Raw genomic sequence first — 72,089 nt, forward strand, 5'->3', positions numbered from 1 at the left:
AGATCCAGATTGTCCAAAATGAAACTAGTTGAAACATAAGATATACCTTTATAATGACTAAACTTCCTCCATCATCAAGGGGGACTTAATAGCATTTTCCTCCTCATCATCATTGATGCACTGGAACCTCCTAGTTTTCTATTTTTTCCTCGCATGTTTCCCTTTCTCCTCACTTTCTCTAGACTTGGAGTTAGAGGGTGAAAGTACAAAGTTGTGTCACCTTTCAGGCTGACTTATCAGAATGACTAAATTTGAGTTATTTTAATAGTGTTTCTAAAAATCTATAACTTTTCTAACATTCTTTGAATTACAATCAACACATTATTCAATTTCTAATTATAAAATTAAATCTAACAAATTGAATTAATGATTGACATTCAATTATATCTGTATAAATTTTTGACACTTTTTCAATTAAGATTAGATGTAAACCCTAATATTAATAATAACAATATTTTTGAAAAAAAATAGGTCTATTTTATTTATTAGAGTTTGATCCTTAGTAAGGAGAATACCACACAAAAACTTAACTTTCATACAATACCACTATTAAATTGAACACCACCAAAACTTAACCATCATATATTATTATTATATACTACTATTGAATATGATAGATCTTAACAAGGGGTGCAAGCGCCAAAGTTCTTGCCTCTAGTTCGGTGGGTTTTCGGGTAAGTGTTGAGTCAAATTGTACATTAAAATTTTTGAACATTTAGTAATGGTGACATATTCATAAATTGTAAAGTTTCTTAAAGTAATGTATGTGTTTGAGTGTTCATCTAAAGAGTCATAGACAAAGAATATAGAACTATGTTGCATCTGTAGCTTGAAAATAAATATTGAACATAAACAAATGATGTGCACAAGAAATTTAGGAAATATTTCATATTGTTTCTCCTTTGAATGGTTTTCTAGTTCCTGCAAATGTTCTATTAAAATAGGTGTTAAGTAATTTTAAATTAATAACAGATTATATTCTAAAAATGAATGAGTGGCTCAAATTAGAAACTCGTTTGTTATGTACTTTATATAATGCATAAAATTGATATTATCTATATTATTGTTAATGTATCTTGAAAATGAGTGTACACCTTAGGCATTGTCAATGTTTATTATGCTATTGAATGAAGCAATTACAATTATTTATGTTGCTATTAAAAAAGTAGTTAGTCTCATGAATGTACTATTGCCCAAGTCATATTTTGAAGATGTATGGATAATTCTAATGATCCTATTTTATCAATGACATGATCGAGCTTTAAACTTGAAACTATATTTTCCTTGAATTTTTTAAAGGATTTTCTAAAAGTTCATGTTGTGCATGTCCTACAAAAATTTTAGTTCTTGATATAGTGTTTCTTGCAAGAATTACTTAAAAGTTCATATTTCCCTCTCAACAAAATCATTGGGCACATATCCGACAAGTTCTACAAGATTAAATCTAACATAATATGATCTCATCCATTTAAAAGATATATTAGATTAATTTACTTTTTAAATACTATTGGTTAACAATTTTCTCTCCAATTAGATTTTAAAATCCTAACTCTTTGATACCCAATGCTTGGAGAGACAAAAACATGTTTACCAACAAATGGGTTAGTAGATGTATTCTATCATTACCCTCTGAATGATTAGGTGTAATTCCCTATGATTTGAAATGATATGCAATGAACTTGTTTTTATGAGATCAAAGGTTTTGACATTATAAGCTCTTAACTTGAGAGTGGTAAAAGATAACCAAATTGTTTGTAGGCACAAACAATTTAGGCAAAATAGATTTGAATAACCTATCACTCTCAATTGAATGACTGTAGTAGATTATCTTAATATTTCTAACTCTTACTTCTATTCTAAATGTAGATTAACCATCGAAATCTAGAAGAGTAATGAAGAGATATGCATATGAGGGAAAATGGAATTGCTCTCACTACCAGCCTTGAATGAAATGGAATCCAAACAATAACTAATAGATTCATACACATTTATCTTTCATTTCCCAATGAACCTATCTAATATGAGATGAAATTAATAAGAGGAGAAACAAGACCATATATAAAGAAAGTAAATGGAATCACCTTCACTATAGTTATCAAAATGAAATAGAATCCATATGTTAACCACAGAGCCACATATGATTTTCTTTCAACTCTTAATGCAGAACTAATCTATGCATGGGCAATAAAACATGACAAGAAAATAGGGTAAATGAAATTATAGACCAATTCACCGTCAAGTTTGTCAACCTTTATATCGTCAAATGAGGTTACATTTATAGTTTTTCGTTATCCTTCAGTTTAGCAGAGCAACAGTCACAAAATAGAAAAGGAAATAAAATGTGAAATTATCTAGTCATATGAATATGTGGCATCTTCTCCATTAATGATTCTAAATCCATGGTGTTGATGAAAACAGGAAATGACTATTCGATTTCATGCAAACTCAGAAAAAATTGTAGAAAATTGTTAATTCTTCATAGTCTACTATTTTGCGCCAAACCTGTGTATTTCATATTCCAATGGTCATTGCATTTTTGAACACTAACCATCGATCTTAAATTAATGATCATGATTAAAACATTATAAATTTTCTTTAAAGCTTCTTCCTTGAGTCCCTCCATGGACACGTATCTTTCAATCATTATGTCACTATGATTATTTTCCTTGTAACTTTTTATAGCGACATAACAATGAGCGTTGATCTCTCTTTTGATCTGATGGCAAAAATAAAAGATATTAATTCTCTATTTTCTTTATGATGCGGGTCCACTATCCAACTAGGTACACCATGGTGAATAGTTGGAACTATTTTATAACTTGGAGGATCTAACATTGACCTAGTTTCGCTTCGTGAAATGTAATGGCCCATAGGACACATGTCTTTCTGTCGCCTTTTTGTAATGATTAAAGCATGTTCATCTTTTCATAATGATATAGTGACGAGTGTAGATGTTCTTTTGATCTGACAATGAATAAGATGCATCATTGAATACTGATATTTCCATCATTAAAACTTCATCCATTGATCTGGTCTTTATCGATGATCTGGATTTGATCTTCTAAACCATTTGACTTGTCAACTGGCCAATAGTGTGCATTCTTTCATTCATTTGAATTTTCTCCACCATGTAGCTTATTATGATTGCATATGAACCGTTCCTGTACTAAATCGAGGATGCATATTTTCTTATCTTCATATTTTGACTCTAGGAGGATTCTGAATCTTTTCTTCTGCATGAACTACTTCTTCTACTCACTGATCTTTCTTATTTGCAATGTCTTTCATGGAAACCATAACATAATGTTGAATCTTTGTGTTTATCATGGTTAGGAACAAATGAATAGAAGGTATAGACCTTCTTCTCATCGAGATGACACATAAAACCTCTCAAACCCTAATCACCTAGCTTTGAATTGATGCATTGTTCATATGATTCTCTGCATTTGGTTAGCTCATTTGAAGGAATGATGAGAAGATAGATAATCCTATGGGAAATATAGACCTAGACTTGAAACATTGATACTTGACTTGACTCCAGAACCCTAAAGCAAAAAGATATGAACTGAAACTTGGGCAACAACTGACTCTGGCTGGGTATTTAAGCATGATAATGGTTGAAAGAAATCCAGTAATCTTTGGTTTTGCACAAAAGGTGATAACTTAAAAACAAAAAAAAAAAAAAAAAAAAACTGAACTAGGAAAACAACAACAAACTACCTAAGAAAGCAAGCAACTAAGCTAAAGCAAACCGCATGTTACCTACCTATCTAACTACTATGCAAGGGTTATCTACTTTCAATTTTGCATTTGATACAACTTCAAATCCTTCTCATTATAGGAACATAGTAGGGTTTCTCCAGTGGGATATTCCAATTTGAAAGAATTATTCGGATTCACTTAAATGATCTAAAATGGCCCTTTCCACAAAGACTAAAACTTAGAGTGCATACCTCTTGGCTCATGTCTCTTATCCCATAGCAACACAAAATAACCTTCCATAAAATTTCTAGGCCTTGTTCTTCTTTCAAACAACCTTTTGATTCTTCCCTAGTGTTCAGTGATTTTATCAACCATCTCTTCTCTTTCCTCTTGCAATTTGGTAAGTTACAAGATCCTCTTCTCTAATCCATCTTTTAAATCATCCTCTTTAATCATAGTCTTTAGTTTACATGTAGAAAGCTCTAAGGGTAGTGGAAAATTAGCTTCCACTCCATAGACTAATTGAAAAGGTGAAATACTGGATAGCCCTTTTATGTTCCAAAAGCCCTTTTATGTACCAAAAGCCCTTTTAGGTGTGGTCCTATCAACCCATAAAGCATCATGAATCTTCTTATGCCCATTTTTTTAATTATTTGAGACCAATTTCTTTAAAATATTAATTAGATTCTTATTACGGGACTCACCATGACCATTGGCCTCAGAGGTAGAATAGCAAGCTGAGTTTTACCAGCAAACATCTTGCATTTCTCACAAGTAACCACCCACTTATATGCATCTTTAAACATGTAAGGCCAATAATAACCTCACCTCAAAATTTTAAATGCAATAACAGTAGAATAAAAGTGTCCTCCACATGCTTCATTATGAAAAGATGTCAACAATTTTACCTATTTCTCTTTATCCACACATCTCAAAAATGTTCCATCAATTGCTTTTTTGTACAAGACATCATCATGAATCATATACTTCAAGATTTTTGTTTTTAGAACCCTTCTTCTGTTAGTAATCAATCCATCAATGAATTCACCATATATCATAAAATAAGTAATTTTTGAGAACCAAGGATCCTAAAGGCTTACCATTAAAACTTTTAGAGTATCTTCTTCTTTGAATTGTTGATCCTCTACCAAGGCTTTACAAAGTGTATTACTTCCTACAAGTTTGGTTGGCTTAATTTCTATATCATATTCTTGGACTTTTTCTATCCATACTCCTCTATTATTACAACCAACCTCTTGTTCCATCAGAATACTTTTTTTTGTAGGATCTAGCACATATATTATTGAATGAGAATGTAGCACATAAAACCTAAAAAATTTAAGGGCTCTCACCATTGCATATACATGTTTTTCCATCTATGAGTATATCAATTCTTGATTCTTCAATGGTATGCTCATGAAAGCAATTTGAGCTTGTATTTTTTCTTTATTCTCTTTCATCAATATAGTTGACATAGTATGTTCTAAGGAATAACAGTAAATAATGGATTCTTTAGTGTAGTTAGGATGGACAAGAACACGGGCTTTGGCAATGGAACTCTTGATATCTTCAAAAGTCTTTTCCCAACATCAGTCCATTTTAAAGTTGTATTTTCTTTTATCATATCAACTATACATTTAATTATTTTAGAGAAGTCAGGCATAAATCTCCTCAGGAAATTTACTTGACCAAAGAAGGACTTTACTCTAGTTTTACTCAATGAAAGACTTAATTGTTGAATAACTTTAACTCTGCCTAGATAAATCATCACTCCTTCTTGGGATACAATATGAGCAAGAGGCTTGCCTTCTATCACACAAAATACTAATTCAACACCCACCCCCCCCACCAAAAGTTATATTGGTGGAATCTATTCAAACACTTTGGGTCCTCTAATTCTCGAACAAGTCGATTCTTCAATTTCTGATCCACTTTACCTTGTGTCGTGTTAAGACATTCAATGGTAGCTTCCAAAGTATGCTGAAAACTTTTAATCCTCGCATTCATAGTATTTTCTAGATTCTCAATTCTTTCTATCAATGCTAGAATAAGATTGTTCTTTTTAATGGGTTCCCTATAATTCTCTTTCTCTACGCAATCTTGCATTTACCTAAGATTTCATCCATCTTAGCATTTAGGGCCCTATAATTGATAGTCAAGAGTTTAATAGCATTTAATGACTAGTTCTCCATACAAAATGTGTTCAAGGAAATTGCCTTCACTATCTACAAAACACCCAAGGAAGGTTCAACACTAAGATCCTTCAGCTCATCTTCCAAAAGCTTCAAATTAACCTCATCCGTGTCCACCATATTAGTTATAGGAATGTTCTTTCTGTTGGAATTCTTTCTTTGACTTTCAACATCTTTATTGATCTCCTTTTTGGGTTGAGGCATTCAGTGAACTGTGCACATCATGATTCACATTATCCACAAATTTTTCAAGATGGAGAGTGTCTTTATGAAAATCCTCATCGTTCTCCTCTTGATTAATCACTTTTTCCTCCTTTGCCATGTCATTCTGAGGAAGGCCTTGGTTTTCATGAGAATGGGATGAAATAGGGGAAGGACAATTATTGAGAGGCTTGTATATTTTGTCCATCGAACCACCAAAATACTCACTATCCCTATCATCCTCCTCACTTCACCTTCTAACTCTATTTTTGTATCGTTTTAACCGATATTTTTCTTCTTCCTCTTACTCATTTCACTCATAATATCACCCAACTCTTCCATAATTCCTTTTCCCTTACCTTTATTGCTAGAAGGGAATATAGAGCTTTTATCCTTATTAAACACCAAGGACCTCGCAAGGTTTAATTTCACATTTTTCCACTATGTAATCATAAATTAAAACCATGAAACCTTGGCATAAAATGGCTTTATGTGGTTTCTCTCTATGAGCCTTGATACTATGAGTGAGAGAGAAGAGCTGACAGAAAGGAAAGAAAACTCATTTCTTAAACCTAAATTATTTAAAAGGGTGAAATAGTAGTTGTGGGTGTTGGCCCTTATTCTAGTAAAGTGCAAAATCTAATATTTGTATCATAAAATGCTCAAACTTTGTTGATAGGGTGGGATTTCTACTTGTTTCCATGTCCATTAAAGTTTCCTAAGTATAAAACCCTAGGTGAAAATGTTGAAAACCTTTACCACGTTATAATTTTGAGTTACTTTTTGAAATCAATTAATGAAGGGTCGATTGTCATGTTTAAGGCCCCTTTGTTTTCCCAGCACTCAAAATTTTTTAATGTTTCTAGTCTCACTGTGTTCATAAAAATCCCTAAGTCCTTTTTCATAGGTGCAATCATTTTTCATTCAAATATGAGTATAGTATGATGTCGAGTTTCAAGCTGAGGGATTTTTCAGTATTCATTGCTCTTGCTTCTTCCCCATTTTTTCTGCGCAAAAAATGCTTGAGTCAAGTTTGGGCGAGAAATATCGTTTGGGTTATGCATCAACTTTCTTAGAAAATTCATAGGATCCATCCCCAATTCAAAAGTAAATTCTGTAGACACCTAAATCTATTTATATCACTAGGTAATCTTACTTAGTAGTCTCCTAGGATTTTACTAATTAAATATTTACTATTTAATTAATTAGTCTTCATCCCCTAGTTAATTTATTTATTTAATTGACTATAGTCCAATTGATAAAATCAAATGATAACCCAAAATCAATCTATCAATTAAATCCATATTCCTCTGTTAAATTAAATAAATCCTCAAACCTATTTAATTTAATCCCACATCCCCCATTTTATTAAATAAATTATCCAAACCCCTAAAAAATCCCTAAACCCAACCTTTACCCATAATCCAACTCATCCACCCATACTAACCCATCCCACCAAAGCTAAGCCACTTGCCCCCTAATCCCCTTTCTAAACTAAGTTTAATCCCCCTCCTAAACATTTGCACAACTTTAAGCAAGGGTTGAGACTTGGTAACCCAAGCTAAAGTCAAAAAGTCTCCCTTATCCTCTTCCATCCCTATCCAAGAGCATTTATGGCTCTTACATACCATTAATACCTCTTGCATGCCATTAAATACCTCTTACATCCCTCTTACACACTCATCCTCCCTCGTTACTCCCTTTGACCAACCATTATCCCATCCCCTCACACTGATCCTCCTTGTGACAAGTGTCACTTTCCTATTGGCTCTAAACAAGCACAATCCATGTGCTTCCCTTTGAAATCATCATAGCCCTTCCTCACCATTCTTCCATCCTTGCATATTGACCCTCCATTTAACTACCCCTTAGCCTATAAATAAATCCCTTCCCTCTCACAATCTATCAATCCACTTTTATGAAAACTTATAATGCCCCACTGACTACTACATCATAGCCATTTTACACCATCATAATGCTGAAATAAATCCACACCTCCATTGTTGAAACTCTCACCCATCTACACACTTGGTAAAAACCCCCACCCATTGGAAGCTTGAGTACATCATCAGCATACATCCCCTATCCATCAGGGACATATCTACATCATAATAGGTTACACCCAAGGAGCTTACCATTCTTTGTTTGCTTTCCTTTTGGTGGTAACCTCATCTTATTATAAGTTTTTACTTATTTACTTTTATGAAGGCTTTTACTAGTTAGTTTTCAATATTACACTACTAAATTAGGTTATACATTCTAGCACACCCAATGGGAGTTCGCATTCGGGTCACCATAATCACACTTTTGATTATTCATGTTTGAACTAACCAAACTAACATTTTGTGTCTTTTACGCATGTAGGTGTCCTTCTAACATTTTTTGAAGGCACCAAATTCCCTTGCCAAGAATTATGCTCCCGGCCATAAAATCAAATTCTAGTTTCACCAATATTTTAGCACCCCTTGTTCGCAATCCCGTAACCACAAAATTGCAAACCCACAATTGTGAGGTCGTGATCCTCAACCCACGGGAACGCAACTTGGTGAAGGAGAAATCACCCTTTGCCCCAAACCCCACCACTACGTGCCATCAAAAACATACGAGTTTTCATTCCCACTGACCCTATTCCCATGGGAACACCAATTTTTACCAACAGGATCGCTGTAAAAACCTATAGGAATGTTTCACCTATTTATTCAATCATTATACCCCACTTTTTTTCCTCCACTATCGAACCCACAGATAAATTTGTCAGTGGGAAAGTGTCCCCATAAACCCATGCGATCATCGTTTTGCAAGATTGTCGTGTTACTTTCTTCTCACGATCCATTTTTTCGTAGTTTCACCAATTTTTTTCACTCCAATCCGCTACCTTTTAGCTTCGATCCTGCATTGTGGGATCGCAGGTTAAACCCATGAGTTTGCTGGATTGACCAACCAGTGGCAAACCTATAATCTTTTTTTGTTGCAAGTATTTGTGGGAGCAAAATACTAAAAGTTTTTTTTCAAGTTTCTTATAATGATTGCTTGAAAACCCATGTTTAAAAGCTTAAAAAATGAACCATTCTTGCTTTTTCATGGAATGCATGTCTAAATATTATAATGTTTTTCATTGGAATGTTTGGATAGTTTAATTAAGAAAATCCACTCTTGAATGGAAAGTATTAAAAACTAAACCAGTGCGATGGACACTTCATTTAAAATGCAAATGAACATTATGTCAAAATGCTTCCATTTTGGGTCTTAAAATAGATCCATCAAATCTTGAATGCTCTAAAGTAAAAATGTTCTGCTTCCCTTCTTTTCAATGCTTTCACGCACGATTTACCTTTTGTTGACTCCATTTACTAGTCTTTGCTAGTCATGTAGATAAATTTGACAATATGCTTAATCAGTTCTAGTTTTTTCTATCTACTGAAGTGATTTTGTATCTTCAGAAAAAGAGAAATAATTAACTCTTCCAAAATATCAAGAGGGAACTTACTAGGTTTATGCTTAAAATCGCCTTCTTCAATATCATGTCACAAGTATCTATGGTTGTAGGGTTCCTCAAGGACCACTTCATGATCTACATTAATGAGGGAATAATGATTGTATATAAGGATGGTATACAACTGGTCCATTTTTCTGACATTTATTCAAACATGCTAAATTAGGAAGAATGTGAAGCTTTAAGATAGCTCACTAAAGAGAGTCATTGATATCTAGAAAGCGAATGGGGCCATCCAACTGAAGTGGGACATGGTAGGCCCAAGTTGGGAGACTACCACTTACCCTCCTCAAGGTGTAGATCCTCTTATTGGCGCTTTTGAGAAAAATAAAGAAAAAACTAGCAACATTAATTTTGGTGCATTGGACTAGTCCTTCATGTGAAACAATATCATTTTGTTAATTCTTTGTTATCAGCAAGATGTTTTTTTGTATATGATAAGCATTGTAACTTGTCACTATTTATTTTTTTATTCACTCATGAGATTACATGGCTTGGTTTCAAATTTAATATTCTTACATGATTGATAATAATCATTATTTTGATGTTGTACTTCATGTTTTTTATGCTATGTATGTAGTTTATCCTTTATCTTATTATTAAAAAAATTAGATCAAAATTAAGAATGAGTATAACTTTATCAATTTTTGTGAAATTTTTGAAATGAAAACATGCACTTTTCATTCAGTTGACAACTATATAGCTCGACCAATTTGAGGTGGTCCCTAAAATTGGTAACAAAGTACTTCAAATAAGTATTTAGAGTAGACAATGTATGATTTAGATATCTAATTATTAAAAAAAAATAGGAATACTATATGATAGTTAAAAATACATATTAATCATTTTCATTATTTCTAGGATAAATATTAAAAATAAGTAAAAGGATAATATATATGTTCTACAATTTTTTGAAGTAGATAAAATTTAATTTAGTTTTAACACAACTTAGTGGTTAATTGGAGGAAGTTTATAAACACGTGTGAGGGAAAGGTAGTGGAATTAAACTCTAATAAGTAAGCCCAAATTTAAGGAAAATACCAAAAATAAAAACTAAGAAAACACATTACACAAAATTTAACTTATGCACAATGTCATTATAGAGAAAAAAAATAAGACATGTTACATTATTCTATACATGCGGTGGATAGTTTGCTCAATTATTTTAATTTTATTAAATATAGTAAACCTAAAAATAATTCTAACTATAATCCTAATGGTAAAATCTAAGTGTTGATCATAATTATAAACACTAACCTTGACACTAAAATTTACTATTATGTGTCCCTGATTAGAACCATAATGCATACTATTATTAAAATACAAAAACCTAAATTTTAACTCTGATCTCAAACACCCAAACAATAATTGTAGTGAGAATATTAAATAAATTAGGGTTATGATTTTTTATTACGCTTACAATCAAAGGTGAAATTTATGTAAGCATAAGGATTAATATTTTTCATTAAAGTTTATGGTGAGAATTTGTATTACAGTTCAATTGTAGTTAGTTTTATGATTAATATTTTTTTTTTAAAATTATATATTTAACCTTAACCTAAGTCTAAGTCTCTCCAACCCCAAATCCCATTTGCTAAACCCTAATCCTAATCCCACCCAAAATTATGATCTTAAATCATAAGTCCTAATCACTATTATCAAACACTAATCCTAGCCCTTATTATTGAATCATAATCCTAAATGTTGAACTTTAACCCAAATTATATCGTAATTCAAACACTACTCATAACAATAAGACTAACCATGATGTAATATCATATGCTATTTCCATAAATAACTAAATAAATCTTAAATTCTAAGCCTTAATTGTAATACTAGTTCTAAATGCTACACCCTAAATAATAAACTCCAATCCTAATCCCAATTACCACATCATAATCCGAACAACTAAAACCTAAATCTAAATCCAAGCTATAATCCTAAATGATAAACCTTAAATCATTATCCAATCCTTATGTTAAACCCTAATCCTAATTGCTAATCATCAAGTCTAAATATAAAACCCTAATTCTAAATCCGAGCTCTAACTATTAAACCTAACCTTAATATAAATCCCAATCTTAACTATGATGCATACCCATACAATAACGCTCAACGTAATAATAACCATAAATGTTAAACCCTCATACAAAATGTAAAAGACTAACCTTGAATCCTAAATCTTAAGATAAACCCTAAGCCTAAATGGTTAACCCTAATAACTTGTTATGAATGTTAAACCATGATCCTAATCCTAAATGCCAAACCCTAATGCTCAACCTAACCCTTAAATCCTTACTTTAACCCTTGTCCCAATAAAAAACTAACCCTAACAAAAGTCCTAATAATGTAATTCTAGGTATTAAAATTAAATTTTAATTTATAAAGCCTTCAATAGATTTTAATTAATTAATTAATATGAGATTTAGTATTATAAAAATGAGGTTTGAAGACTTAGAAAGTAATTTTGAGAAAAATATTATTTTACATGAAACGTTAATCAATTACAAATGTATTAAAATAAAAATAATATTTTACTCAAAGAGATTATTATAATTAAAAATAATAATTATGTCTTTGATTTTGTTATGAATTTCCTTGTGGAGGAACCTATTCAATTTCTTATAAGTTTCAAAAAAAACTATGACATTTTTCAACATTTCAAATCTTCTTCTTCTTTTTTTTCTTTTGAACCCATGAAATCGTTGGCATACACATTAACAATGACTTACTTCAACATTTGCAAATGTGTGGATGTAAATATTTATGTGCGCGCTTTATATAGCTATAAAATATGAATCCCTAGGTCCTTAGAAATCTTTCTATTCAAATCATTCATAATATTTTAAAAAATTGGTTTCAAAACTTGAATATTTACTATTTATTTAAGGTTTTCCATTGTCTTGTTTGTAGGTGGCAGTAGTTGCATTGCAAACCTTTTTTTTGTGCTAAAAAAGTGTGCCCAAGCACTCTACACACCAACTTTAAAGTAAAAGGAAAGGTTCTACGAGATTCCTTTACTCTAGTTTAAAGAAAAAATAATAACTAATAATAATTATAAAAATAATTAAATTTACTTTTAAATATAGTTAGATATAACCATAAATGAAATCTAGAAGTACATATCATGAAAAAAAAGATGATATAAAGCAGATATTTGAAGGAAGAATGATATTGATATATTTAGAGAAAAGCGTATGAAAGAAGAGAACGATATTTTATAATCTGAAATATTTTCAATAAATATTGTTCATTACTAAAAATATTTTTGGTCATGAATAAACATATATTTGATATTTGGAACATAAGAGGCAGAGGTCTCGAAGAGGTAATATCAAGAGTTATAGAGATGTAGATATAGATAGTGAAAACAAATAAAGAATAATCATGATATAAAAGTATGTGATGAGATTATAATTATATTAATAAATAAGAATAGAAGGTATTATAGATTGATATTAGTGAATTAGAAAGAAGTGAAAATTAAAAATGTTATTTGACATCTGCTCAAACAAGACTGGAAGTAGGTGTAACAACTAGTCTTTAAAAAGTTTTCAAAAATTTACCAATGTCATAATAGTGTATATCGTTTTTAAATTGATTATTTGGTATAATTATAATATTATTCGATTAGACATTCATAGTGAAGTTAAGATATGTGCTCCTCTTAGAAAGATTGGGATTAGGAGTAGCTCATGGTGTCAGCAAGATGATATGACAATTGTGAGAGAGACGCCATGGTACACAAAATCGATTCAATCAAATTTTAGATACAAGAGCTTAAATTTCAAGTAGAGGAGATCCAGCCAACCTGATTTATAATGTAATTTAATCTTGGTCTGAATAGTTACACAAGCGCTCAGAAACTCCAAAGAAGAACACCCTGGCTAAAATCTTGGAGCGCCTTATAAATGAGCTCAATTGTAGTAAGGAAGAAGATCTTATAAATTCTAAACCATTCATTTCTTCTTGCGGTTGCCTTACAAGATGGAAGAGAAAAAACTTGGCTTCTCGAATGAATCGACCTTTGCATTTCTTGTTTTACTAATGGCAGAGATAACACTTGTCACAGAGAGGGAGAGGGAGATGATTGAGTTACTTTATTTTCATTGTCAGGGAGATAATACTTGTGAATTCTGGGTGGGTGATTTTGGTGAATTGTATTCTTAGATTATTAATTATTAATAGAAAAGGCTATTATAAAAAAAAAAAATTAAAATTATTTTTATATGCAAATATAGTCTTATAAAATTTAAACGTCTTTCGTTGAAAGTTATTATTGGGAGATTCTATATTATCATTTTTTCTAAATAAGAATATACATTAATTTTAAATTTTAAATTCCACTCTATGGATTGTTCTTTTCGAAATTTGGATGAAATTGTATGATTTCTTTTTCTTTTTTCTTACTTTATGTATGATGGATAATAGACTTTATTCTACCATGTAAGCCAAGAATGACTTATAAAGTGGGATCAAGTAAGGGACTTTAGATTTAATAATTATCAAGTGATAGATTCTTGATTACAAGAATCTTTAAAGAGTAATATCTATTACTTTTAGATTTTATTGGATGATTTTTTTTTCTAGGTGTTCAATATCAAATTTCATGATCTGTCATTTGTCTTGTCATATTTCCCATTTCTAATATTGGATGAGATAGTTTGTGCAAAAACCTTACAAAATTAAATCTATAAGTAATATACGCAACCAATAGCTAGATCATAGATTTTGATTGTTTTTGTACTACTTCGAGATATAGTATTTGAATATTTTTTTTATTAATATTTTATAAAAATATAAAAATATAATTAAAATAAATTTTCAGTTTAAATCTTAAAAAAATTACTTTAATCTAAATAATAATTGAATATATTCTTAACAATCCAAGATAATATAGTCCAACTTCATGCGATTAATTTGAAGGCGTTATATGATTTATTATGCCTAAGAAGGCAATCATCCCCTTACCATCAAATATTATTATGTGGCTAAAGGAGTTTCATATTTGATGTCACATTTATTATGTATAACACTAGCTGTCCAAAATGGATGACTAGCCCAATAAGAACAACCATAGTGAATGAAACACTATCACCTGATGGATGGCTCACTGACCTAAATCATAAACAACAAATGTAGAAGAGGAATGAAGAGATATGCATATGAGGGAAAATGGAATTGCTCTCACTACCAGCCTTGAATGAAATGGAATCCAACCAATAACTAATAGATTCATACACATTTATCTTTCATTTCCCAATGAACCTATCTAATATGAGATGAAAGTAATAAGAGGAGAAACAAGACCATATATAAAGAAAGTAAATGGAATCACCTTCGCTATAGTTACCAAAATGAAATAGAATCCATATGTTAACCACAGAGCCAGATATGATTTTCTTTCAACTCTTAATGCAGAACTAATCTATGCATGGGCAATAAAACATGACAAGAAAATAGGGTAAATGAAATTATAGACCAATTCACCATCAAGTTTGTCAACCTTTATATCGTCAAATGAGGTTACATTTATAGTTTTTCGTTATCCTTTAGTTTAGTAGAGCAACAGTCACAAAATAGAAAAGGAAATAAAATGTGAAATTATCTAGTCATATGAATATGTGGCATCTTCTCCATCAATGATTCTAAATCCATGGTGTTTATGAAAACAGGAAATAACTATTCGATTTCATGCAATCTCAGAAAAACTTGTAGAAAATTGTTAATTCTTCATAGTCTACTATTTTGCGCCAAACTTGTGTATTTCATATTCCAATGGTCATTGCATTTTTGAACACTAACCATCGATCTTAAATTAACGATCATGATTAAAACATTATAAATTTTCTTTAAAACTTCTTCCTTGATTCCTTCCGTGCACACATATCTTTCAATCATTATATCACTATGATTATTTTCCTTGTAACTTTTTATAGCGACATAACAATGAGCGTTGATCTCTCTTTTGATCTGATGGCAAAAATAAAAGATATTAATTCTCTATTTTCTTTATGATGCGGGTCCACTTTCCAACTAGGTACACCATGGTGAATAGTTGGAACTATTTTATAACTTGGAGGATCTAACATTGACCTAGTTTTGCTTCGTGAAATGTAATGGCCCATAGGACACATGTCTTTCTGTCGCTTTTTTGTAATGATTAAAGCATGTTCATCTTTTCATAATGATATAGTGATGAGTGTAGATGTTCTTTTGATCTGACAATGAATAAGATGCATCATTGAATACTGATATTTCCATCATTAAAACTTCATCCATTGATCTGGTCTTTATCGATGATCTGGATTTGATCTTCTTAACCATTTGACTTTTCAACTGGCCAATAGTGTGCATTCTTTCATTCATTTGAATACTCTCCACCATGTAGCTTATTATGATTGCATATGAACCGTTCATCTACTAAATCGACGATGCGTATATTCTTATCTTCATATTTGGACTCTAGGAGGGTTCTGAATCTTTTCTTCTGCATGAACTACTTCTTCCGCTCACTGATCTTTCTTATCTACAATGTCTTTCATGGAAACCATAACATAATGTTGAATCTTTGTGTTTATCATGGTTAGGAACAAATCAATAGAAGGTATAGACCTTCTTCTCATCGAGATGACACATAAAACCTCTCAAACCCTAATCACCTAGCTTTGAATTGATGCATTGTTCATATGATTCTCTACATTCGGTTAGCTCATTTGAAGGAATGATGAGAAGATAGATAATCCTATGGGAAATATAGACCTAGACTTGAAACATTGATACTTGACTTGACTCCAAAACCCTGAAGCAAAAAGATATGAACTGAAACTTGGGCAACAGCTGACTCTGGCTGGGTATTTAAGCATTATAATGGTTGAAGGAAATCCAACAATCTTTGGTTTTGCACAAAAGGTGACAACTTAAAAAAAAACAAAAAAAAAAAAAAAAACTAAACTAGGAAAACAACAACAAACTACCTAAGATAGCAAGCAACTAAGCTAAAGCAAACCGCATGTTACCTACCTATCTAACTACTATGTAGGGGTTATCTACTTTCAATTTTGCATTTGATACAACTTCAAATCCTTCTCATTATAGGAACATAGTAGGGTGTCTCCAGTGGGATATTCCAATTTGAAAGAATTATTCTGATTCACTTAAATGATCTAAAATGGCCCTTTCCACAAAGACTAAAACTTAGAGTGCATACCTCTTGGCTCATGTCTCTTATCCCATAACAACACCAAATCACCTTCCATAAAATTTTTATGCCTTGTTCTTCTATCAAACAACCTTTTGATTTTTCCCTAGTGTTCAGTGATTTTATCAACCATCTCTTCTCTTTCCTCTTGCAATTTGGTAAGTTACAAGATCCTCTTCTCTAATCCATCTTTTAAATCATCCTCCTTAATCATAGTCTTTAGTTTACATGTAGAAAGCTCTAAGGGTAGTGGAAAATTACCTTCCACTCCATAGACTAATTCAAAAGGTGAAATATTGGATAGCCCTTTTAGGTACCAAAAGCAATTTTAGGTGTCGTCCTATCAACCCATAAAGCATCATGAATCTTCTTATGCCCATTTTTTTGATTACTTGGGACCAATTTCTTTAAAATATTAATCAGATTCTTATTACCAGACTCACCATGCCCATTTCCTTAAGGGAAATAGTCAGAGGAATGTCCACCTTGAATACCATTATCATAGCAAAATCCAATAATTTATAAAGAGGAAAAGTAAGATGTATTATCCATTATCAATTTTATAGGAACTCCAAACCTAATAAATATATGCTCTTTAAGGAATTCACATACTACTTCTGATGAATTCTTCTTCATTGGCTTTACTTCAACCCATTTACTAAAATAATTTGTGGAAATTAGTATGTAAGAGTGTCCTTGACTAGAAGGAGGATTAAGTGGACCTATAAAATATAAACCCCATTCATGGAAGGGAGCTTCAACTACCATTGGCCTAAGAGGTAGAATACCAAGCTGAGTTTTACCAGCAAACATCTTGCATTTCTCACAAGTAACCACCCACTTATATGCATCTTTATAAATGTAAGGCCAATAATAACTTCACCTCAAAATTTTAAATGCAGTAACAGTAGAATAAAAGTGTCCTCCACATGCTTCATTATGAAAAGATGTCAACAATTTTACCTATTGCTCTTTATCCACAGATCTCAAAAATGTTCCATCAATTTCTTTTTTGTACAAGACATCATCATGAATCACATACTTCAAGATTTTTGTTTTTAGAACCCTTCTTTTCTTAGTAATCAATCCATCAAGGAATTCACCATATATCATAAAATAAGTAATTTTTGAGAACCAAGGATCCTAAAGGCTTACCATTAGAACTTTTGGAGTATCTTCTTCTTTGAATTGTTGATCCTCTACCAAGGCTTTACAAAGTGTATTACTTCCTACAAGTTTAGTTGGCTTAATTTTTATATCATATTCTTGGACCTTTTCTATCCATACTCCTCTATTATTACAACCAACCTCTTGTTCCATCAGAATACTTTTTTTTGTAGGATTTGGCACATATATTATTGAATGAGAATTTAGCACATAAAACCTACAATTTTTAAGGGCTCTCACCATTGCATATACATGTTTTTCCATCTATGAGTATATCAATTCTTGATTCTTCAATGGTATGCTCATGAAAGCAATTTGAGCTTGTATTCTTTCTTTATTCTCTTTCATCAATATAGTTGACATAGTATGTTCTAAGGAATAATAGTAAATAATGGATTCTTTAGTGTAGTTAGGATGGACAAGAACAAGGGCTTTGGCAATGGAACTCTTGATATCTTCAAAAGTCTTTTCGCAACATCAGTCCATTTTAAAGTTGTATTTTATTTTATCATATCAACTATACATTTAATTATTTTAGAGAAGTCAGGCATAAATCTCCTTAAGAAATTTACTTGACCAAAGAAGGACTTTACTCTAGTTTTAATCAATGTAAGACTTAATTGTTGAATGACTTCAACTCTTCCTAGATAAATCATCACTCCTTCTTGGGATACAATATGAGCAAGAGGCTTGCCTTCTGTCACACAAAATACTAATTCAACACCCACCCCTTTTTCACAAGTACAATCATTTTTCATTCAAATATGAGTATAGTATGATGTCGGGTTTCAAGCTGAGGGATTTTTCAGTATTCATTTCTCTTGCTTCTTCCCCATTTTTTTTGCACAAAAAATGCTTGAGTCAAGTTTGGGCGAGAAATATCGTTTGGGTTATGCATCAACTTTCTTAAAAAATTCATAGGATCCATCCCCAATTCAAAAGTAAATTCTGTAGACACCTAAATCTATTTACATCATTAGGTAATCTTATTTAGTAGTCTCCTAGCATATTACTAATTAAATATTTATTATTTAATTAATTAGTCTTCATCCCCTAGTTAATTTATTTATTTAATTGACTATAGTCCAATTGATAAAATCAAATGATAACCCAAAATCAATCTATCAATTAAATCCATATTCCTCTATTAAATTAAATAAATCCTCAAACCTATTTAATTTAATCCCACATCGCCCATTTTATTAAATAAATTATCCAAACCCCTAAAAATATCCCTAAACCCAACCTTTACCCATAATCCAACTCATCCACCCATACTAACCTTACTTGGCCACCTAACTAACCCATCCCACCAAAGCTAAGCCACTTGCCCTCTAATCCCCTTTCTAAACTAAGTTTAATCCCCGTCCTAAACATGTGCACAACTTTAAGCAAGGGTTGAGACTTGCTAACCCAAGCTAAAGTCAAAAAGTCTCCCTTATCCTCTTCCATCCCTATCCAAGAGCATTTATGGCTCTTACATACCATTAATACCTCTTGCATGCCATTAAATACCTCTTACATCCCTCTTACACACTCATCCTCCCTCGTTACTCCCTTTGACCAACCATTATCCCATCCCCTCACACTAATCCTCCTTGTGACAAGCGTCACTTCCCTATTGGCTCTAAACAAGCACAATCCATGTGCTTCGCTTTGAAAGCATCATAGCCCTTCCTCACCATTCTTCCATCCTTGCATCTTGACCCTCCATTTCACTACCCCTTAGCCTATAAATAAAGCCCTTCCCTCTCACAATCTATCAATCCACTTTTATGAAAACTTATAATGCCCCACTAACTACTACATCATAGCCATTTTACACCATCATAATGCTGAAATACATCCACACCTCCATTGTTGAAACTCTCACCCATCTACACACTTGGTAAAAACCCCCACCCATTGGAAGCTTGAGTACATCATCAGCATACATCCCCTATCCATCAGGGACATATCTACGTCATAATAGGTTACACCCAAGGAGCTTACCATTCTTTGTTTGCCTTCCTTTTGGTGGTAACCTCGTCTTATTATAAGTTTTTACTTATTTACTTTTGTGAATGCTTTTACTAGTTAGTATTCAATATTACACTACTAGATTAGGTTATACATTTTGGCACACCCAATGGTAGTCTGCATTCGGGTCACTATAATCACGTTTTTTCTTATTCATGTTTGAACTAACCAAACTAACATTTTGTGTCTTTTACGTATGTAGGTGTTCCTCTAACATTTTTTGAAGGCACCAAATTCCCTTGCCAAGAATTATGCTCCCGGCCATAAAATCAAATTCTAGTTTCACCAATATTTTAGCACCCCTGGTTTGCAATCCCGCAACCACAAAATTGCAAACCCACAATTGTGAGATCGTGATCCTCAACCCACAGGAACACAACCTGGTGAAGGAGAAATCACCCTTTGCCCCAAACCCCACCACTACGTGCCATTAAAAACATCCGAGTTGTCATTCCCACTGACCCTATTCACATGGGAATGCCAATTTTTACCAACAGGATCGCTGTAAAAACCTATATGAATGTTTCACCTATTTATTCAATCATTATACCCCACTTTTTTTCCTCCACTATCGAACCCACAGATAAATTTTTCAGTGGGAAAGTGTCCCCATAGACCCATGCGATCATCATTTTGCAAGATTTCCCTGTTACTTTCTTCTCACGACCCATTTTTTCGTAGTTTCACCAATTTTTTTCACTCCAATCCCACTACCTTTTAGCTTCGATCCTGCATTGTGGGATCGCAGTTTAAACCCATGAGTTTGCTGGATTGACCAACCAGTGGCAAACCTATAATCTTTTTTTGTTGCAAGTATTTGTGGGAGCAAAATACTAACAGTTTTTTGGAAGTTTCTTATAATGATTGCTTAAAAATGCATGTTTAAAAGCTTAAAAATGAACCATTCTTGCTTTTTCATTGAATGCTTGTCTAAATATTATAATTTTTTTCATTGTAATGTTTGGATAGTTTAATTAAGAAAATCCACTCTTGAATGGCAACTATTAAAAACTAAACCAGTGCAATGGACACTTCATTTAAAATGCAAATGAACATTATGTGAAAACGCTTCCATTTTGGGGCTTAAAATAAATCCATCAAATCTTGAATGCTCTAAAGTAAAAATGTTCTGCTTCCCTTCTTTTTAATGCTTTCACGCACCATTTACCTTTTGTTGACTCCATTTACTAGTCTTCGCTAGTCGTGTAGATAAATTTGACAATGTGCTTAATCAGTTCTAGTTTTTTCTATCTACTGAAGTGATTTTGTATCTTCAGGAAAAGAGGAATGATGAAGTCTTCCAAAATATCAAGAGGGAACTTACTAGGTTTATGCTTAAACTCACCTTCTTCAATATCATGTCACAAGTATCTATGGTTGTAGAGTTCCTCAAGGACCACTTCATGATCTACATTAAGGAGGGAATAATGATTGTATATAAGGATGGTATACAACTAGTCCATTTTTTTGACATTTATTCAAACATGCTAAATTAGGAAGAATGTGAAGCTTTAAGATAGCTCACTAAAGAGAGTCATTGATATCTAGAAAGCAAATGGGGCCATCCAACTGAAGTGGGACAAGGTAGGCCCAAGTTGGGAGACTACCACTTACCCTCCTCAAAGTGTAGATCCTCTTATCGGTGCTTTTGAGAAAAATAAAGAAAAAACTAGCAACATTAATTTTGGTGCATTGAACTAGTCCTTCATGTGAAACAATATCATTTTGTTAATTCTTTGTTATCAGCAAGATGTTTTTTTGTATATGATAAGCATTGTAACTTGTCACTATTTATTTTTTGATTCACTCATGAGATTACATGGCATGGTTTCAAATTGAATATTCTTACATGATTGATATTAATCATTATTTTGATGTTGTACTTCAAGTTTTTCATGCTATGTATGTAGTTTATCCTTTATCTTATTATTAAAAAAATTAGATCAAAAGTGAGAATTAGTATAACTTTATCAATTTTTGTGAAATTTTTGAAATGAAAACATGTACTTTTCATTCAATTGACAACTATATAGCTCGACCAATTTGAGGTGGTCCCTAAAATTGGTAACAAAGTACTTCAAATAAGTATTTAGAGTAGACAGTGTATGATTTAGATACCTAATTATTAAAAAAAAATAGGAATACTATATGATAGTTAAAAATACATATTAATCATTTTCATTATTTCTAGGATAAATATTAAAAATAAGTAAAAGGATAATATATATGTTCTACAATTTTTTGAAGTAGATAGAATTTAATTTAGTTTTAACACAACTTAGTGATTAATTGGAGGAAGCTTATAAACATGTGTGAGGGAAGTGTAGTGGAATTAAACTCTAATAAGTAAGCCCAAATTTAAGGAAAATAGCACAAATAAAAACTAAGAGAACACATTACACAAAATTTAACTTATGGACAATGTCATTATAGAGAAAAAAATAAGACACGTTACATAATTGTATACATGAGGTGGATAGTGTTCTCAATTATTTTAATTTTATTAAATATAGTAAACCTAAAAATAATTCTAACTATAACCCTAATGGTACAATCTAAGTGTTGATCATAATTATAAACACTAACCTTGACACTAAAATTTACTATTATGTGTCCCTAATTAGAACCATAATGCATACTATGATCTAAATACAAAAACCTAAATTTTAACTCCGATCTCAAACACCCGAACAATAATTGTAGTGAGAATATTAAATAAATTAGGGTTATGATTTTTTATTACGCTTACAATCAAAGGTGAGATTTATGTAAGCATAAGGATTAATATTTTTCATTAAAGTTTATGGTGAGAATTTGTATTATAGTTCAATTGTAGTTAGGTTTATGATTAATTTTTTTTTTTTTAAGTTATATATCTAACCTTAACCTAAGTCTAAGTCTCTCCAACCCCAAATCCCATTTGCTAAACCCTAATCCTAATCCCACCCTAAATTATGATCCTAAATCATAAGTCCTAATCACTATTATCAAACACTAATCATAGCCCTTATTATTGAATCATAATCCTAAATGTTGAACTTTAACCCAAATTCAATCGTAATTCAAACTCTACTCATAACTATAATACTAACCATGATGTAATATCATATCCTATTTCCATAAATTACTAAATAAATCTTAAATTATAAGCCTTAATTGTAATCCTAGTTCTAAATGCTACACCCTAAATAATAAACTCCAATCCTAATCCCAATTACCACATCATAATTCAGAAAACTAAACCCTAAATCTAAATCCAAACTATAATCCTAAATGATAAACCTTAAACCATTATCCAATCCTTATGTTAAACCCTAATCCTAATTGCTAATCATCAAGTCTAAATATACAACCCTAATTCTAAATCCTAGCTCTAACTATTAAACCTAACCTTAATATAAATCCCAATCTTAACTATGATGCATACCCATAGCATAACGCTCAACGTAATAATAAACATAAATGTTAAAACCTCATACAAAATGTAAAAGACTAACCTTGAATCCTAAATCTTAAGATAAACCCTAAGCCTAAATGGTTAACCCTAATACCTTGTTATGAATGTTAAACCATGATCCTAATCCTAAATGTCAAACCCTAATGCTCACCCTAACCCTTAAATCCTTACTTTAACCCTTGTCCCAATAAAAAACTAACCCTAACAAAAGTCCTAATAATGTAATTCTAGGTATTAAAATTAAATTTTAATTTATAAAGCCTTAAATAGATTTAAATTAATTAATTAATATAAGATTTAGTATTATAAAAATGAGGTTTGAAGACTTAGAAAATAATTTTGAGAAAATGTTATTTTACATGAAACGTTAATTAATTACGAATGTATTAAAATAAAAATAATATTTTACTAAAAGAGATTATTATAATTAAAAATAATAATTATGTCTTTGATTTTGTTATGAATTTCCTTGTGGAGGAACCTATTCAATTTCTTATAAGTTTCAAAAAAAACTATGACATTTTTCAACATTTCAAATCTTCTTCTTTTTTTTTTCTTTTGAACACATGAAATCGTTGGCATACACATTAATAATGACTTACATCAACATTTGCAAATGTGTGGATGTAAATATTTCTATGCGCGCTTTATATAGCTATAAAATATGAATCCCTAGGTCATTAGAAATCTTTCCATTCAAATCATTCATAATATTTAAAACAATTGGTTTCAAAACTTGAATATTTACTATTTATTTATGGTTTTCCATTGTCTTGTTTGCAGGTGGCAGTAGTTGCATTGCAAACCTTTTGTTTGTGCTAAAAAAGTGTGCCCAAGCAATCTACACACCAACTTTCAAGTAAAAGGAAAGGTTTGAGATTCCTTTACTCTATTTTAAAGCAAAAATAATAACTAATAATAAATATAAAAATAATTAAATTTACTTTTAAATATAGTTAGATATAACCATAAATGAAATCTAGAAGTACATATCATGAAAAAAAGATGATATAAAGCAAATATTTGAAGGAAGAATGATATTGATATATTTAGAGAAAAGCGTATGAAAGAAGAGAACGATGTTTTATAATCTGAAATATTTTCAATAAATATTGTTCATTACTACAAATATTTTTGGTCATGAATAAACATATATTTGATATTTGGAACATAAGAGGTAGTGGTCTCGAAGGGGTAATATCAAGAGTTATAGAGATGTAGATATAGATAGTGGAAACAAATAAAGAATAATCATGATATAAAAGTATGTGATGAGATTATAATTATAATAATAAATAAGAATAGAAGGTATTATAGATTGATATTAGTGAATTAGAAAGAAGTGAAAATTAAAAATGTTATTTGACATCTGCTCAAACAAGATTGGAAGTAGGTGTAACAACTAGTCTTTAAAAAGTTTACAAAAATTTACCAATGTCATAATAGTATATATCGTTTTTAAATTGATTATTTGGTATAATTATAATATTATTTGATTAGACATTCATAGTGAAGTTAAGATATGTGATCCTCTCAGAAAGATTGGGATTAGGAGTAGCTCATGGTGCCAGCAAGATGATATGACAATTGTGACAAAGACAAAAATGAGACTAGTGTAAATCATTAATACATAAAATTTAATAATGCAACCATAGCATTTGACTTTGTTTTTGGCAAGCTTAATTTTTCCCTTAGTCTATGATGTTAAAAATTGACTCCTATATTAGAGTGTGAATTGAAGGGAAAAATCAGTCGACATTGTTGATATGTACACATCTTTCCGGCGTTCTTGCAAGACTGGGTCTCTGGATATAACTACGGGGAGAAGCAGCACTAGTTATGATTAAAGCCTCCTGATCCGATGTCGAAGGATTGTGAGGCTTGAATTTCGCCATAGCCGCGAGCTCTTCCACGGGGTGTACCACGTGCTCAAGCATCGCTACGATCTCCGCCACCAACCACGCAAACGTAGCCAATGGAAGTGCTTCTCCGAATTCAACGCCGTGTCTCAGCATTAACCTCTTCTCGTCACTACTTTCTCCATGCCATGATCTTCTTCTCGTCGCCCACCTTACCTCCTCTTCTCTATTTTCATTCTCAAGTACGATTTTCTGACTCGGCGTTCTTGTTGTTGAATGCAGTAAGAGGTTTGGTTGAGAATTCAAGGAAACTTGAAGATCCTCCAGTGCATGTTGAACTTCTTCCAATATTGGCTCGAAGTCGTATATTCTCATTTGTTCAATGCAGCTTGACAGCTCTACCAGTAATTTGGCTGCTTTGTGGGTGACGTTGGTGCATGGCTTCTTCAATGGTGAACGAAGGGAATGAGGGGCCTGAAACGTATGCAAAACAAAAATTCATCAGCTATAGTGCATGCATTGAAGATAATTTGTAAATTTAAGATAATGATACCAAATGAGGAAATGCATACGAATATACCTCGATTTCAAATCGAAGGCATCCGTGCAAGGCCACAATAGGATAAGCCAGATAACGAAGCTTCACTCCAATTTTCACATACTGCTTCCATGGATGCCGGCATTGAAACAGACCATGCCTTGGCTCCCACCTAGCAAATGCCTCCTACAATTAATATGTACAATCACTGCTTTCAGACGATCCATTTAACATTCTTTAATGTCAAAAGTTGTCATGGCTACCACTTAATTAGTTTCTTCTAATAACTAGATATTTTTTCGATTTACCGAAGAATCGTCGGTAGCCTTTGAGTCCAGCACAGACTTGTATCCTCTGTGTATGATATCTTCTGACTCATTTTCCACCTTCTCATCAGTACGGCATCCGCTGAAATATTCATCCACGCATCCTGGCATCAAATATATCATGCCCATTACATTAGTCGAATATTTTAACAAGTTAATCTACCGAGCTGATAACAAGCCACACCAATCAAAGCGTACTAGTAGTTCATCTGTAACAGCCCATTGCGAAAAACACACATTTTACGCTGAAGAAAACGTTACGTTTTCATCACAATCAAAACAAAGATTTTTAACCTCAATTGTTTTCGTTCGGTTTTCTTACCCTGCAGAGATTTCCCCAAGCCTTGTAACTTCCTGACAGTGGAATTGTGAAGATCCTCGCCAGCCCAGGCGGGGAAGATGAGCAGACTTACAACCAAACACACTCCACATCCGATGAGTATGGTGGCGAAGCGTTCGTATGCCATGCGTGATATATTCTCCACTCGATATCCAGAGACCGTTATCATGCTGAATGTGAGCAGGAATATAAGCACTGCATAGTCAAATTTATTCTTGAGGGAAGGAAAGAAACGGGCATACGTGGTAGCCGCTCCTGCAAAATGAGTGCAGTGGAGTACTAATTGAGATTTGGTGAATGCAAAAAGGTGATTCCAAGAGAGCACAAAAACTCGCCCACGATGAAGAGAACACAAACGACTTTCCTCGCACTACCTTCTCTGACACGTGGCAAACGAGGAAGGCAAGAAATGCAGCCACCATGGTTCCAATTCCTCTGTTGAGGCCTTTCTTCATGGTAGCCCCTGCTCAAGCAGCAACAACATCCATTCTAATTGTTAGTCGATTAGGGTGAAAAAGATGGTTGCGTTAGAAACAATCGAACAAGGGGTAAATTAAATTAAACTAACTCATACCCGTAGAGAATTCGAGAACGACAACGACAGTCATGACTGCCAAAATTGCATGGTTACCAAATCCCACCCTGCGGAATAATTGATCCCACAGAAATAACAGCGAAATCGATGACAATGCCAACCCAACTTTTATAGCACGCGTAATCCTTCTGAGATCCTCTCTTCCAACATAGATTATGTTTCTACACAACCCCATCAAAACATTGCTTATATTTAACCAATTTTTTCTTAGAAATCCCCCGTTTCGAGACTCATTGTAGGTAATTTCTTCATTAGACGTACTGATGGTAGTTCTGCATTCGCCGTTGCCAAGAGACGCCATGGTACACAAAATCGATTCAATCAAATTTTAGATACAAGAGCTTAAATTTCAAGTAGAGGAGATCCAGCCAACCTGATTTATAATGTAATTTAATCTTGGTCTGAACAGTTACACAAGCGCTCAGAAACTCCAAAGAAGAACACCCTGGCTAAAATCTTGGAGCACCTTATAAATGAGCTCAATTGTAGTAAGGAAGCAGATCTTATAAATTCTAAACCGTTCATTTCTTCTTGCGGTTTCCTTACAAGATGGAAGAGAAAAAAACTCGGCTTCTCGAATTAATCGGCCTTTGCATTTCTTGTTTTACTAATGGCAGAGATAATACTTGTCACGGAGAGGGAGAGGGAGATGATTGAGTTACTTTATTTTCATTGTCACGGAGATAATACTTGTGAATTCTGTGTGGGTGATCTTGCATCTCCGGTTTTTTTTGGTGAATTGTATTTTTAGATTATTAATTATTAATAGAAAGGGCTATTATAAAAAAAAGAATTTAAAAATTATTTTTATATGCAAATATATAGTCTTATAAAATTTAAACTTCTTTCGTTGAAAGTTACTATAGGAAGATTTTATATTATCATTTTTTCTAAATAAGAATATATATTAATTTTAAATTTTAAATTCCATTCTATGGATTGTTCTTTTCGAAATTTGGATGAAATTGTATGATTTCTTTTTCTTTTTTCTTACTTTATGTATGATGGATAATAGACTTTATTCTACCATGTAAGCCAAGAATGGCTTATAAAGTGGGATCAAGTAAGGGACTTTAGATTTAATAATTATCAATTGATAGATTCTTGATTACAAGAATCTTTAAAGAGTAATATCTATTACTTTTAGATTTTATTGGATGATATTTTTTCTAGGTGTTCAATATCGAATTTCATGATCTGTCATTTGTCTTGTCATATTTCCCATTTCTAATATTGGATGAGATAGTTTGTGCAAAAACCTTACAAAATTGAATCTATAAATAATATACGCAACCAATAGCTAGATCATAGATTTTGATTGTTTTTGTACTACTTCGAGATATAGTATTTGAATTTTTTTATTAATATTTTATAAAAATATAAATACATAATTAAAATAAATTTTCAGTTTAAATTTTAAAAAAATTCTTTAGTCTAAATTAATCTAAATAATAGTTGAATATATTCTTAACAATCCATGATAATATAATCCAACTTCATGCGATTAATTTGAAGGAGTTATATGATTTATTATGCCTAAGAAGGCAATCATCCCCTTATCATCAAATATTATTATGTGGCTAAAGGAGTTTCATATTTGATGTTACATTTATTATGTATAACACTAGCAGTTCAAAATGGATGACTAGCCCAATAAGAACAACCATAGTGAAGGAAACACTATCACCTGACGGATGGCTCACTGACCCAAATCATAAACAACAAATTAGCTGCCCATTATCATAAAAAATAAGTACCTACAAGAATTTGTCAATCTACTATCAAAACCATTATAGTCTATAGTGTCATACAAGTTACCAACAAGAACACTAATCAGGCTACCAACATTAAAGTTCATATAAAAAGTTTCCATATTGGCCACGCAAGATCAAAGTTTAACCATCATAACAATATTAAAAAATTAACACAAAATGAGGCCAAGTAGTCGTTCTTTCTTCTCATTAGTGGGTTGGTTTCCCTTGTCGCACATTCAACATGTCATTTAATTGGAACCTATAGAGTCTTTAGGTGCTTTCCTCATCTTCCTCCACCTTACCTCCCATCTTCCCTGACTGAAGAAGCTAAAGAATGGTTACTACAAAATGCATAAACTTTACACAAAAAATCCACCAAAGTGGTGAACCTCATATTCAAATAAATTAGCAGGTTCTTTTGCTTTTTCATCTTGGTCCACAATGTCTTCAATTTAGCTTCAACCTATTTGAAAGTTCTTTGATCCAAATTGATGGGTGGGTCGGGGTCTTGAACAAGGGGTTGCATGGGACAAGTAAAAGGGGTCAAGTGTTGGACAGTGGGTTTCTTAGGGGGAGTCAAAATATGCGGGTCCTCCTTAGGCCTCTTGAGAGGCAAAGTAGATGTCATGGATGAGTTATCAGTTGTGCCTAGGTTATCACCCTTTCTCATGAGATTTTCCATGCCCATACCAAGTGTAGCCAAAACATGGGTGTTTATATCTGAGAAGGCTTTTGCAGTATCTTGGAGTATACCCTATTGTTCCTCAATATAGAAGTTCCTCCTAGATTTTTGCTCCTACTTAGCATCATGGGTTCCATTTTTTTCCAATCCCCTTAGACACAAAATCCCAGTCTATCTCTTCCAGGCTATCTTTTATTTCCTCTTGCTTTTCTTCCACATGTCCACATTTCTTTGATGTAATACTAGAACTTTCAATTATGTTATTTTAGACATTTCAGGGTGTGGATGTAGGTGAGGTTAGGATGGAATTAATTAACTAGGGGTGGGAGACATTACCATAAGAAAAAAAGAGTGAAAAATAATGAGAGCTTGAAAAAACTAGATTCTAACTCTAAGTCTAAAGTAAGTGAGGAGAAAGAGAAACATGTAAGGAAAAAACAAAAAAGCTAGAAGGTTCTAGTACATCGATAATGAGGAGAAGGAAAATGTTACTAAATCCCCCCTAAAGATGCAGGAAGTTTCTCAGGATAAAGATATATCTCATGTTTTGGCTAGTTTCAGTTTGGACAAGCTAGATCTCACAGCATTTTATATGGGTGGCTAGGTTGGACAACCTGTGAGATCCAGATTGTCCAAACTGAAACTAGTTGAAACATGAGATATACCTTTATAATGACTAAACTTCCTCCATCATCAAGGGGGACTTAGTAGCATTTTCCTCCTCATCATCATTGATGCACTGGAACCTCCTAGTTTTCTATTTTTTCCTCACATGTTTCCCTTTCTCCTCACTTTCTCTAGACTTGGAGTTAGAGAGTGAAAGTACAAAGTTGTGTCACCTTTTAGGCTGACTTATCAGAATGACTAAATTTGAGTTATTTTAATAGCGTTTCTAAAAATCTATAACTTTTCTAACATTCTTTGAATTACAATCAACATATTATTCAATTTCTAATTATAAAATTAAATCTAACAAATTGAATTAATGATTGACATTCAATTATATCTGTATAAATTTTTGACACTTTTTCAATTAAGATTAGATGTAAACCCTAATATTAATAATAACAATATTTTTGAAAAAAAATAGGTCTATTTTATTTATTAGAGTTTGATCCTTAGTAAGGAGAATACCACACAAAAACTTAACTTTCATACAATACCACTATTAAATTGAACACCACTAAAACTTAACCATCATATATTATTATTATATACTACTATTGAATATGATAGATCTTAACAAGGGGTGCAAGCACCAAAGTTCTTGCCTCTAGTGTGGTGGGTTTTGGGGTAAGTGTTGAGTCAAATTGTACATTAAAAATTTTGAACATTTAGTAATGGTGACATATTCATAAATTGTAAAGTTTCTTAAAGTAATGTATGTGTTCGAGTGTTCATCTAAAGAGTCATAGACAAAGAATATAGAACTATGTTGCATCTGTAGCTTGAAAATAAATATTGAACATAAACAAATGATGTGCAAAAGAAATTTAGGAAATATTTCATATTGTTTCTCCTTTGAATGGTTTTCTAGTTCCTGCAAATGTTCTATTAAAATAGGTGTTAAGTAATTTTAAATTAATAACAGATTATATTCTAAAAATGAATGAGTGGCTCAAATTAGAAACTCGTTTGTTATGTACTTTATATAATGCATAAAATTGATATTATCTATACTATTGTTAATGTATCTTGAAAATGAGTGTACACCTTAGGCATTGTCAATGTTTATTGTGCTATTGAATGAAGCAATGACAATTATGTATGATGCTATTAAAAAAGTAGTTAGTCTCATGAATGTACTATTGCCCAAGTCATATTTTGAAGATGTATGGATAATTCTAATGATCCTATTTTATCAATGACATGATCTAGCTTTAAACTTGAAACTATATTTTCCTTGAAGTCTTTAAAGGATTTTCTAAAAGTTCATGTTGTGCATGTCCTACAAAAATTTTAGTTCTTGATATAGTGTTTCTTGCAAGAATTACTTAAAAGTTCATATTTCCCTCTCAACAAAATCATTGGGCACATATCCGACAAGTTCTACAAGATTAAATCTAGCATAATATGATCTCATCCATTTAAAAGATATATTAGATTAATTTACTTTTTAAATACTATATTGGTTAACAATTTTCTCTCGAATTAGATTTTAAAATCCTAACTCTTTGATACCCAATGCTTGGAGAGACAAAAACATGTTTACCAACAAATGGGTTAGTAGATGTATTCTATCATTACCCTCTAAATGATTAGGTGTAATTCCCTATGATTTGAAATGATATGCAATGAACTTGTTTTTATGAGATCAGAGGTTTTGACATTATAAGCTCTTAACTTGAGAGTGGTAAAAGATAACCAAATTGTTTGTAGGCACAAACAATTTAGGCAAAATAGATTTGAATAACCTATCACTCTCAATGGAATGACTGTAGTAGATTATCTTAATATTTCTAACTCTTACTTCTATTCTAAATGTAGATTAACCATCAAAATGTAGAAGAGGAATGAAGAGATATGCATATGAGGGAAAATGGAATTGCTCTCACTACCAGCCTTGAATGAAATGGAATCCAACCAATAACTAATAGATGCATACACATTTATCTTTCATTTCCCAATGAACCTATCTAATATGAGATGAAAGTAATAAGAGGAGAAACAAGACCATATATAAAGAAAGTAAATGGAATCACCTTCACTATAGTTACCAAAATGAAATAGAATCCATATGTTAACCACAGAGCCACATATGATTTTCTTTCAACTCTTAATGTAGAACTAATCTATGCATGGGCAATAAAACATGACAAGAAAATAGGGTAAATGAAATTATAGACCAATTCACCATCAAGTTTGTCAACCTTTATATCGTCAAATGAGGTTACATTTATAGTTTTTCGTTATCCTTCAGTTTAGCAGAGCAACAGTCACAAAATAGAAAAGGAAATAAAATGTAAAATTATCTAGTCATATGAATATGTGGCATCTTCTCCATCAATGATTCTAAATCCATGGTGTTTATAAAAACAGGAAATGACTATTTGATTTCATGCAATCTCAGAAAAACTTGTAGAAAATTGTTAATTCTTCATAGTCTACTATTTTGCGCCAAACCTGTGTATTTCATATTTCAATGGTCATTGCATTTTTGAACACTAACCATCGATCTTAAATTAACAATCATGATTAAAACATTATAAATTTTCTTTAAAACTTCTTCCTTGAGTCCCTCCGTGCACACGTATCTTTCAATCATTATGTCACTATGATTATTTTCCTTGTAACTTTTTATAGCGACATAACAATGAGCATTGATCTCTCTTTTGATCTGATGGCAAAAATAAAAGATATTAATTCTCTATTTTCTTTATGATGCGGGTCCACTTTCCAACTAGGTACACCATGGTGAATAGTTGGAACTATTTTATAACTTGGAGGATCTAACATTGACCTAGTTTTGCTTCGTGAAATGTAATGGCCCATAGGACACATGTCTTTCTGTCGCTTTTTTGTAATGATTAAAGCATATTCATCTTTTCATAATGATATAGTGATGAGTGTAGATTTTCTTTTGATCTGACAATGAATAAGATGTATCATTGAATACTCATATTTCCATCATTAAAACTTCATCCATTGATCTGGTCTTTATCGATGATCTGGATTTGATCTTCTTAACCATTTGACTTGTCAACTGGCCAATAGTGTGCATTATTTCATTCATTTGAATACTCTCCACCATGTAGCTTATTATGATTGCATATCAACCGTTCATCTACTAAATCGACGATGCGTATTTTCTTATCTTCATATTTTGACTCTAGGAGGGTTCTGAATCTTTTCTTCTGCATGAACTACTTCTTCCGCTCACTGATCTTTCTTATCTGCAATGTCTTTCATGGAAACCATAACATAATGTTGAATCTTTGTGTTTATCATGGTTAGGAACAAATAAATAGAAGGTATAGACCTTCTTCTCATCGAGATGACACATAAAACCTCTCAAACCCTAATCACCTAGCTTTGAATTGATGCATTGTTCATATGATTCTCTACATTCGGTTAGCTCATTTGAAGGAATGATGAGAAGATAGATAATCCTATGGGAAATATAGACCTAGACTTGAAACATTGATACTTGACTTGACTCCAAAGCCCTGAAGCAAAAAGATATGAACTGAAACTTGGGCAACAATTGACTCTGGCTGGGTATTTAAGCATGATAATGGTTGAAGGAAATCCAACAATCTTTGGTTTTGCACAAAAGGTGACAACTTAAAAAAAAAACTAAACTAGGAAAACAACAACAAACTACCTAAGATAGCAAGCAACTAAGCTAAAGCAAACCGCATGTTACCTACCTATCTAACTACTATGCAGGGGTTATCTACTTTCAATTTTGCATTTGATACAACTTCAAATCCTTCTCATTATAAGAACACAGTAGGGTGTCTCCAGTGGGATATTCCAATTTGAAAGAATTATTCTGATTCACTTAAAGATCTAAAATGGCCCTTTCCACAAAGACTAAAACTTAGAGTGCATACCTCTTGGCTCATGTCTCTTATCCCATAACAACACCAAATCACCTTCCATAAAATTTCTAGGCCTTTTTCTTCTATCAAACAACCTTTTGATTCTTCCCTAGTGTTCAGTGATTTTATCAACCATCTCTTCTCTTTCCTCTTGCAATTTGGTAAGTTACAAGATCCTCTTCTCTAATCCATCTTTTAAATCATCCTCCTTAATCATAGTCTTTAGTTTACATGTAGAAAGCTCTAAGGGTAGTGGAAAATTACCTTCCACTCCATAGACTAATTCAAAAGGTGAAATACTAGATAGCCCTTTTAGGTGTGGTCCTATCAACCCGTAAAGTATAATGAATCTTCTTATGCCCATTTTTTTGATTATTTGAGACCAATTTCTTTAAAATATTAATCAGATTCTTATTACCAGACTCACCATGCCCATTTCCTTAAGGGAAATAGTTAGAGGAATGTCCAACTTGAATACCATTATCATAGAAAAATCCAATAATTTATAAAGAGGAAAAGTAAGATGTATTATCCATTATCAATTTTATAGGAACTCCAAACCTAATAAATATATGCTCTTTAAGGAATTCACATACTGCATCTGATGAATTCTTCTTCATTGGCTTTACTTCAAGCCATTTACTAAAATAATTTGTGGCAATTAGTATGTAAGAGTGTCCTTGACTAGAAGGAGGATTAAGTGGACCTATAAAATATAAACCCCATTCATGGAAAGGAGCTTCAACTACCATTGGCCTAAGAGGTAGAATACCAAGCTGAGTTTTACCAGCAAACATCTTGCATTTCTCACAAGTAACCACCCACTTATATGCATCTTTATACATGTAAGGCCAATAATAACCTCACCTCAAAATTTTAAATGCAATAACAGTAGAATAAAAGTGTCCTCCACATGCTTCATTATGAAAAGATGTCAACAATTTTACCTATTGCTCTTTATCCACACATCTCAAAAATGTTCCATCAATTGGTTTTGTGTACATGACATCATCATGAATCACATACTTCAAGATTTTTGTTTTTAGAACCCTTCTTTTCTTAGTAACCAATCCATCAAGGAATTCACCATATATCATAAAATAAGTAATTTTTGAGAACCAAGGATCCTAAAGGCTTACCATTAGAACTTTTGGAGTATCTTCTTCTTTGAATTGTTGATCCTCTACCAAGGCTTTACAAAGCGTATTACTTCCTACAAGTTTGGTTGGCTTAATTTCTATATCATATTCTTGGACTTTTTCTATCCATACTCCTCTATTATTACAACCAACCTCTTGTTCCATCAGAATACTTTTTTTTGTAAGATCTGGCACATATATTATTGAATGAGAATGTAGCACATAAAACCTAAAAAATTTAAGGGCTCTCACCATTGCATATACATGTTTTTCCATCTATGAGTATATCAATTCTTGATTCTTCAATGGTATGCTCATGAAAGCAATTTGAGCTTGTATTCTTTCTTTATTCTCTTTCGTAAATATAGTTGACATAGTATGTTCTAAGGAATAACAGTAAATAATGGATTATTTAGTGTAGTTAGGATGGACAAGAACATGGGCTTTGGCAATGGAACTCTTGATATCTTCAAAAGTCTTTTCCCAACATCAGTCCATTTTAAAGTTGTATTTTCTTTTATCATATCAACTATACATTTAATTATTTTAGAGAAGTTAGGCATAAATCTCCTCAAGAAATTTACTTGACCAAAGAAGGACTTTACTCTAGTTTTACTCAATGAAAGACTTAATTGTTGAATGACTTTAACTCTGCCTAGATAAATCATCACTCCTTCTTGGGATACAATATGAGCAAGAGGATTGCCTTCTATCACACAAAATACATATTCAACACACCACCACCCCCCACCACCCCCCCCCTCCCCCCCGTCCCCACCAAAACTTATATTGGTGGAATATATTCGAACACTTTGGGTCCTCTAATTCTAGAACAAGTGGATTCTTCAATTCTTGATCCACTTTACCTTGTGTCTTGTTAAGACATTCAACGATAGCTTCCAAAATATGCTGAAAACTTTTAATCCTTGCATTCATAGTATTTTCTAGATTCTCAATTCTTTCTATTAATGCTAGAATAACATTGTTCTTTTTAATGGGTTCCCTATAATTCTCTTTCTCTATGCAATCTTGCATTTACCTAAGATTTCATCCATCTTAGCATTTAGGGCCCTATAATTGATATTCAAGAGTTTAATAGCATTGAATGACTAGTTCTCCATACAAAATGTGTTCAAGGAAATTGCCTTCACTATCTACAAAACACCAAAGGAAGGTTCAACACTAAGATCCTTAAGCTCATCTTCCAAAAGCTTCAAATTAACCTCATCCGTGTCCACCATATTAGTTATAGGAATGTTCTTTCTGTTGGAATTCTTTCTTTGACTTTCAACATCTTTATTGATCTCCTTTTTGGGTTGAGGCATTCAATGAACTATGCACATCATGATTCACATTATCCATAAATTTGTCAAGATGGAGAGTCTCTTTATCAAAATCCTCATCATTCTCCTCTTGATTAATCACTTTTTCCTCTTTTTCCATGTCATTCTGAGGAAGGCCTTGTTTGTCATGAGAATGGGATGAAATAGGGGAAGGACAATTATTGAGAGGCTTGTATATTTTGTCCATCGAACCACCAAAATACTCACTATCCCCTTTGTTTTCCCAGTAGTCAAAATTTTTTAATGTTTCTAGTCTCACTATGGTCATAAAAATCCCTAAGTCCTTTTTCACAGGTGCAATCATTTTTCATTCAAATATGAGTATGATGTCGGGTTTCAAGCTAAGGGATTTTCAGTATTCATTGCTCTTGCTTCTTCCCCATTTTTTTTGCGCAAAAAATGCTTGAGTCAAGTTTGGGCGAGAAATATCGTTTGGGTTATGCATCAACTTTCTTAGAAAATTCATAGGATCCATCCCCAATTCAAAAGTAAATTCTGTAGACACCTAAATCTATTTACATCACTAGGTAATCTTATTTAGTAGTCTCCTAGGATGTTACTAATTAAATATTTACTATTTAATTAATTAGTCTTCATCCCCTAGTTTATTTATTTATTTAATTGACTATAGTCCAATTGATAAAATCAAATGATAACCCAAAATAAATCTATCAATTAAATCCATATTCCTCTATTAAATTAAATAAATCCTCAAACCTATTTTATTTAATCCCACATCCCCCATTTTATTAAATAAATTATCCAAACCCCTAAAAATATCCCTAAACCCAACCTTTACCCCTAATCCAACTTATCCACCCATACTAACCTTACTTGGCCACCTAACTAACCCATCCCACCAAAGCTAAGCCACTTGCCCCCTAATCCCCTTTCTAAACTAAGTTTAATCCCCCTCCTAAACATGTGCACAACTTTAAGCAAGGGTTGAGACTTGCTAACCCAAGCTAAAGTCAAAAAGTCTCCCTTATCCTCTTCCATCCCTATCCAAGAGCATTTATGGCTCTTACATGCCATTAATACCTCTTGCATGACATTAAATACCTCTTACATCCCTCTTACACACTCATCCTCCCTCGTTACTCCCTTTGACCAACCATTATCCCATCCCCTCACACTAATCCTCCTTGTGACAAGTGTCACTTCCCTATTGGCTCTAAACAACCACAATCCATGTGCTTCCCTTTGAAAGCATGATAGCCCTTCCTCACCATTCTTCCATCCTTGCATCATGACCCTCCATTTCACTACCCCTTAGCCTATAAATAAAGCCCTTCCCTCTCACAATCTATCAATCCACTTTTATGAAAACTTATAATGCCCTAATGACTACTACATCATAGCCATTTTACACCATCATAATGCTGAAATACATCCACACCTCCATTGTTGAAACTCTCACCCATCTACACACTTGGTAAAAACCCCCACCCATTGGAAGCTTGAGTACATCATCAGCATACATCCCTTATCCATCAGGGACATATCTACGTCATAATAGGTTACACCCAAGGAGCTTACCATTCTTTGTTTGCCTTCCTTTTTGTGGCAACCTCTTCTTATTATAAGTTTTTACTTATTTACTTTTGTGAATTCTTTTACTAGTTAGTATTCAATATTACACTACTAGATTAGGTTATACATTTTGGCAGACCCAATGGGAGTCCGCATTCGGGTCACTATAATCACACTTTTGCTTATTCATGTTTGAACTAACCAAACTAACATTTTGTGTCTTTTACGCATGTAGGTGTTCTTCTAACATTTTTTGAAGGCACCAAATTCCCTTGCGAAGAATTATGCTCCCGACCATATAATCAAATTCTAGTTTCACCAATATTTTAGCACCCGTAGTTCGCAATCCCGCAACCACTAAATTGGAAACCCACAATTGTGAGATCGTTATCCTCAACCCATGGGAATACAACCTGGAGAAGGAGAAATCACCCTTTGCCCCAAACCCCACCACTACGTGCCATTAAAAACATCTGAGTTGTCATTCCCACTGACCCTATTCCCATGGGAATGCCTATTTTTACCAACAGGATCGCTATAAAAACCTATAGGAATGTTTCACCTATTTATTCAATCATTATACCCCACTTTTTTTCCTCCACTATCGAACCCATAGATAAATTTGTCAGTGGGAAAGTGTCCTCATAAACCCATGCGATCACCGTTTTGCAAGATTGCCCTGTTACTTTCTTCTCACGACCCATTTTTTCGTAGTTTCACCAATTTTTTTCACTCCAATCCCGCTACATTTTAGCTTCGATCCTACATTGTGGGATTGCAGTTTAAACCCATGAGTTTGCTAGATTGACCAACCAGTGGTAAACCTATAATCTTTTTTTGTTGCAAGCATTTGTGGGAGCAAAATACTAAGAATTTTTTGCAAGTTTCTTATAATGATTGCTTGAAAATCCATGTTTAAAAGCTTAAAAATGAACCATTCTTTCTTTTTCAAGGAATGCATGTCTAAATATTATAAATTTTTTCATTGGAATGTTTGGATAGTTTAATTAAGAAAATCCACTCTTGAATGGCAACTATTAAAAACTAAACCAATGAGATGGACACTTCATTTAAAATGCAAATGAACATTATGTGAAAACGCTTCCATTTTGGGGCTTAAAATAAATCCATCAAATCTTGAATGCTCTAAAGTAAAAATGTTCTGGTTCCCTTCTTTTCAAAGCTTTCACGCACCATTTACCTTTTGTTGACTCCATTTACTAGTCTTTGCTAGTCATGTAGATAAATTTGACAATGTGCTTAATCAGTTCTAGTTTTTTCTATCTACTGAAGTGATTTTGTATCTTCAGAAAAAGAGGAATGATGAAGTCTTCCAAAATATCAAGAGGGAACTTACTAGGTTTATGCTTAAACTCACCTTCTTCAATATCATGTCACAAGTATCTATGGTTGTAGAGTTCCTCAAGGACCACTTCATGCTCTACATTAATGAGGGAATAATGATTGTATACAAGGATGGTATACAACTAGTCCATTTTTTGACATTTATTCAAACATACTAAATTAGGAAGAATGTGAAGCTTTAAGATAGCTCACTAAAGAGAGTCATTGATATCTAGAAAGCATATGGGGACATCCAACTGAAGTGGGACAAGGTAGGCCCAAGTTAGGATACTACCACTTACCCTCCTCAAGGTGTAGATCCTCTTATTGGTGCTTTTGATAAAAATAAAGAAAAAACTAGAAACATTAATTTTGGTGCATTGGACTAGTCCTTCATGTGAAACAATATCATTTTGTTAATTCTTTGTTATCAGCAAGATGTTTTTTTGTATATGATAAGCATTGTAACTTGTCACTATTTATTTTTTGATTCACTCATGAGATTACATGGCTTGGTTTCAAATTTAATATTCTTACATGATTGATAGTAATCATTATTTTGATGTTGTACTTCAAGTTTTTTATGCTATGTATGTAGTTTATCCTTTATCTTATTATTAAAAAAATTAGATCAAAAGTAAGAATGAGTATAACTTTATCAATTTTTGTGAAATTTTTGAAATGAAAACATGTACTTTTCATTCAGTTGACAACTATATAGCTCGACCAATTTGAGGTGGTCCCTAAAATTGGTAACAAAGTACTTCAAATAAGTATTTAGAGTAGACAGTTTATGATTTAGATATCTAATTATTTACAAAAAATAGGAATACTATATGATAGTTAAAAATACATATTAATCATTTTCATTATTTCTAGGATAAATATTAAAAATAAGTAAAGGGATAATATATATGTTCTACAATTTTTTGAAGTAGATAAAATTTAATTTAGTTTTAACACAACTTAGTGATTAATTGGAGGAAGTTTATAAACACGTGTGAGGGAAGTGTAGTGGAATTAAACTCTAATAAGTAAGCCCAAATTAAAGGAAAATACCAAAAATAAAAACTAAGAAAACACATTTAGCTTATGCACAATGCCATTATAGAGAAAAAAAAAAATAAGACACATTACATAATTGTATACATGAGGTGGATAGTGTTCTCAATTATTTTAATTTTATTAAATATAGTAAACCTAAAAATAATTCTAACTATAATCCTAATGGTAAAATCTAAGTGTTGATCATAATTATAAACACTAATCTTGACACTAAAATTTACTATTATGTGTCCCTAATTAGAACCATAATGCATACTATGATCTAAATACAAAAACCTAAATTTTAACTTCGGTCTCAAACACCCAAACAATAATTGTAGTGAGAATATTAAATAAATTAGCGTTATGATTTTTTATTACTCTTACAATCAAAGGTGAAATTTATGTAAGCATAAGGATTAATATTTTTCATTAAAGTTTATGGTGAGAATTTGTATTATAGTTCAATTGTAGTTAGGTTTATGATTAATATTTTTTTTTTTAAATTATATATTTAACCTTAACCTAAGTCTAAGTCTCTCCAACCCCAAATCCCATTTGCTAAACCCTAATCCTAATCCCAACCTAAATTATGATCCTAAATCTTAAGTCCTAATCACTATTATCAAACACTAATCCTAGCCCTTATTATTGAATCATAATCCTAAACGTTGAACTTTAACCCAAATTCTATCGTAATTCAAACTCTACTCATAACTATAATACTAACCCTAATGTAATATCATATCCTATTTCCATAAATAATTAAATAAATCTTAAATTATAAGCCTTAATTGTAATCATAGTTCTAAATGCTACACCCTAAATAATAAACTCCAATCCTAATCCCAATTAGCACATCATAATCCGAAAAACTAAACCCTAAATCTAAATCCAAGCTATAATCCTAAATGATAAACCTTAAATCATTATCCAATCCTTATGTTAAACCCTAATCCTAATTCCTAATCATCAAGTCTAAATATACAACCCTAATTCTAAATCCTAGCTCTAACTATTAAACCTAACCTTAATATAAATCCCAATCTTAACTATGATGCATACCCATACCATAACGCTCAATGTAATAATAACCATAAATGTTAAACCCTCATACAAAATGTAAAAGACTAACCTTGAATCCTAAATCTTAAGATAAACCCTAAGCCTAAATGGTTAACCCTAATAACTTGTTATGAATGTTAAACCATGATCCTAATCCTAAATGCCAAACCCTAATGCTCACCCTAACCTTTAAATCCTTACTTTAACCCTTGTCCCAATAAAAAAACTAACCCTAACAAAAGTCCTAATAATGTAATTCTAGGTATTAAAATTAAATTTTAATTTATAAAGCCTTCAATAGAATTTAATTAATTAATTAGTATAAGATTTAGTATTATAAAAATAAGGTTTGAAGACTTAGAAAATAATTTTGAGAAAAATATTATTTTACATGAAACGTTAATCAATTACAAATGTATTAAAATTAAAAAAATATTTTAGTCAAAGAGATTATTATAATTAAAAATAATTATTATGTCTTTCATTTTGTTATGAATTTGCTTGTGGAAGAACCTATTCAATTTCTTATAAGTTTCAAAAAAAACTATGACATTTTTCAACATTTCAAATCTTTCTTTTTTTTTTTCTTTTGAACCCATGAAATCATTGGCATACACATTAACAATGACTTACTTCAACATTTGCAAATGTGTGGATGTAAATATTTGTGTGCGCGCTTTATATAGCTATAAAATATGAATCCCTAGGTCCTTAGAAATCTTTCTATTCAAATCGTTCATAATATTTAAAACAATTGGTTTCAAAACTTGAATATTTACTATTTATTTAAGGTTTTCCATTGTCTTGTTTGTAGGTGGCAGTAGTTGCATTGCAAACCTTTTGTTTGTGCTAAAAAAGTGTGCCCAAGCACTCTACACACCAACTTTCACGTAAAAGGAAAGGTTTGAAATTCCTTTACTCTATTTTAAAGCAAAAATAATAACTAATAATAAATATAAAAATAATTAAATTTACTTTTAAATATAGTTAGATATAACCATAAATGGAATCTAGAAGTACATATCATGAAAAAAATGATGATATAAAGCAGATATTTGAAGGAAGAATGATATTGATATATTTAGAGAAAAGTGTATGAAAGAAGAGAACGATGTTTTATAATCTGAAATATTTTCGATAAATATTGTTCATTACTACAAATATTTTTGGTCATGAATAAACATATATTTGATATTTGGAACATAAGAGGTAGTCGTCTCGAAGAGGTAATATCAAGAGTTATAGAGATGTTGATATAGATAGTGAAAACAAATAAAGAATAATCATGATATAAAAGTAAGTGATGAGATTATAATTATAATAATAAATAAGAATAGAAGGTATTATATATTTATATTAGTAAATTAGAAAGAAGTGAAAATTAAAAATGTTATTTGACATCTGCTCAAACAAGATTGGAAGTAAGTGTAACAACTAGTCTTTAAAAAGTTTTCAAAAATTTACCAATGTCATAATAGTGTATATTGTTTTTAAATTGATTATTTGGTATAATCATAATATTATTCAATTAGACATGCATAGTGAAGTTAAGATATGCGCTGCTCTCAGAAAGATTGGCATTAGGAGTAGCTCATGGTGTCAGCAAGATGATATGACAATTGTGAGAGAGACAAAAATGAGACTAGTGTAAATCATTAATACATAAAATTTAATAATGCAACCATATCATTTGACTTTGTTTTTGGCAAGCTTAATTTTTTCCTTAGTGTATGATGTTAAAAATCGACTCCTGTATTAGAATGTGAATTGAAGGGAAAAATCAGTCGACATTGTTCATATTTAGACATCTTTCCGGCGTTCTTGCAAGACTGGGTCTCTGGATATAACTACGGGGAGAAGCAGCACTAGTTATGATTAAAGCCTTCTGATCCGACGTCGAAGGATTGTGAGGCTTGAATTTCGCCATTGCCGCGAGCTCTTCCACGGGGTGTACCACATGCTCAAGCCTCGCTACGATCTCCACCACCAACCATGCAAACGTAGCCAATGGAAGTGCTTCTCCAAATTCAACGCCGTGTCTCAGCATTAACCTCTTCTCGTCACTACTTTCTCCATGCCATGATCTTCTTCTCGTCGCCCACCTTACCTCCTCTTCTCTATTTTCATTCTCAAGTACGATTTTCTGACTCGGCGTTCTTGTTGTTGAATGCAGTAAGAGCTTTGGTTGAGAATTCAAGGAAACTTGAAGATCCTCCAGTGCATGTTGAACTTCTTCCAATATTGGCTCGAAGTCGTATATTCTCATTTGTTCAATGCAGCTTGACAGCTCTGCCAGTAATTTGGCTGCTTTGTGGGCGACGTTGGTGCATGGCTTCTTCAATGGTGAACGAAGGAAATGAGGGGCCCTAAATGTATGCAAAACAAAAATTCATCAGCTATAGTGCATGCATTGAAGATAATTTGTAAATTTAAGGTAATGATACCAAATGAGGAAATGCATACGAATATACCTCGATTTCAGATCCAAGGCATCCGTGCAAGGCCATAATAGGATAAGCCAGATAACGAAGCTTCACTCCAATTTTCACATACTGCTTCCATGGATGCGGGCATCAAAATAGACCATGCCTTGGTTCCCACCTAGAAAATGCCTCCTGCAATTAACATGTACAATCACTGCTTTCAGACGATCCATTTAACATTCTTTAATGTCAAAAGTTGTCATGGCTACCACTTAATTAGTTTCTTCTAATAACTATATATTTTTTCGATTTACAAAAGAATCGTCGGTAGCCTTTGAGTCCGGCACAGACTTGCATCCTCTGTGTATGATATCTTCTGACTTATCTTCCACCTTCTCATCAGTACGACATCCGCTGAAATATTCATCCATGCATCCTGGCATCAAATATATCATGCCCATTACATTAGTCGGATATTTTAACAAGTTAATCTACCGAGCTGATAACAAGCCACACCAATCAAAGCGTACTAGTAGTTCATCTGTAACAGCCCATTGCGAAAAACACACATTTTACGCTGAAGAAAATGTTACGTTTTCATCACAATCAAAACAAGGATTTTTAACCTCAATTGTTTTCGTTCTGTTTTCTTACCCTGCAGAGATTTCCCCAAGCCTTGTAACTTCCTGACAGTGGAATTGTGAAGATCCTCGCCAGCCCAGGCGGGGAAGATGAGCAGACTTACAACCAAACACACTCCACATCCGATGAGTATGGTGGCGAAGCGTTCGTATGCCATGCGTGATATATTCTCCACTCGATATCCAGAGACCGTTATCATGCTGAATGTGAGCAAGAATATAAGCACTGCATAGTCAATTTTATTCTTGAGGGAAGGAAAGAAACGAGCATACGTGGTAACCGCTCCTGCAAAATGAGTGTAGTGGAGTACTAATTGAGATTTGGTGAATGCAACAAGGTGATTCCAAGAGAGCACAAAAACTCGCCCACGATGAATAGAGCACAAACGCCTTTCCTCGCACTACCTTCTCTGATATGTGGCAAACCAGGAAAGCAAGAAATGCAGCCACCATGGTCCCTATTCCTCTGTTGAGGCCTTTCTTCATGGTAGCCCCTGCTCAAGCAGCAACAACATTCATTCTAAATGTTAGTCGATTAGGGTGAAAAAGATGGTTGCGTTAGAAATAATTAAATTAAACTAACTCATACCCGCAGAGAATTCGAGAACGACAACGACAGTCATGACTGCCCAAATTGCATGGTTACCAAATCTCACCCTGCGGAATAATCGATCCCACAGAAATAACAACGAAACCGATGACAATGCCAACCCAACTTTTATAGCTTGCGTAATCCTTCTGGGATCCTCTCTTCCAACATCCATTATGTTTCTACACAACCCCATCAAAACATTGCTTATATTTAACCAAATTTTTCATAGAAATCCCCCGTTTCGAGACTCATTGTAGCTAATTTCTTCATTAGACGTACTGATGTTAGTTCTGCATTCGCCGCTGCCAAGAGATGCCATGGTAAACAAAATCGATTCAATAAAATTTTAGATACAAGAGCTTAAATTTCAAGTAGAGGAGATCCAGCCAAGCTGATTTATAATGTAATTTAATCTTGGTCTGAACAGTTACACAAGTGCTCAGAAACTCCAAAGAAGAACACCCTAGCTAAAATCTTGGAGCACCTTATAAATGAGCTCAATTTTAGTAAGGAAGCAAATCTTATAAATTCTAAACCGTTCATTTCTTCTTGCGGTTGCCTTACAAGATGGAAGAGAAAAAACTCGGCTTCTCGAATGAATCGGCCTTTGCATTTCTTGTTTTGCTAATGGCAGAGATAATACTTGTCACGGAGAGGGAGAGGGAGATGATTGAGTTACTTTATTTTCATTGTCACGGAGATAATACTAGTGAATTCTGGGTGGGTGATCTTGCATCTGGGTGGGTGATCTTGCATCTCCGGTTTTTTTTTGGTGAATTGTATTCTTAGATTATTAATTATTGATAGAAAAGGCTATTATAAAAAAAAATTTAAAAATTTTATTTTTATATGTAAATATATAGTCTTATAAAATTTAAACGTCTTTCGTTGAAAGTTATTATAGGGAGATTTTATATTATCATTTTTTCTAAATAAGAATATATATTAATTTTAAATTTTAAATTCCATTCTATGGATTGTTCTTTTCAAAATTTGGATGAAATTGTATGATTTCTTTTTCTTTTTTCTTACTTTATGTATGATGGATAATAGACTTTATTCTACCATGTAAGTCAAGAATGGCTTATAAAGTGGGATCAAGTAAGGGACTTTAGATTTAATAATTATCAAGTGATAGATTCTTGATTACAAGAATCTTTAAAGAGTAATATCTATTACTTTTAGATTTTATTGGATGATTTTTTTTCTAGGTGTTCAATATCAAATTTCATGATCTGTCATTTGTCTTGTCATAATTCCCATTTCTAATATTGGATGAGATAGTTTGTGCAAAAACCTTACAAAATTAAATCTATAAATAATATACGCAACCAATAGCTAGATCATAGATTTTGATTGTTTTTGTACTACTTCGAGATATAGTATTTGAATTTTTTTTATTAATATTTTCTAAAAATATAAATATATAATTAAAATAAATTTTCAGTTTAAATCTTACAAAAATTACTTTAGTCTAAATTAATCTAAATAATAGTTGAATATATTCTTAACAATCCAAGATAATATAGTCCAACTTCATGCGATTGATTTGAAGGCGTTATATGATTTATTATGCCTAAGAAGGCAATCATCCCCTTACCATCAAATATTATTATGCGGCTAAAGGAGTTTCATATTTGATGTCACATTTATTATGTATAACACTAGCAGTCCAAAATGGATGACTAGCCCAATAAGAACAACCATAGTGAAGGAAACACTATCACCTGACGGATGGCTCACTGACCCAAATCATAAACAACAAATTAGCTGCCCATTATCATAAAAAATAAGTACCTACAAGAATTTGTCAATCTACTATCAAAACCATTATAGTCTATAGTGTCATACAAGTTACCAACAAGAAAACTAATCAGGCTACCAACATTAAAGTTCATATAAAAAGTTTCCATATTGGCCACACAAGATCAAATTTTAACCATCAAAACAATATTAAAAAATTAACACAAAATGAGGCCAGGTAGTCGTTCTTTCTTCTCATCAGGTGGTTGGTTTCCCTTGTCGCACATTCAACATGTCATTTAATTGGAACCTATAGAGTCTTTAGGTGCTTTCCTCATCTTCCTCCACCTTACCTCCCATCTTCCCTGACTGAAGAAGCTAAAGAATGGTTACTACAAAATGCATAAACTTTACAAAAAAAATCCACCAAAGTGATGAACCTCATATTCAAATAAATTAGCAGGTTCTTTTTCTTTTTCATCTTGGTCCACAATGTCTTCAATTTAGCTTCAACCTATTTGAAAGTACTTTGATCCAAATTGGTGGGTGGGTCGGGGTCTTGGACAAGGGGTTGCATGGGACAAGTAAAAGGGGTCAAGGGTTGAAAAGGGGGTTTCTTAAGGGGAGGGGAAATAAGGGGGTCCTCCTTAGGCATCTTGAGAGGGGAAGTAGATGTCATGGATGAGTTATCATTTGTGCCTAGGTTATCATCCTTTCTCATGAGATTTTCCATGCCCATACCAAGTGTAGCCAAAACATGGGTGTTTATATCTGAGAAGGCTTTTGCAGTATCTTGGAGTATACCTTGTTGTTCCTCAATATAGAAGTTCCTCCTAGATTTTTGCTTCTACTTAGCATCATGGGTTCCTTTTTTTCCAATCCCCTTAGACAAAAAATCCCAGTCTATCTCTTCCAGGCTATCTTTTATTTCCTCTTGCTTTTCTTCCACATGTCCACATTTCTCTGATGTAATACTAGAACTTTAAATTATGTTATTTTAGACATTTCAGGGTGTGGATGTAGGTGAGGTTAGGATGGAATTAATTAACTAGGGGTGGGAGACATTCCCATAGAGATGTCTCAAACCTTAATAAGAAGAAAAGAGTGAAAAATAATGAGAGCCTAAAAGAACTAGATTCTAACTCTAAGTCTAAAGTAAGTGAGGAGAAAGAGAAACATGCAAGGAAAAAACAAAAAAGCTAGAAGGTTCTAGTACATGGATAATGAGGAGGAGGAAAATGTTACTAAATCCCCCCTAAAGATGTAGGAAGTTTCTCAGGATAAAGATATATCTCATGTTTTGGCTAGTTTCAGTTTGGACAAGCTAGATCTCACAGCTTTTTATATGGGTGGCTAGGCTGGACAACCTGTGAGATCCAGATTGTCCAAACTGAAACTAGTTGAAACATGAGATATACCTTTATAATGACTAAACTTCCTCCATCATCAGGGGGGACTTAGTACCATTTTCCTCCTCATCATCATTGATGCACTGGAACCTCCTAGTTTTCTATTTTTCCTCCCATGTTTCCCTTTCTCCTCACTTTCTCTAGACTTGGAGTTAGAGGGTGAAAGTGCAAAGTTGTGTCACCTTTCAGGCTGACTTATCAGAATGACTAAATTTGAGTTATTTTAATAGTGTTTCTAAAAATTTATAACTTTTCTAACATTCTTTGAATTACAATCAAGATATTATTCAATTTCTAATTATAAAATTAAATCTAACAAATTGAATTAATGATTGACATTCAATTATATCTGTATAAATTTTTGACACTTTTTCAATTAAGATTAGATGTAAACCCTAATATTATGAATAATAATATTTTTGAAAAAAAAAATAGGTCTATTTTATTTATTAGAGTTTGATCCTTAGTAAGGAGAATACCACACAAAAACATAACTTTCATACAATACCACTATTAAATTGAACACCACCAAAACTTAACCATCATATATTATTATTATATTATTATTATATTATTATGATGTAAGAGGTATTTAATGGAATGCAAGAGGTATTAATGGTATGTAAGAGCCGTAAATGCTCTTGGATAGGGATGGAAGAGTATAAGGGAGACTTTTTGACTTTAGCTTGGGTTAGCAAGTCTCAACCCTTGCTTAAAGTTGTGTACATGTTTAGGAGGGGGATTAAACTTAGTTTAGAAAGGGGATTAGGGGGCAAGTGGCTTAGCTTTGGTGGGATGGGTTAGTTAGGTGGCCAAGTAAGGTTAGTATGGGTGGATGAGTTGGATTAGGGGTAAAGGTTGGGTTTAGGGATATTTTTAGGGGTTTGGATAATTTATTTAATAAAATGGGGGATGTGGGATTAAATAAAATAGGTTTGAGGATTTATTTAATTTAATAGAGGAATATGGATTTAATTGATAGATTTATTTTGGGTTATCATTTGATTTTATCAATTGGACTATAGTCAATTAAATAAATAAATTAACTAGGGGATGAAGACTAATTAATTAAATAGTAAATATTTAATTAGTAACATCCTAGGAGACTACTAAATAAGATTACTTAGTGGTGTAAATAGATTTAGGTGTCTACAGAATTTACTTTTGAATTGGGGATGGATCCTATGAATTTTCTAAGAAAGTTGATGCATAACCCAAACGATATTTCTCTCCCAAACTTGACTCAAGCATTTTTGCGCAAATAAAATGGGGAAGAAGCAAGAGCAATGAATACCAAAAAATCCCTCAGCTTGAAACCCGACATCATACTATACTCATATTTGAATGAAAAATGATTGCACCTGTGAAAAAGGACTTAGGGATTTTTATGACCACAGTGAGACTAGAAACATTAAAAAATTTTGACTGCTGGGAAACCAAAGGGGCCTTAAACATGACAATCGACCCTTCATTAATTGATTTCAAAAAGTAACTCAAAATTATAACGTGGTAAAGGTTTTCAAGAGTTTCACCTAGGGTTTTATACTTAGGAAACTTTAATGGACATGGAAACAAGTAGAAATCCCACCCTATCAACAAAGTTTGAGTATTTTATGATACAAATATTAGATTTTACACTTTACTAGAATAAGGGCCAACACCCACAACTACTATTTCACCTGTTTAAATAATTTATGTTTATGAAATGAGTTTTCTTTCCTTTCTGTCAGCTCTTCTCTCTCACTCATAGCATCAAGGCTCATAGAGAGAATCCACATAAACCCATTTTGCGCCAAGGTTTCATGGTTTTAATTTATGATTACATAGTGGAAAAATGTGAAATTAAACCTTGCGAGGTCCTTGGTGTTTAATAAGGATAAAAGCTCGAAATTCCATTCTAGCAGTAAAGGTAAGGGAAAAGGAATTATGGAAGAGGTGGGTGATATTAAGAGTGAAATGAGTAAGAGGAAGAAGAAAAATATCAGTTAAAAGGATACAAAAATAGAGTTAGAAGGTGAAGCGAGGAGGATGGAAAGATATTGAAGATGGTGGATGATGGGGATAGTGAGTATTTTGGTGGTTCGATGGACAAAATATACAAGTCTCTCAATAATTGTCCTTCCCCTATTTCATCCCATTCTCATGACAACCAAGGCCTTCCTCAGAATGACATGGTAAAGGAGGAAAAAGTGATTAATCAAGAGGAGAATGATGAGGATTTTGATAAAGAGACTCTCCATCTTGACAAATTTGTGGATAATGTGCATCATGATGTGCACAGTTCACTGAATGCCTCAATCCAAAAAGGGGATCAATAAAGATGTTGAAAGTCAAAGAAAGAATTCCAACAGAAAGAACATTCCTATAACTAATATGGTGGACACAGATGAGGTTAATTTGAAGCTTTTGGAAGATGAGCTTAAGGATCTTAGTGTTGAACCTTCCTTGGGTGTTTTGTAGATAGTGAAGGCAATTTCCTTGAACACATTTTGTATGGGGAACTAGTCATTCAATTCTATTAAACTCTTGAATATCAATTATAGGGCCCTAAATGCTAAGATGGATGAAATCTTAGGTAAATGCAACATTGCGTAGAGAAAGAGAATTATAGGGAATCCATTAAAAAGAACAATGCTATTCTAGCATTGATAGAAAGAATTGAGAATCTAGAAAATACTATGAATGCGAGGATTAAAAGTTTTCAGCATATTTTGGAAGCTACCGTTGAATGTCTTAACAAGACACAAGGTAAAGTGGATCAGAAATTGAAGAATCTACTTTTTCTAGAATTAGAGGACCCAAAGTGTTCGAATATATTCCACCAATATAACTTTTTGTGGGGGGGGGGGAGGGGGTGTTTAATTAGTATTTTGTGTGACATAAGGCAAGCCTCTTGCTCATATTGTATCCCAAGAAGGAGTGATGATTTATCTAGGCAGAGTTAAAGTCATTCAACAATTAAGTCTTTCATTGAGTAAAACTAGAGTAAAGTCCTTCTTTGGTCAAGTAAATTTCTTGAGGAGATTTATGCCTAACTTCTCTAAAATAATTAAATGTATAGTTGATATGATAAAAGAAAATACAACTTAAAAATGGACTGATGTTGGGAAAAGACTTTTGAAGATATCAAGAGTTCCATTGTCAAAGCCCATGTTCTTGTCCATCCTAACTACACTAAAGAATCCATTATTTACCGTTATTCCTTAGGACATACTATGTCAACTATATTGATGAAAGAGAATAAAGAAAGAATAAAATATCAAATTGGTTTGATGAGCATACCATTGAAGAATCAAGAATTGATATACTCATAGATGGAAAAACATGTATATGCAATGGTGAGAGCCCTTAAATTTGTTAGGTTTTATGTGCTACATTCTCATTCAATAATATATGTGCCAGATCCTACAAGAAAAAGTATTCTGATGGAACAAGAGGTTGGTTGTAATAATAGAGGAGTATGGATACAAAAAGTCCAAGAATATGATATAGAAATTAAGCCAACCAAACTTGTAGGAAGAAATACACTTTGTAAAGCCTTGGTAGAGGATCAACAATTCAAAGAAGAAGATACTCCAGAAGTTCTGAAGGTAAGCCTTTAGGATCCTTGGTTCTCAAAAAATACTTATTTTATGATATATTGTGAATTCCTTGATGGATTGATTACTAAGAAAAGAAGGGTTCTAAAAACAAAAATCTTGAAGTATGTGATTCATGATGATGTCTTGTACAAAAAATCAATTGATGGAACATTTTTGAGATGTGTGGATAAAGAGCAATAGGTAAAATTGTTGACATCTTTTCATAATGAAGCATGTGGAGGACACTTTTATTCTACTGTTACTGCATTTAAAATTTTGAGGTGAGGTTATTATTGGCCTTACATGTATAAAGATGCATATAAGTGGGTGGTTACTTGTGAGAAATGCAAGATGTTTACTAGTAAACCTCAACTTCCTATTCTACCTCTTAGGCCAATGGTAGTTGAAGCTTCCTTCCATGAATGGGGTTTATATTTTATAGGTCCACTTAATCCTCCTTCTAGTCAAGGACACTCTTACATACTAATAGCCACAAATTATTTTAGTAAATGGGTTGAAGTGTCACTTCCTTATTGGCTCTAAACAACCACAATCCATGTGCTTCCCTTTTAAAGCATCATAGCCCTTCCTCACCATTCTTCCATCCTTGCATCATGACCCTCCATTTCACTACCCCTTAGCCTATAAATAAAGCCCTCCCCTCTCACAATCTATCAATCCACTTTTATGAGAACTTATAATGCCCCACTGACTACTACATCATAGCCATTTTACACCATCATAATGCTGAAATACATCCACACCTCCATTGTTGAAACTCTCACCCATCTACACACTTGGTAAAAACCCCCACCCATTGGAAGCTTGAGTACATCATCAGCATACATCCCCTATCCATCAGGGACATATCTACGTCATAATAGGTTACACCCAAGGAGCTTACCATTCTTTGTTTGCCTTCCTTTTTGTGGTAACCTCGTCTTATTATAAGTTTTTACTTATTTACTTTTGTGAATGCTTTTACTAGTTAGTATTCAATATTACACTACTAGATTAGGTTATACATTTTGGCACACCCAATGGGAGTCTGCATTCGGGTCACTATAATCACACTTTTTCTTATTCATGTTTGAACTAACCAAACTAACATTTTGTGTCTTTTATGCATGTAGGTGTTCTTCTAACATTTTTTGAAGGCACCAAATTCCCTTGCCAAGAATTCTGCTCCTGGCCATAAAATCAAATTCTAGTTTCACCAATATTTTAGCACCCCTGGTTTGCAATCCTGCAATCACAAAATTGCAAACCCACAATTGTGAGATCGTGATCCTCAATCCACGGGAACACAACCTAGTGAAGGAGAAATCACCCTTTGCCCCAAACCCCACCACTATGTGCCATTAAAAACATCCGAGTTGTCATTCCCACTGACCCTATTCCCATGGGAACGCCAATTTTTACCAATAGGATCACTGTAAAAACCTATAGGAATGTTTCACCTATTTATTCAATCATTATACCCCACTTTTTTTCCTCCACTATCGAACCCAGAGATAAATTTGTCAGTGGGAAAGTGTCCCCATAAACCCATGCGATCATCGTTTTGCAAGATTGCCCAGTTACTTTCTTCTCACGACCCATTTTTTTGTAGTTTCACCAATATTTTTCACTCCAATCCCGCTACCTTTTAGCTTCGATCCTACATTGTGGGATCGCAGTTTAAACCCATGAGTTTGCTGGACTGACCAACCAGTGGCAAACCTATAATCTTTTTTTGTTGCAAGTATTTGTGGGAGCAAAATACTAACAGTTTTTTGCAAGTTTCTTATAATGATTTCTTGAAAACCCATGTTTAAAAGCTTAAAAATGAACCATTCTTGCTTTTTCATGGAATGCATGTCTAAATATTATAATGTTTTTCATTGGAATGTTTGGATAGTTTAATTAAGAAAATCCACATTATGTGAAAAGGCTTCCATTTTGGGGCTTAAAATAAATCCATCAAATCTTGAATGCTCTAAAGTAAAAATGTTCTGCTTCCCTTCTTTTCAATGCTTTCACGCACGATTTACCTTTTGTTGACTCCATTTACTAGTCTTTGCTAGTCATGTAGATAAATTTGACAATGTGCTTAATCAGTTCTAGTTTTTTCTATCTACTGAAGTGATTTTGTATCTTCAGAAAAAGAGGAATGATGAAGTCTTCCAAAATATCAAGAGGGAACTTACTAGGTTTATGCTTAAACTCACCTTCTTCAATATCATGTCACAAGTATCTATGGTTGTAGAGTTCCTCAAGGACCACTTCATGATCTACATTAATGAGGGAGTAATGATTGTATATAAGGATGGTATACAACTCGTCTATTTTTTTGACATTTATTCAAACATGCTAAATTAGGAAGAAGATGAAGCTTTAAGATAGCTCACTAAAGAGAGTCATTGATATCTAGAAAGTGAATGGGGCCATCCAAATGAAGTGGGACAAGGTAGGCCCAAGTTGGGACACTACCACTTACCCTCCTCAAGTTGTAGATCCTCTTATCGGTGCTTTTGAGAAAAATAAAGAAAAAACTAGCAACATTAATTTTGGTGCATTGGACTAGTCCTTCATGTGAAACAATATCATTTTGTTAATTCTTTGTTATCAGCAAGATGTTTTTTTGTATATGATAAGCATTGTAACTTGTCACTATTTATTTTTTGATTCACTCATGAGATTACATGGCTTGGTTTCAAATTTAATATTCTTACATGATTGATAGTAATCATTATTTTGATGTTGTACTTCAAGTTTTTTATGCTATGTATGTAGTTTATCCTTTATCTTATTATTAAAAAAATTAGATCAAAAGTAAGAATGAGTATAACTTTATCAATTTTTGTGAAATTTTTGAAATGAAAACATGTACTTTTCATTTAGTTGACAACTATATAGCTCGACCAATTTGAGGTTGTCCCTAAAATTGGTAACAAAGTATTTCAAATAAGTATTTAGAGTAGACAGTGTATGATTTAGATATGTAATTATTAAAAAAAAATAGGAATACTATATGATAGTTAAAAATACATATTAATCATTTTCATTATTTCTAGGATAAATATTAAAAATAAGTAAAAGGATAATATATATGTTCTACAATTTTTTGAAGTACATAAAATTTAATTTAGTTTTAACACAACTTAGTGATTAATTGGAGGAAGTTTATAAACATGTGTGAGGGAAGTGTAGTTGAATTAAAATCTAATAAGTAAGCCCAAATTTAAGGAAAATACCAAAAATAAAAACTAAGAAAACACATTACACAAAATTTAACTTATGCACAATGTTATTATAGAGAAAAAAAATAAGACACATTACATAATTGTATACATGAGGTGGATAGTGTTCTCAATTATTTTAATTTTATTAAATATAGTAAACCTAAAAATAATTCTAACTATAATCCTAATGGTAAAATCTAAGTGTTGATCATAATTATAAACACTAACCTTGACACTAAAATTTACTATTATGTGTCCCTAATTAGAACCATAATGCATACTATGATCTAAATACAAAAACCTAAATTTTAACTCCAATCTCAAACACCCAAACAATAATTGTAGTGATAATATTAAATAAATTAGGGTTATGATTTTTTATTATGCTTACAATCAAAGGTGAAATTTATGTAAGCATAAGGATTAATATTTTTCATTAAATTTTATGGTGAGAATTTGTATTATAGTTCAATTGTAATTAGGTTTATGATTAATATTTTTTTTAAAAAATTATATATTTAACCTTAACCTAAGTCTAAGTCTCTCCAACCCCAAATCCCATTTGCTAAACCCTAATCCTAATCCCACCCTAAATTATGATCCTAAATCATAAGTCCTAATCACTATTATCAAACACTAATCATAGCCCTTATTATTGAATCATAATCCTAAATGTTGAACTTTAACCCAAATTCTATCGTAATTCAAACTCTACTCACAACTATAATACTAACCATGATGTAATATCATATCCTATTTCCATAAATTACTAAGGATTAATGGAATGCAAGAGGTATTAATGGTATGTAAGAGCCATAAATGCTCTTGGATAGCGATGGAAGAGTATAAGGGAGACTTTTTGACTTTAGCTTGGGTTAGCAAGTCTCAACCCTTGCTTAAAGTTGTGCACATGTTTAGGAGGGGGATTAAACTTAGTTTAGAAAGGGGATTAGGGGGCAAGTGGCTTAGCTTTGGTGGGATGGGTTAGTTAGGTGGCCAAGTAAGGTTAGTATGGGTGGATGAGTTGGATTAGGGGTAAAGGTTGGGTTTAGGGATATTTTTAGGGGTTTGGATAATTTATTTAATAAAATGGGGGATGTGGGATTAAATAAAATAGGTTTGAGGATTTATTTAATTTAATAGAGGAATATGGATTTAATTGATAGATTTATTTCGGGTTATCATTTGATTTTATCAATTGGACTATAGTCAATTAAATAAATTAATTAATTAGGGGATGAAGACTAATTAATTAAATAGTAAATATTTAATTAGTAACATCCTAAGAGACTACTAAATAAGATTACTTAGTGGTGTAAATAGATTTAGGTGTCTACAGAATTTACTTTTGAATTGGGGATGGATCCTATGAATTTTCTAAGAAAGTTGATGCATAACCCAAACGATATTTCTTGCCCAAGCTTGAATCAAGCATTTTTGCGCAAATAAAATGGGGAAGAAGCAAGAGCAATGAATACTGAAAAATCCCTCAGCTTGAAACCCGACATCATACTATACTCATATTTGAATGAAAAATGATTGCACCTGTGAAAAAGGACTTAGGGATTTTTATGACCACAGTGAGACTAGAAACATTAAAAAATTTTGACTGCTGGGAAAACAAAGGGGCCTTAAACATGACAATCGACCCTTCATTAATTGATTTCAAAAAGTAACTCAAAATTATAACGTGGTAAAGGTTTTCAAGAGTTTCACCTAGGGTTTTATACTTAGGAAACTTTAATGGACATAGAAACAAGTAGAAATCCCACCCTATCAACCAAGTTTGAGTATTTTATGATACAAATATTAGATTTTGCACTTTACTAGAATAAGGGCCAACACCCACAACTACTATTTCACCCTTTTAAATAATTTATGTTTAAGAAATGAGTTTTCTTTCCTTTCTGTCAGCTCTTCTCTCTCATTCATAGCATCAAGGCTCATAGAGAGAATCCACATAAACCCATTTTGCGCCAAGGTTTCATGGTTTTAATTTATGATTACATAGTGGAAAAATGTGAAATTAAACCTTGCGAGGTCCTTGGTGTTTAATAAGGATAAAAGCTCGTAATTCCATTCTAGCAATAAAGGTAAGGGAAAAGGAATTATGGAAGAGGTGGGTGATATTAAGAGTGAAATGAGTAAGAGGAAGAAGAAAAATATCGGTTAAAAGGATACAAAAATAGAGTTAGAAGGTGAAGCGAGGAGGATGGAAAGATATTGAAGATGGTGGATGATGGGGATAGTGAGTATTTTGGTGGTTCGATGGACAAAATATACAAGCCTCTCAATAATTGTCCTTCCCCTATTTCATCCCATTCTCATGACAACCAAGGCCTTCCTCAGAATGACATGGCAAAGGAGGAAAAAGTGATTAATCAAGAGGAGAATGATGAGGATTTTGATAAAGAGACTCTCCATCTTGACAAATTTGTGGATAATGTGAATCATGATGTGCACAGTTCACTGAATGCCTCAATCCAAAAAGGGGATCAATAAAGATGTTGAAAGTCAAAGAAAGAATTCCAACAGAAAGAACATTCCTATAACTAATATGGTGGACACAGATGAGGTTAATTTGAAGCTTTTGGAAGATGAGCTTAAGGATCTTAGTGTTGAACCTTCCTTGGGTGTTTTGTAGATAGTGAAGGCAATTTCCTTGAACACATTTTTTATGGAGAACTAGTCATTCAATTCTATTAAACTCTTGAATATCAATTATAGGGCCCTAAATGCTAAGATGGATGAAATCTTAGGTAAATGTAACATTGCGTAGAGAAAGAGAATTATAGGGAATCCATTAAAAAGAACAATGCTATTCTAGCATTGATAGAAAGAATTGAGAATCTAGAAAATACTATGAATGCGAGGATTAAAAGTTTTCAGCATATTTTGGAAGCTACCGTTGAATGTCTTAACAAGACACAAGGTAAAGTGGATCAGAAATTGAAGAATCTACTTGTTCTAGAATTAGAGGACCCAAAGTGTTCGAATATATTCCACCAATATAACTTTTTGTGGGGGGGGGGGGGGAGGGGGTTTTTAATTAGTATTTTGTGTGACATAAGGCAAGCCTCTTGCTCATATTGTATCCCAAGAAGGAATGATGATTTATCTAGGCAGAGTTAAAGTCATTCAACAATTAAGTCTTTCATTGAGTAAAACTAGAGTAAAGTCCTTCTTTGGTCAAGTAAATTTCTTGAGGAGATTTATGCCTAACTTCTCTAAAATAATTAAATGTATAGTTGATATGATAAAAGAAAATACAACTTTAAAATGGACTGATGTTGGGAAAAGACTTTTGAAGATATCAAGAGTTCCATTGTCAAAGCCCATGTTCTTGTCCATCCTAACTACACTAAAGAATCCATTATTTACCATTATTTCTTAGGACATACTATGTCAACTATATTGATGAAAGAGAATAAAGAAAGAATAAAATCTCAAATTGGTTTGATGAGCATACCATTGAAGAATCAAGAATTGATATACCCATAGATGGAAAAACATGTATATGCAATGGTGAGAGCCCTTAAATTTGTTAGGTTTTATGTGCTACATTCTCATTCAATAATATATGTGCCAGATCCTACAAGAAAAAGTATTCCGATGGAACAAGAGGTTGGTTGTAATAATAGAGGAGTATGGATACAAAAAGTCCAAGAATATGATATAGAAATTAAGCCAACCAAACTTGTAGGAAGAAATACACTTTGTAAAGCCTTGGTAGAGGATCAACAATTCAAAGAAGAAGATACTCCAGAAGTTCTAAAGGTAAGCCTTTAGGATCCTTGGTTCTCAAAAAATACTTATTTTATGATATATGGTGAATTCCTTGATGGATTGATTACTAAGAAAAGAAGGGTTCTAAAAACAAAAATCTTGAAGTATGTGATTCATGATGATGTCTTGTACAAAAAAGCAATTGATGGAACATTTTTGAGATGTGTGGATAAAGAGCAATAGGTAAAATTGTTGACATCTTTTCATAATAAAGCATGTGGAGGACACTTTTATTCTACTGTTACTGCATTTAAAATTTTGAGTTGAGGTTATTATTTGCCTTACATGTATAAAGATGCATATAAGTGGGTGGTTACTTGTGAGAAATGCAAGATGTTTGCTGGTAAACCTGAGCTTCCTATTCTACCTCTTAGGCCAATGGTAGTTGAAGCTTCTTTCCATGAATGGGGTTTATATTTTATAGGTCCACTTAATCCTCCTTCTAGTCGAGGACACTCTTACATACTAATAGCCACAAATTATTTTAGTAAATGGGTTGAAGTAAAGCCAATGAAGAAGAATTCATCAGAAGTAGTATGTGAAATCCTTAAAGAGCATATATTTATTAGGTTTGGAGTTCCTATAAAATTGATAATGGATAATACATCTTACTTTTCCTCTTTATAAATTATTGGATTTTGCTATTATAATGGTATTCAAGTTGGACATTCCTCTGACTATTTCCCTTAAGGAAATGGGCATGGTGAGTCTGGTAATAAGAATCTGATTAATATTTTAAAGAAATTGGTCTCAAATAATCAAAAAAATGGGCATAAGAAGATTCATGATGCTTTATGTGTTGATCGGACCACACCTAAAAGGGCTATTGTTACCTAAAAGGGCTATTGGTATTTCACCTTTTCAATTAGTCTATGGAGTGAAAGCTAATTTGCCACTAACCTTAGAGCTTTCTATATGTAAACTAAAGACTATGATTAAAGAGGATGATTTAAAAGATGGATTAGAGAAGAGGATCTTGTAACTTACCAAATTGCAAGTGGAAAGAGAAGAGATGGTCAACAAAATCACTGAACACTAGGGAAGAATCAAAAGGCTGTTTGATAGAAGAACAAGGCGTAGAAAATTTATGGAAGGTGATTTGGTGTTGCTATGGGATAAGAGACATGAGCGAAGAGGTATGCACTCTAATTTTTAGTCTTTGTGGAAAGGGCCACTTTAGATCATTTAAGTGAATCAAAATAATTCTTTCAAATTGGAATATCCCACTAGAGAAACCCTACCATGTTCCTATAATGAGAAGGATTTGAAGTTGTATCAAATGCAAAATTGAAAGTAGACTAGGTATCATGCAGTTTGCTTTAGCTTAGTTGCTTGCTTTCTTAGGTAGTTTGTTGTTTTTTTCCTAGTTTAGTTTTTTTTTTGGTTTGTTTTGTTTTTAAGTTGTCACCTTTTGTGCAAAACCAAAGATTTCTGGATTTCCTTCAACCATTATCATGCTTAAATACCCAGCCAGAGTCAGCTGTTGCCCAAGTTTCAGTTCATATCTTTTTACTTCAGGGTTTTGGAGTCAAGTCAGGTATCAATGTTTCAAGTCTAGGTCTATATTTCTAATAGGATTATCTATCTTCTCATCATTGCTTCAAATGAGCTAACCGAATGTAGAGAATCATATGAACAATGCATCAATTCAAAGCTAGGTGATTACGGTTAGAGAGATTTTATGTGTCATCTCGATGAGAAGAAGGTCTATACCTTCTATTGATTTGTTCTTAACCATGATAAATACAAAGATTCAACATTATGTTATGGTTTCCATAAAAGACATTGTAGATAAGAAAGATTAGTGAGCAGAAGAAGTAGTTCATGCAGAAGAAAAGATTCAGAACTCTTCTAGAGTCAAAATATGAAGATAAGAAAATAGGCATCGTTGATTTAAAACATGAACGGTTCATATGCAATCATAATAAGCTACATGGTGGAGAAAATTCAAATGAATGAAAGAATGCACACTATTGGCCAGTTGACAAGTCAAATGGTTTAGAAGATCAAATCCAGATGATCGATAAAGACCAGATCAATGGATGAAGTTTTAATGATGGAAATATGAGTATTCAATGATGCATCTTATCCATTGTCAGATCAAAAGAACATCTACACTCGTCACTATATCATTATGAAAAGATGAACATGCTTTAATCATTGCAAAAAAGTGATAGAAAGACATGTGTCCTATGGGCCATTACATTTCACGAAGCAAAACTAGGTCAATGTTAGATCCTCCAAGTAATAAAATAGTTCCAACTATTCACCATGGTATACCTAGTTGGAAAGTGGACCCACATCATAAAGAAAATAGACAATTAATATCTTTTATTTTTGCCATCATATCAAAAGAGAGATCAACGCTCATTGTTATGTCACTATAAAAAGTTACAAGGAAAATAATCATAGTGACATAATGATTGAAAGATACGTGTACACGGAGGGACTCGTGGAGGAAGTTTTAAAGAAAATTTATAATGTTTTAATCATGATCGTTAATTTAAGATCGATGGTTAGTGTTAAAAAATTCAATGACCATTGGAATATGAAATACACAGGTTTGGTGCAAAATAGTAGACTATGAAGAATTAACAATTTTCTACAAGTTTTTCTGAGATTGCATGAAATCGAATAGTCATTTCCTATTTTAATAAACACCATGGATTTAGAATCATTGATGGAGAAGATGCCACATATTCATATGACTAGATAATTTCACATTTTATTTCCTTTTCTATTTTGTGACTGTTGCTCTGCTAAACTGAAGGATATCGAAAAACTATAAACGTAACCTCATTTGAGGATATAAAGGTTGCCAAACTTGATGGTGAATTGGTCTATAATTTCATTTATCCTATTTTCTTGTCATGTTTTATTGCCCATGCATAAATTAGTTCTGCATTAAGAGTTGAAAGAAAATCATATGTGGCTTTGTGGTTAACATATGGATTCTATTTCATTTTGGTAACTATAGTGAAGGTGATTCCATTTACTTTCTTTATATATGGTCTTGTTTCTCCTCTTATTAATTTCATCTCATATTAGATAGGTTCATTGGGAAATGAAAGATAAATTTATCTATTAGTTATTGGTTGGATTCCATTTCATTCAAGGCTGGTAGTGAGAGCAATTCCATTTTCCCTCATATGCATATCTCTTCATTCCTCTTCTACATTTTGATGGTTAATCTACATTTAGAATAGAAGTAAGAGTTAGAAATATTAAGATAATCTACTACAGTCATTCCATTGAGAGTGATAGGTTATTCAAATCTATTTTGCTTAAATTGTTTGTACCTACAAACAATTTGGTTATCTTTTACCACTCTCAAGTTAAGAGCTTATAATGTCAAAACCTCTGATCTCATAAAAAAAAAATCATTGCATATCATTTCAAATCATAGGGAATTACACCTAATCATTCAGAGGGTAATGATAGAATACATATACTAACCCATTTGTTGGTAAACATGTTTTTGTCTCTCCAAGCATTGGGTATCAAAGAGTTAGGATTTTAAAATCTAATAGGAGAGAAAATTGTTAACCAATAGTATTTAAAAAGTAAATTAATCTAATATATCTTGTAAATGGATGAGATCATATTATGTTAGATTTAATCTTGTAGAAATTGTAGGATATGTGCCCAATGATTTTGTTGATAGGGAAATATGAACTTTTAAGTAATTCTTGCAAGAAACACTATATCAAGAACAAAAAATTTTGCAGGACATGCACAACATGAACTTTTAGAAAATCCTTTAAAGACTTCAAGGAAAATATAGTTTCAAGTTTAAAGCTAGATCATGTCATTGATAAAATAGGATCATTAGAATTATCCATACATCTTCAAAATATGACTTGGGCAATAGTACATTCATGAGACTAACTACTTTTTTAATAGCAACATACATAATTGTCATTGCTTCATTCAAAAGCACAATAAACATTGACAATGCCTAAGGTGTACACTCATTTTCAAGATACATTAACAATAATATAGATAATATCAATTTTATGCATTATATAAAGTACATAACAAACGAGTTTCTAATTTGAGCCACTCATTCATTTTTAGAATATAATCTGTTATTAATTTAAAATTACTTAACACCTATTTTAATAGAACATTTGCAGGAACTAGAAAACCATTCAAAGGAGAAACAATATGAAATATTTCCTAAATTTCTTGTGCACATCATTTTTTTATGTTCAATATTTATTTTCAAGCTACAGATGCAACATAGTTCTATATTCTTTGTCTATGACTCTTTAGATGAACACTCGAACACATACATTACTTTAAGAAACTTTACAATTTATGAATATGTCACCATTACTAAATGTTCAAAATTTTTAATGTACAATTTGACTCAAAACTTACCCCAAAACCCACCACACTAGAGGCAAGAACTTTGGCGCTTACACCCCTTGTTAAGATCTATCATATTCAATAGTAGTATATAATAATAATATATGATGGTTAAGTTTTGGTGGTGTTCAATTTAATAGTGGTATTGTATGAAAGTTAAGTTTTTGTGTGGTATTCTCCTTACTAAGGATCAAACTCTAATAAATAAAATAGACCTATTTTTTTTCAAAAATATTATTATTATTAATATTAGGGTTTACGTCTAATCTTAATTGAAAAAGTGTCAAAAATTTATACAGATATAATTGAATGTCAATCATTAATTCAATTTGTTAGATTTAATTTTATAATTAGAAATTGAATAATATCTTGATTGTAATTCAAAGAATGTTAGAAAAGTTATAGATTTGTAGAAACACTATTAAAATAACTCAAATTTAGTCATTCTGATAAGTAAGCCTGAAAGGTGACACAACTTTGTACTTTCACCCACTAACTCCAAGTCTAGAGAAAGGGAGGAGAAAGGGAAACATGGAAGGAAAAAATAGAAAACTAGGAGGTTCCAGTGCATCAATGATGATGAGGAGGAAAATGCTACTAAGTCCTCCCTGATGATGGAGGAAGTTTAGTCATTATAAAGGTATATCTCATGTTTCAACTAGTTTCAGTTTGGACAATCTGGATCTCACAGGTTGTCCAACCTAGCCACCCAAATAAAAAGCTGTGAGATCTAGCTTGTCCAAACTGAAACTAGCCAAAACATGAGATATATCTTTATCCTGAGAAACTTCTTGCATCTTTAGGGGGGATTTAGTAACATTTTCCTCCTCCTCATTATCGATGTACTAGAACCTTCTAGCTTTTTTATTTTTTCCTTGCATGTTTCTCTTTCTCCTCACTTACTTTAGACTTAGAGTTAGAATCTAGTTCTTTCAGGCTCTCATTATTTTTCACTCTTTTCTTCTTATTAAGGTTTGAGACATCTCTATGGGAATGTCTCCCACCCCTAGTTAATTAATTCCATCCTAACCTCACCTACATCCACACCCTGAAATGTCTAAAATAACATAATTTAAAGTTCTAGGATTACATCAGAGAAATGTGGACATGTGGAAGAAAAGCAAGAGGAAATTAAAGATAGCCTGGAAGAGATAGACTGGGATTTTGTGTCTAAGGGGATTGGAAAAAAAGGAACCCATGATGCTAAGTAGGAGCAAAAATCAAGGAGGAACTTCTATATTGAGGAACAACAGGGTATACTCCAAGATACTGCAAAAGCCTTCTCAGATATAAACACCCATGTTTTGGCTACACTTGGTATGGGCATGGAAAATCTCATGAGAAAGGATGATAACCTAGGCACAAATGATAACTCATCCATGACATCTACTTCCCCTCTCAAGAGTCCTAAGGAGGACCCCCTTATTTCCCCTCCCCCTAAGAAACCCCCTATCAAACCCTTTATGCCTTTTACTTGTCCCATGCAACCCCTTGTTCAAGACCCCGACCCACCCACCAATTTGGATCAAAGTACTTTCAAATAGGTTGAAGCTAAATTGAAGACATTGTGGACCAAGATGCAAAAGCAAAAGAACCTGCTAATTTATTTGAATATGAGGTTCACCACTTTGGTGGATTTTTTGTGTAAAGTTTATGCATTTTGTAGTACCCATTCTTTAGCTTCTTCAGTCAGGGAAGATGGGAGGTAAGGTGGAGGAAGATGAGGAAAGCACCTAAAGACTCTATAGGTTCCAATTAAATGACATGTTGAATGTGCGACAAGGGAAACCAACCCCCTGATGAGAAGAAAGAACAACTACCTGGCCTCATTTTGTGTTAATTTTTTAATATTGTTATGATGGTTAAACTTTGATCTTGTGTGGCCAATATGGAAATATTTTATATGAACTTTAATGTTGGTAGCCTGATTAGTTTTCTTGTTGGTAACTTGTATGACACTATAGACTATAATGTTTTTGATAGTAGATTGACAAATTCTTGTAGGTACTTATTTTTTATGATAATGGGCAGCTAATTTGTTGTTTATGATTTGGGTCAGTGAGCCATCCGTCAGGTGATAGTGTTTCCTTCACTATGGTTGTTCTTATTGGGCTAGTCATCCATTTTGGACTGCTAGTGTTATACATAATAAATGTGACATCAAATATGAAACTCCTTTAGCCACATAATAATATTTGATGGTAAGGGGATGATTGCCTTCTTAGGCATAATAAATCATATAATGCCTTCAAATTAATCGCATGGAGTCGGACTATATTATCTTGGATTGTTAAGAATATATTCAACTATTATTTAGATTAATTTAGACTAAAGTAATTTTTTAAAGATTTAAACTGAAAATTTATTTTAATTATGTATTTATATTTTTATAAAATATTAATAAAAAAATTCAAATACTATATCTCGAAGTAGTACAAAAACAATCAAAATCTATGATCTAGCTATTGGTTGCGTATATTATTTATAGATTTAATTTTGTAAGATTTTTGCACAAACTATCTCATCCAATATTAGAAATGGGAATTATGACAAGACAAATGACAGATCATGAAATTTGATTTTGAACACCTAGAAAAATAATTATCCAATAAAATCTAAAAGTAATTGATATTACTCTTTAAAGATTCTTGTAATCAAGAATCTATCACTTGATAATTATTAAATCTAAAGTCCCTTACTTGATCCCACTTTATAAGCCATTCTTGGCTTACATGGTAGAATAAAGTCTATTATCCATCATACACAAAGTAAGAAAAAAGAAAAAGAAATCATTCAATTTCATCCAAATTTCGAAAAGAACAATCCATAGAATGGAATTTAAAATTTAAAATTAATATATATTCTTATTTAGAAAAAATGATAATATAAAATTTCCCTATAATAACTTTCAACGAAAGACGTTTAAATTTTATAAGAATATATATTTGCATATAAAAATAATTTTTAAATTTTTTTTTTTATAATAACCTTTTCTATTAATAATTAATAATCTAAGAATACAATTCACCAAAAAAAAACCGGAGATGCAAGATCACCCACCCAGAATTCACAAGTATTATCTCCGTGACAATGAAAATAAAGTAACTCAATCATCTCCCTCTCCCTCTCCGTGACAAGTATTATCTCTGCCATTAGTAAAATAAGAAATGCAAAGGCCGATTCATTCGAGAAGCCAAAATTTTTCTCTTCCATCTTGTAAGGCAACCGCAAGAAGAAATGAATGGTTTAGAATTTATAAGATCTGCTTCCTTACTACAATTGAGCTCATTTATAAGGTGCTCCAAGATTTTAGCCAGGGTGTTCTTCTTTGGAGTTTCTGAGCGCTTGTGTAACTCTTCGGACCAAGATTAAATTACATTATAAATCAGGTTGGCTGGATCTCCTCTACTTGAAATTTAAGCTCTTGTATCTAAAATTTGATTGAATCGATTTTGTTTACCATGGCGTCTCTTGGCAGCGGCGAATGTAGAACTAACATCAGTACGTCTAATGAAGAAATTAGCTACAATGAGTCTCGAAACGGGGGATTTCTAAGAAAAATTTGGTTAAATATAAGCAATGTTTTGATGGGGTTGTGTAGAAACATAATGGATGTTGGAAGAGAGGATCCCAGAAGGATTACGCATGCTAAAAAAATTTGGGTTGGCATTGTCATCGGTTTCGCTGTTATTTCTGTGGGATCGATTATTCCGCAGGGTGGGATTTGGTAACCATGCAATTTGGGCAGTCATGACTGTCGTTGTCGTTCTCGAATTCTCTGCGGATATGAGTTAGTTTAATTTAATTTTTTCTAACGCAACCATCTTTTTCACCCTAATCGACTAACATTTAGAATGGATCTTGTTGCGCTTGAGCAGGGGCTACCATGAAGAAAGGCCTCAACAGAGGAATTGGAACCATGGTGGCTGCATTTCTTTCCTTCCTCGTTTGCCACGTGTCAGAGAAGGTAGTGCGAGGAAAGGCATTTGTGCTCTCTTCATCGTGGGTGAGTTTTTGTGCTCTCCTGGAATCACCTTGTTGCATTCACCAAATCTCAACTAGTACTCCACTACACTCATTTTGCAGGAGCGGCTACCACGTATGCCCGTTTCTTTCCTTCCCTCAAGAATAAATTTGACTATGCAGTGCTTATATTCCTGCTCACATTCAGCATGATAACAGTCTCTGGATATCGAGTGGAGAATATATCACGCATGGCATACGAACGCTTCGCCACCATACTCATCGGATGTGGAGTGTGTTTGGTTGTAAGTTTGCTCATCTTCCCCACCTGGGCTGGCGAGGATCTTCACAATTCCATTGTCAGGAAGTTACAAGGCTTAGGGAAATCTCTGCAGGGTAAGAAAACGGAACGAAAACAATTGAGGTTAAAAATCCTTGTTTTGATTGTGATGAAAACATAACGTTTTCTTCAGCGTAAAATGTTTGTTTTTCGCAATGGGCTGTTACAGATGAACTACTAGTACGCTTTGATTGGTGTGGCTTGTTATCAGCTCGGTAGATTAAATTGTTAAAATATCCGACTAATGTAATGTGCATGATATATTTGATGCCAGGATGCGTGGATGAATATTTCAGCGGATGCCGTACTGATGAGAAGGTGGAAGATGAGTCAGAAGATATCATACACAGAGGATACAAGTCTGTGCTGGACTCAAAGGCTACCGACGATTCTTCGGTAAATCGAAAAAATATATAGTTATTAGAAGAAACTAATTAAGTGGTAGCCATGACAACTTTTGACATTAAAGAATGTTAAATGGATCGTCTGAAAGCAGTGATTGTACATGTTAATTGCAGGAGGCATTTGCTAGGTGGGAGCCAAGGCATGGTCTATTTCGATGCCGACATCCATGGCAGCAGTATGTGAAAATTGGAGTGAAGCCTCGTTATCTGGCTTATCCTATTGTGGCCTTGCACGGATGCCTTCGATCTGAAATCGAGGTATATTCGTATGCATTTCCTCATTTGGTATCATTACCTTAAATTTACAAATTATCTTCAATGCATGCACTATAGCTGATGAATTTTTGTTTTGCACACGTTTCAGGCCCCTCATTCCCTTCGTTCACCATTGAAGAAGCCATGCACCAACGTCGCCCACAAAGCAGCCAAGTTATTGGCAGAGCTGTCAAGCTGCATTGAACAAATGAGAATATACGACTTCGAGCCAATATTGGAAGAAGTTCAACATGCACTGGAGGATCTTCAAGTTTCCTTGAATTCTCAACCAAAGTTCTTACTGCATTCAACAACAAGAACGTCGAGTCAGAAAATCGTACTTGAGAATGAAAATAGAGAAGAGGAGGTAAGGTGGGCGACGAGAAGAAGATCATGGCATGGAGAAAGTAGTGATGAGAAGAGGTTAATGCTGAGACGCGGCGTTGAATTTGGAGAAGCACTTCCATTGGCTACGTTTGCGTGGTTGGTGGCGAAGATCGTAGCGAGGCTTGAGCACGTGGTACACGCCGTGGAAGAGCTCGCGGCAATGGCAAAATTCAAGCCTCACAATCCTTCGACGTCGGATCAGGAAGCTTTAATCATAACTAGTGCTGCTTCTCCCCGTAGTTATATCCAGAGACCCAGTCTTGCAAGAACGCCGAAAAGATGTGTACATATCAACAATGTCGACTGATTTTTCCCTTCAATTCACACTCTAATACAGGAGTCAATTTTTAACATCATACTCTAAGGGAAAAATTAAGCTTGCCAAAAACAAAGTCAAATGCTATGGTTGCATTATTAAATTTTATGTATTAATGATTTACACTAGTCTCATTTTTGTCTCTCTCACAATTGTCATATCATCTTGCTGACACCATGAGATACTCCTAATGCCAATCTTTCTGAGAGGAGCACATATCTTAACTTCACTATGCATGTCTAATCGAATAATATTATGATTATACCAAATAATCAATTTACAAACGATATACACTATTATGACATTGGTAAATTTTTGAAAACTTTTTAAAGACTAGTTGTTACACCTACTTCCAATCTTGTTTGAGCAGATGTCAAATAACATTTTTAATTTTCACTTTTTTCTAATTTACTAATATCAATCTATAATACCTTCTATTCTTATTTATTATTATAATTATAATCTCATCACATACTTTTATATCATGATTATTCTTTATTTGTTTTCACTATCTATATCTACATCTCTATAACTCTTGATATTACCTCTTCGAGACCACTACCTCTTATGTTCCAAATATCAAATATATGTTTATTCATGACCAAAAATATTTGTAGTAATGAACAATATTTATTGAAAATATTTCAGATTATAAAACATCGTTCTCTTCTTTCATACGCTTTTCTCTAAATATATCAATATCATTCTTCCTTCAAATATCTGCTTTATATCATCATTTTTTTCATGATATGTACTTCTAGATTTCATTTATGGTTATATCTAACTATATTTAAAAGTAAATTTAATTATTTTTATATTTATTATTAGTTATTATTTTTGCTTTAAAATAGAGTAAAGGAATCTCAAACCTTTCCTTTTACGTGAAAGTTGGTGTGTAGAGTGCTTGGGCACACTTTTTTAGCACAAACAAAAGTATTGCAATGCAACTACTACCACCTACAAACAAGACAACGGAAAACCTTAAATAAATAGTAAATATTCAAGTTTTGAAACCAATTGTTTTAAATATTATGAATGATTTGAATAGAAAGATTTCTAATGACCTAGGGATTCATATTTTATAGCTATATAAAGCGCGCACACAAATATTTACATCCACACATTTGAAAATGTTGAAGTAAGTCATTATTAATGTGTATGGCAACGATTTCATGTGTTCAAAAGAAAAAAAAAGAAGAATATTTGAAATGTTGAAAAATGTCATAGTTTTTTTTGAAACTTATAAGAAATTGAATAGGTTCCTCCACAAGGAAATTCATAACAAAATGAAAGACATAATTATTGTTTTTAATTATAATAGTCTCTTTGACTAAAATATTATTTTTATTTTAATACATTTGTAATTGATTAACGTTTCATGTAAAATAACATTTTTCTCAAAATTATTTTCTACGTCTTCAAACCTCATTTTTATAATACTAAATCTTATATTAATTAATTAATTTAAATCTATTGAAGGCTTTATAAATTAAAATTTAATTTTAATACCTAGAATTACATTATTAGGACTTTTGTTAGGGTTAGATTTTTATGGGGACAAGGGTTAAAGTAAGGATTTAAGGGTTAGGGTGAGCATTAGGGTTTGACATTTAGGATTAGGATCATGGTTTAACATTCATAACAAGGTATTAGGGTTAACCATTTAGGCTTAGGGTTTATCTTAAGATTTAGGATTCAAGGTTAGTCTTTTACATTTTCTATGAGGGTTCAACATTTATGGTTATTATTACGTTGAGCGTTATGGTATGGGTATGCATCATAGTTAAGATTGGGATTTATATTAAGGTTAGGTTTAATAGTTAGAGCTAGGATTTAGAATTAGGGTTGTATATTTAGACTTGATGATTAGCAATTAGGATTACGGTTTAACATAAGCATTGGATAATGGTTTAAGGTTTATCATTTAGGATTATAGTTTGGATTTAGATTTAGGGTTTAGTTTTCCGGATTATGATGTGGTAATTGGGATTAGGATTGGAGTTTATTATTTAGGGTGTAGCATTTAGAACTAGGATTACAATTAAGGCTTATAATTTAAGATTTATTTAGTAATTTATGGAAATAGGATATGATATTACATCATGGTTAGTATTATAGTTGTGAGTAGAGTTTGAATTATGATAGAATTTGGGTTAAAGTTCAACATTTAGGATTATGATTCAATAATAAGGGCTATGATTAGTGTTTGATAATAGTGATCAGGACTTATGATTTAGGATCATAATTTAGGGTGGGATTAGGATTAGGGTTTAGAAAATGGGATTTGGGGTTGGAGAGACTTAGACTTAGGTTAAGGTTAAATATATAATTTAAAAAAAAAAATATTAATCATAAACCTAACTACAATTGAACTATAATACAAATTCTCACCATAAACTTTAATGAAAAATATTAATCCTTATGCTTACATAAATTTCACCTTTGATTGTAAGCATAATAAAAAATCATGACCCTAATTTATTTAATATTCTCACTACAATTAATGTTTGGGTGTTCGAGATCGGAGTTAAAATTTAGGTTTTTGTATTTAGATCATATTATGCATTATGGTTCTAATTAGGGACACATAATAGTAAATTTTAGTGTCAAGGTTAGTGTTTATAATTATGATCAACACTTAGATTTTACCATTAGGATTATAGTTAGAATTATTTTTAGGTTTACTATATTTAATAAAATTAAAATAATTGAGAACACTATCCACCTCATGTATACAATTATGTAATGTGTCTTATTTTTTTTCTCTATAATGACATTGTGCATAAGTTAAATTTTGTGTAATGTGTTTTCTTAGTTTTTATTTTTGGTATTTTCCTTAAATTTGGGCTTACTTATTAGATTTTAATTCCACTACACTTCCCTCACACATGTTTATAAACTTCCTCCAATTAATCACTAAGTTGTGTTAAATCTAAATTAAATTTTATCTACTTCAAAAAATTGTAGAACATATATATTATCCTTTTACTTATTTTTAATATTTATCCAAGAAAAAATGAAAATGATTAATATGTATTGTTGTTACTTAGGTTGGCACCCTTGTCCAAGGCCTATGCGCGAAAACAACCTAGTGAAACATGGAAACAATCTTCAAG

General features: G+C 32.5%; 2 protein-coding genes and 1 pseudogene across 2 annotated transcripts; 1 reads left to right on the forward strand and 2 right to left on the reverse strand.

The window, feature by feature from the left end:
• Window positions 1-25,180: 25,180 nt before the first annotated feature.
• Window positions 25,181-27,391, reverse strand: LOC149563386 (aluminum-activated malate transporter 14-like). Its single transcript, XM_089828152.1, has 6 exons — window positions 27,070-27,391; window positions 26,827-26,958; window positions 26,478-26,750; window positions 26,138-26,259; window positions 25,872-26,015; window positions 25,181-25,765 (listed from the first exon to the last, which is right to left on the reverse strand). Exons 1-6 carry the CDS (start codon window positions 27,389-27,391, stop codon window positions 25,181-25,183), a joined length of 1,578 nt encoding a protein of 525 aa, XP_089684278.1.
• A 15,927-nt stretch (window positions 27,392-43,318) lies between these two features.
• Window positions 43,319-45,366, reverse strand: LOC149563387 (aluminum-activated malate transporter 14-like). The gene is made up of 6 exons (XM_089828153.1): window positions 45,192-45,366; window positions 44,965-45,096; window positions 44,616-44,912; window positions 44,276-44,397; window positions 44,002-44,090; window positions 43,319-43,904 (listed from the first exon to the last, which is right to left on the reverse strand). The coding sequence occupies exons 1-6, from the start codon at window positions 45,364-45,366 to the stop codon at window positions 43,319-43,321; spliced, it is 1,401 nt and encodes a 466-aa protein (XP_089684279.1).
• Window positions 45,367-66,769: 21,403 nt separating this feature from the next.
• On the forward strand, window positions 66,770-68,964 carry LOC149563388 (aluminum-activated malate transporter 14-like; annotated as a pseudogene).
• The last annotated feature ends 3,125 nt before the right edge of the window (window positions 68,965-72,089 follow it).

Source organism: Cupressus sempervirens, chromosome 4, assembly GCF_028749045.1.
Source record: "Cupressus sempervirens isolate cs-2001-9-10 chromosome 4, ASM2874904v1, whole genome shotgun sequence".
Lineage (NCBI taxonomy): Eukaryota > Viridiplantae > Streptophyta > Pinopsida > Cupressales > Cupressaceae > Cupressus > Cupressus sempervirens.

Bases quoted from the DNA above. Each gene is read 5' to 3' on its own strand.
- LOC149563387 (XM_089828153.1), bottom strand. From the start codon at position 45,366: ATGGATGTTGGAAGAGAGGATCCCAGAAGGATTACGCAAGCTATAAAA. The intron at 44,913-44,964 runs GTTTTTGTGCTC...AATCTCAATTAG, and splicing joins GCTCTATTCATCGTGGGCGA to TACTCCACTACACTCATTTT. The intron at 43,905-44,001 runs GTATGCATTTCC...GCATACATTTAG, and splicing joins TCTGAAATCGAGGTATATTC to GGCCCCTCATTTCCTTCGTT.
- LOC149563386 (XM_089828152.1), bottom strand. From the start codon at position 27,391: ATGGCGTCTCTTGGCAACGGCGAATGCAGAACTACCATCAGTACGTCT. The intron at 26,751-26,826 runs GTTTTTGTGCTC...CTCATTTTGCAG, and splicing joins GTTCTCTTCATCGTGGGCGA to GAGCGGCTACCACGTATGCC. The intron at 26,016-26,137 runs GTAAATCGAAAA...TATTAATTGTAG, and splicing joins AGGCTACCGACGATTCTTCG to GAGGCATTTGCTAGGTGGGA.